The sequence below is a fragment of the Dreissena polymorpha genome, unplaced genomic scaffold, assembly GCF_020536995.1.
Source record: "Dreissena polymorpha isolate Duluth1 unplaced genomic scaffold, UMN_Dpol_1.0 chrUn128, whole genome shotgun sequence".
Taxonomy (NCBI): Eukaryota; Metazoa; Mollusca; class Bivalvia; order Myida; family Dreissenidae; genus Dreissena; species Dreissena polymorpha.
The window spans coordinates 1-56,467 of record NW_026273442.1 but is presented as its reverse complement, the minus strand read 5'-3'; the positions used below and the strand labels follow the sequence as shown (position 1 = coordinate 56,467).

At 35.4% G+C, this 56,467-nt stretch overlaps 1 protein-coding gene and 1 long non-coding RNA gene across 6 annotated transcripts; both read right to left on the bottom strand.

Annotated features, from left to right (window-relative positions):
- Positions 1-5,265: 5,265 nt before the first annotated feature.
- Positions 5,266-43,645, bottom strand: LOC127864113 (mediator of RNA polymerase II transcription subunit 15-like). The gene is made up of 7 exons (XM_052403809.1): positions 43,537-43,645; positions 24,849-24,936; positions 20,589-20,640; positions 14,079-14,261; positions 8,050-8,291; positions 6,014-6,091; positions 5,266-5,346 (listed from the first exon to the last, which is right to left on the bottom strand). The coding sequence occupies exons 1-7, from the start codon at positions 43,593-43,595 to the stop codon at positions 5,266-5,268; spliced, it is 783 nt and encodes a 260-aa protein (XP_052259769.1). The 5' UTR covers positions 43,596-43,645.
- Positions 17,668-18,750, bottom strand: LOC127864114 (uncharacterized). Of its 5 annotated transcripts, none has more exons than XR_008041478.1 (4): positions 18,583-18,750; positions 18,265-18,529; positions 18,053-18,158; positions 17,668-17,999 (listed from the first exon to the last, which is right to left on the bottom strand). It is a non-coding gene; the product is annotated as an uncharacterized LOC127864114 (long non-coding RNA). The 5 variants fall into 5 exon arrangements; XR_008041481.1 differs by having other exon boundaries at positions 18,106-18,158; XR_008041480.1 differs by having other exon boundaries at positions 18,318-18,529.
- Positions 43,646-56,467: the final 12,822 nt, after the last annotated feature.

Below are 56,467 nucleotides of genomic sequence, written 5' to 3'. Positions count from 1 at the left end.
TGATAGTTTGTGAGTGTTCCAAGTATGAAAGCAATATCTATGATACTTTAGGGGTAAAGTGACCAAAACATAAATCTTAACCAAATTTTCAATTTTCTAAGTATAAAGGGCCCATAATTCCGTCCAAATGCCAGTCAGAGTTACATAACTTTGCCTGCACCGTCCCCTTATGATAGTTCATAAATCTTGCAAGTATGAAAGCAATAGCTTTGATACTGTAGGAATAAAGTGGACCTAAACACAAAACTTAATCAAATTTTCAATTTTCTAAGTATAAAAAGGGCACATAATTCTGTCAAAATGCCAGTCAGAGTTACATTACTTTGCCTCTGCACAGTCCCCTTATGATAGTTAGTAAGTGTTGCAAGTATGAAGCAATAGCTTTGATGCTTAAGGAATACAAGAGCACCGCCTTGCGGGTGCAGGACCGCTCATCTATTTTCTTTTTAAAGGTGAAGGGACTCTCATTTCAATCACAAAGGAGGGAGGAGTGGAGTGAAGAGGGGTGTATAGTGTGGGGTTGTGGACATTTATTACAATTATCTTCCAAAAAAGCGAAAAAAAAAAAAAAAAAAAAAAAAAAAAATCGGGGGGGGGGGGTATAGTGTGAGGGTGGGTGTGGTGATAATTGTGAGATGATCTTAAAAAAAAAAAAAAAAAAAAAAAAAATCAAAAAAAAAAATTGCGGGGTGGGGTGGGGTGGGGGGGGTGGGGGTGGGGTATTTATAGTGTGAGGGTGTGGTGCGTCATTTGTGAGATGATCTTAAAAAAAAAAAAAAAAAAAAAAAAAATTAAAAAAAATTGGGGGGGGGGGGAGGGGGGGAGGGGGGGAGGGGGGGGGAGGGCACGGGGGATGGTTTGGGTGAAGTCTATAGTGGTATGTCAGGTAAGAGTAGTTTCATCAAAGTATCAATCAAATCTAATCATAAATAAAGAAGTTATGGCAATTTTAGCAAAATTTAATAATTTGACCTTGAGAGTCAAGGTCATTCAAAGGTCAAAGTAAAATTCAAGTTGCCAGGTACAGTAACCTCATGATAGCATGTAAGTATTTGAAGTTTGAAAGCAATAGCCTTGATACTTCGAGTGGATCGAAACACAAAATTTAACCATATATTAAAAGTTACTAAGTCAAAAAAGGGCCATAATTCCGTAACAATGACAACCAGAGTTATGCAACTTGTCCTTTTACTGTACCCTTATGATAGTTTGTGAGTGTTCCAAGTATGAAAGCAGTATCTATGATACTTTAGGGGTAAAGTGACCAAACATAAATCTTAACCAAATTTTCAATTTTCTAAGTATAAAGGGCCCATAATTCCGTCCAAATGCCAGTCAGAGTTACATAACTTTGCCTGCACCGTCCCCTTATGATAGTTCATAAATCTTGCAAGTATGAAAGCAATAGCTTTGATACTGTAGGAATAAAGTGGACCTAAACACAAAACTTAATCAAATTTTCAATTTTCTAAGTATAAAAAGGGCACATAATTCTGTCAAAATGCCAGTCAGAGTTACATTACTTTGCCTGCCACAGTCCCCTATGATAGTTAGTAAGTGTTGCAAGTATGAAAGCACTAGCTTTGATGCTTAAGGAATACAAGAGCACCGCCTTGCGGGTGCAGACCGCCTCATCTATTTTCTTTTTAAAGGTGAAGGGACTCTCATTTCAATCACAAAGGAGGGAGGAGTGGAGTTGAAGAGGGGTGTATAGTGTGGGGTTGTGGACATTTATTACATTATCTTCCAAAAGCGAAAAAAAAAAAAAAAAAAAAAAAAAAAAAAATCGGGGGGGGGGGGGTGTTGGTATAGTGTGAGGGTTGTGGTGATTAATTTGTGAGATGATCTTAAAAAAAAAAAAAAAAAAAAAAAAAATCAAAAAAAATTTTGCGGGGTGGGGTGGGGGGTGGGGGGTGGGGTGGGGGTATAGTGTGAGGGTGTGGTGGTCATTTGTGAGATGATCTTAAAAAAAAAAAAAAAAAAAAATTAAAAAAAATTGGGGGGGGGGGAGGGGGGGGAGGGGGGGGAGGGGGGGGAGGGCACGGGGGATGGTTTGGGTGAAGTCTATAGTGGTATGTCAGGTAAGAGTAGTTTCATCAAAGTATCAATCAAATCTAATCATAAATAAAGAAGTTATGGCAATTTTAGCAAAATTTAATAATTTGACCTTGAGAGTCAAGGTCATTCAAAGGTCAAAGTAAAATTCAAGTTGCCAGGTACAGTAACCTCATGATAGCATGTAAGTATTTGAAGTTTGAAAGCAATAGCCTTGATACTTCGAGTGGATCGAAACACAAAATTTAACCATATATTAAAAGTTACTAAGTCAAAAAAGGGCCATAATTCCGTAACAATGACAACCAGAGTTATGCAACTTGTCCTTTTACTGTACCCTTATGATAGTTTGTGAGTGTTCCAAGTATGAAAGCAGTATCTATGATACTTTAGGGGTAAAGTGACCAAAACATAAATCTTAACCAAATTTTCAATTTTCTAAGTATAAAGGGCCCATAATTCCGTCCAAATGCCAGTCAGAGTTACATAACTTTGCCTGCACCGTCCCCTTATGATAGTTCATAAATCTTGCAAGTATGAAAGCAATAGCTTTGATACTGTAGGAATAAAGTGGACCTAAACACAAAACTTAATCATATTTTCGATTTTCTAAGTATAAAAAGGGCACATAATTCTGTCAAAATGCCAGTCAGAGTTACATTACTTTGCCTGCACAGTCCCCTTATGATAGTTAGTAAGTGTTGCAAGTATGAAAGCAATAGCTTTGATGCTTAAGGAATAAAATGGACCTAAACACAAAACTTAACCAAAATTGTCAATTTTCTAAGTATAAAAAGGGCACATAATTCTGTCAAAATGCATGCCAGAGTTATCTAACTTTGCCTGCCCAGTCCCCTCATGATAGTAAGTAAGTGTACCAAGTTTGAATGCAATAGCATTGATACTTACTGAGAAAAGTGGAACTAAACGCAAAACTTAACCAAAATTTTCCATTTTTTAAGTATAAAAAGGGCACATAATTCTGTCAAAATGCACGCCAGAGTTATCTAACTTTGCCTGCCTAGTCCCCTCATGATAGTAAGTAAGTGTACCAAGTTTGAATGCAATAGCATTGATACTTTCTGAGAAAAGTGGACCTAAACGCAAAACTTAACCGGACGCCGACGCCAACGCCAACGCCGACGCCGACGCCGACGCCAAGGTGATGACAATAGCTCATAATTTTTTTTCAAAAAATAGATGAGCTAAAAATGGACCTAAACACAAAACTTAACCAAAATTGTCAATTTTCTAAGTATAAAAAGGGCACATAATTCTGTCAAAATGCATGCCAGAGTTATCTAACTTTGCCTGCCCAGTCCCCTCATGATAGTAAGTAAGTGTACCAAGTTTGAATGCAATAGCATTGATACTTACTGAGAAAAGTGGAACTAAACGCAAAACTTAACCAAAATTTTCAATTTTTTAAGTATAAAAAGGGCACATAATTCTGTCAAAATGCACGCCAGAGTTATCTAACTTTGCCTGCCTAGTCCCCTCATGATAGTAAGTAAGTGTACCAAGTTTGAATGCAATAGCATTGATACTTTCTGAGAAAAGTGGACCTAAACGCAAAACTTAACCGGACGCCGACGCCAACGCCAACGCCGACGCCGACGCCGACGCCGACGCCGACGCCAAGGTGATGACAATAGCTCATAATTTTTTTTCAAAAAATAGATGAGCTAAAAATGAAGAAAATGCTTATTTTACAAATTCAGCAGACGACATTTTAGCAGACGACAAATTTCCCAGCATGCAAAGAGTTAAAATACTATCCCTTCCAGATGAATGACTAAGCAAGCCTGTGCAGTGCAGGAAACTGTTGTATTTACTACAATGAATCGGCATAATATTTGCCCACTTGGTGCAAAAATGTACCACATGCCTTCTAATTTCAATGTCACATGGTACTTTTTTGCACCAAAGGAGCGGTATTTATCTACCAGTATTTAGTTGTACATTTGCACCTAGCTCTGTGAAAATGGTGTTTAATGCATGTGCGTAAAGTGTTGTCTCAGATCAGCTTGTGCAGTCTGCACTGGCTATTCAGGGATGACACTTTCTGCCTAAACTAGATTTTTGCTATGAAGAGAATTTCTTTAAAATAAAAATATCATAAAAACGGAAAGTGTCGTTCTTGATTAGCCTGTGCACACTGCACAGAGTAACTCGCACTCTGTTCAGGTTTGCTGCTCATTAGTATCTAAGGGTTGGAAATGAAGCCTTTAAAACTTGAATATAGTAAGAAAAGTCTTAATGAAATATTGCTTTCTAAGAGACTGCAAATGCGTCAAAATACGTATCAAAGTGGTAAAGGGTAAAATACATTTATTTAACTGCATTTGACTGGATCGGGGCTCAAATGGTAAATGGCATGTATCAAAATCAAGGAAACCAATCCATCAATATAGCTTTGTTAGACTTTGTTCTCTTTATATAATTAACTATTTTTGTTTACAGCTCCTTAAACAATCTTAAATATACAAATCAACATGAATAGAAATGTGTTCAAAGAACACAGATGCGCCTGTTCCAAGACCTTTATGTGAAGAAATGCAGGAAACTATACAAATAAACATATTGGCCATCATCATGAAGACGGTAAATGAAAGGTACATGTACATGTATGTGCCTTTCAACCTGTTCTTACAAATCATGCCAGTTACCTAATTGTGCTATTGGCCTGTAATTTGCGAAGGGCATACACAATTGAAGTCTTCCACTGTTTACACAATTTCAACTTCATACTATGACCAGATTAAAGCCTTGCAGATGAGGTTAAATACAACAGTTTCCAGAAGAGTTCCATATCATCAGGCACACAATCAATAAGCCAGGGAGTAAGAAGGAAGAGCCATTTGGCAGTGCATACTGTAAATCTGACACTCGATAAGCAATGGGTCAAGAAGGAAGTCACTGGACAGTGCATACACTCTTTCTTAATAAACTTGACCTTGCTCTGGAAAAACAGGGTTTAACACTTCTGTACAGTCTGCACAGGCTTATCCGGAACATAATTATCTGTTTTTATGGAATTTTTTATTCAAAGGTCCCTTTTAAACGAATTCCACTTGACGGGGAGAGTGTCGTCCCAGATTAGCCTGTGCGGACTGCAACGGCTAATCTGGGAAAACACTTTATGCATATGCATTAAGCGCTATTTTTCCAGCACGAGTCTCATACGGTGGGAGGGGGCAGAGCAGTTGGTCAGGGTGTTACCTGCATAGCCAGCCCCACAGGGGAGGGGTGAATAAGTCCTCCCAATGAGGAGTGTCCAATGGACATTTGCTGTAACAGGTAACAATAACAATCATTGCAGGTGCTTTGATTATCCAATGGAGTCTTTGAAAAAAATATTCAATGTTTAATTGCCAAAGAATTAAGATATTGAGTTTTTCAAATACTATTAAGGGCACTGAGAACAATATTGCATTAAAGTAGCCATTATGCGCGATTATAGAATCCTGTTAATTACTGTAAAGAATACAGTAGCCCTCAACTTATACAGGTATGAAATATCATAAATAATTTTACACAGCTCTTTCTTGATAGAAATACTGTACATTCATCCATCAAAAAACGTTTTGATCATGCTTTTGAAAAGAAACAGAAAACATTGTAAATGGCCCTCAACTTGTAAATGGCTAACCTACTGACTATGAACTAAATATTCGAGCAACACTCTGGAAAAATGGGGCTTAAAGAATGTACTTAGTCCCAGATTAGCCTAAGCAGTCTGCACAGGCTAATCAGGGACGCCACTCTCCACTCTTAAAAATATTTTCTTTTAATGAAAGTCTTTTTTTTTAATGAAAACTCTGTCTAGACAGAAAACATCTGTGATTAGCCTGTGCAGACTGCACAGGCTAATCTTGGACGCACATGCATAAAGCCTCTTCTTCCTTGATCGCGGTTCAACTAGACCCACCTTCGAGAGTGACACGGGTGTACTTACTGTGGTGGGCTGGGAATTCTGTGGCACTGTTGACTGCTGAACACTCTGTACAGTGGTGACCATGAAAGCATCCTGCCGCTGAAAATTGAGCATCCATTAATTTGGAAAAAACATGTGTTTGAAGCTAAATATTGAAAAACCTTAAAATTCAGCACCCTTTTATCACGGTCTCCTCTGCCATTTTACAAATTAGCCTATGACTATAAGTGACAATATTTGGCCAAAAGTTTTTTAGCCTATTTTTTTTGTTCTCATATTAACAACAAAATATATGTAAGAACTTCAATTTGAAATAATTCAATATAAGGACAAATTTGTTAGAGAATATGACGGACCAAAGTTAGTTCTGATTTATTTGCACGTGCCAGTACGAAATTTGAGTTGAAAAATTGAAAATGCAAAAAATAAAGGATCTTCTTCAGCACACTTACATTGTCATATGAATAATTTAAATCAGTGTATAAATATGATATATTTATATATTAATCATTTAAAAATGTTTAGCATACATTTGTTCATTTTTATGAAAGCATATTATATGCATACACAATTTCGTTCTTACGACTTTAAAAAAAATTCACAATGTATAATCTCATGTTCTAAATTGAAATTTGTGCAAGTCTTAAATTACCATATCACAGGCTATAACCCTTTACTGTAACCATTGAGAGTGTAATAGGGAAGTTTTAACAATAACAAGGACATTTTAAACTTGAAGGATTATCATCAAAACCAAATTTACAGTCACTCTAATATTTGAAAGTTGTTCCTTAAACTACACCATAACAATTCTGAAACTATGAGGTTAAAAACTTTGAACACTATTCAACTTCGCCATTACCAATCTAAAATGAGGCTAAATACTTAAAATACTATTTAACTACGCCATTAACAATATGTAACTATAACGCTTAATACTTAAAATATATTTAAAACAACACAATTACCACTCAGACCCTATGTGGCTAAAAACTTAAAATGCTATTAAAGCTTTCCCACTCAGAAGCAAGGTGAAAATGGATATGTGCAAACAGCATAAAACTAGAACAGCCTGCAAGTAACTCGCAGTCTGTTCAGGTTTTATGCTGTTTGCTGCTCTTCAGTATCTAAGGGTTGGAAATGAAGCCTTTAAAACTTGAATCTAGTAAATTTAACTTTCTAAGGAACTACAAAAGCATCAAAATACGTATCTACATTGTAAGTTGTAAAGGATTAAACTATGCCATCCGCACGCTGATTCACCCTGATAAAAACTTAAAATGGTTTTACTCGCCAATTTCACTACCAGATTTCAGTACCACTCGCACACTAAGTGGATAAAAAGACTTCCATTGTGATTGCCCCATGTTTGATAATAGAATTGTGAGCTTTTTAGTTTATTCTGTGAAATTATACAATTTAATAGTTTGCATGGTTACAGAATTTTTATAGTGAAGAAACGTTTAGAGATATCCTTTTTTTTAATCCATGACATTAATAACAATTGTGGTAATTTTGAAATGATAAACTCCATACTGCATTCTACTAAACGTCTCTTAGTTCACTACCCTTTACTTTAAAATTATGCTTGTTACACATTACTTTATAATCTGCAAAGAAATAAAAAGCAGAACATATGTACAGTGCAGTTTCACATATTTTGTTAAGATTACGGAAGGCAGAGGGAATATGTGTAAACGAGTAATTTCTAATAAGCCAGCTTTAACAAAATTTAAATCTGGTGGGAACTTAACTTCAACGAAAAAGTGAAAACAAGTATGGCTGAAAAAAATGTGTTGATACTGAACGGAAAACAAGGGGCTTCCAAACAACTTAACGTGAAACATGTGTTTGAACAAATTTAATTGAGTTTTGCTCTGGGAAAACGGGGCTTAATGAACTAGCTAATCAGGGACAACACTTTTAGCTTTTGTTGTATTTTTTGTTGAAATGAGGACAACTCTAACCCAAAGTTAAGGTGGAAATTCTTGCCCCTGTTTAGCCTGTGCAGACTGCACTTTACCAGAGGGCTGCTCAAATGTATAAACAATACTCACTGTCAAATGGGGCCTTATCTGCATACTTTGAGACTGCTGTTGCTGCAGTGATTGCTGCTGAAGCTGCTGCTGTAATGGTTGTTGTTGTTGTTGTTGCTGCTGCTGCTGCTGAGCATTCATCCTGTTCTGCTGCAGCTGCATCATAGCTTGCTGTCGCTGCTGCTGAAGCTGCATTTGTTGTTGTTGCTGCTGCTGTTGTTGCTGCTGCAGTTGTTGTGTTTGACCAGATACAACACCCATGGCTTTAAAATATATTAAATATGTAACTGAATAAACTGGTGTAGAAGTTGATTGTTGTTTCTTTGTTGTTTGTTCATGTTAGCTATGTTGGTATCTTTCATGCATATCTGAAGCTTTAGACTGTAGTTACTGAAACATACATTTTCAGCAGATAATAAAGCTTGAGTGAACACTCGATACAGCTTCAATTATCAACTTTTTCTTTAACTCTGAAAAAAACAAAACAAATCTTTAACTAATGTACCGATCGTTGCTGATTTTATTTCTCAATTCATTGAACAAGCCAAAACGTGCGTTCTCAAGACTTTATTTAGTGCTAAAACATTCCCCCAGGCTTCTGTTGTAGAGGTGTTCATATTCTCAGAGATTTTTTCACAAGTACTTTGTACGCAAATATATCAACATACATGCAAATTAACACACAGTCATCACCTACTGCCACAGATTACACCTATAAGTTAATTAAGTACAAATTAGTTAACTCCAAAAAGTTTCATGTACGAGTACCGTAGTTTGTCAGTAACTTTTCCTTAAATACTAGCACATTTTATGTGAAAGAAGAGTTTTATTTCAGTTTTAACACACTGTTGAAGTTGATTTTGTAATTTTCAACTAACACTACATGTATACTCAACTGACTACACTTTTAACACAAGTTGTAAAACTAAGGAAGCAATCAGGAAATAAATTCACTCAACAGGAAGCCGGTATAACTTCTTCACTCACACAATCATGCTTTTAAAATGAACGAAGTTGACTTAAACATCAAAGCAAAAAAAACAACTGTTTTATTAGTATTATGTAAATCCTATACCTAAATGTATAGCAAACACTTATAAAACAACATTTACAAAGCTATTATTTGTGATCTGCAAAAGCAGATTGGCAAAATGTACTTTTTCATTTGGGGCAAACAGGTTGGAATTCGCAAATGAGAAGCTTGAGTTGACCTACATACAATGTATATACCTCGTGTGTATTGAACACCTCTAAAATAGAAAGGTGCTCGTCACATTCATCAGTAATCTTTTGGTTAACCCTTTGCATGCTGGGAAATTTGTCGTCTGCTAAAATGTCGTCTGCTGAATTTCTAAAATTAGCATTTTCTTCGATTTTTTTCAAAGAATATTATCAGAATAGCAAAAAGTTTGGATCCTGATGAGACGCCACGTTCGTGGCGTCTCATCTTGATTCAACTGTTTGCAAAGGCCTTCAAAAGGCCTTCAAAATTCGGTTCCCGCACTGAGAGGGTTAATTTGACATTAGTTGAATTGGTTTACCATTTATTTTCAGAACTTCACCTAATTTGAAGTTAGTAAAAATGTGCTGTAATTGCAATTATTTTAAGACATAAGATGTGCTTATAATGTACATGTTTATATGCTTAAATTTAGTGCATGTACACCATGGTGTTTAAAGATGTATAAAAAAACAACTTCTTAAATAAAAATGAGTGTTTGTCTTTTTAATTATGAACAAGTCTGTTTTAGGATAGATCAGTGTTTTAAAGAAATTATAACTACATATACTTAACATATTGTTGATTTTTGCATGTTTTTATTTTTACAAACACTAGTGACAACAAGTTTCTGCAGAGTATTGACTGAGGGAAAAAATATTATTTGAGAGGTTTTTAAGAGTTTGAATTTGTATTTCTACAAAGATTTGGACTTTTTAAAATGTGATTTCATTGTTTGTAATGTTAATTCATTCATATACATAAATCAAATTGGGATGTCACCCAACTTTAGTCAAATTTAGAAATAGAAATTGATTATTTTATGATTTTTTGACCCCCCCCCCCCCCCAACATACTGTTAGAATGCCCATTGCCTATCCGTTCGTCTGAAATTTTTCATGAAATTTACTTTAATAATAAGGACACAGAGATCTTATGCAGAAGGCACGCGCCATTTATGCCAGCTCAAGTTCATGTATATATCTTCAATAAACCAACATACATTTTGAAATGTGAGGTAATGGGAATGTTCACTGGTAACATAAGAGTTAATGTAATAAATAATAATGGTCTATACGATCACGCAATACTTAAAGCAGTTCAAATTTACTATACTGAAAACATGTGTGTATGTGTAATATGTTACACATTAATTACACATTGTAATATAATGTTACACATTAATTATGCATTATGCATTTCCTATCTACACATGATTAATTGAAATTCAAATATCCACAGAGACAAAAAGTAGCATTGCATATGACAGACTAACATCCTAATGAACACAGAATGTTTTTTAACATCACTATATATGCCGCCAGCCATAAGTAGATATTATTAATAACAAGAGCACCGCATAACAGGTGCCAACGCTCAGTTGCTGGTGCAGTTTTGAATAAATGAAAGCTTGTCCGATTTTTTTTTTAGAGTTCACAGTGACCTTGACCTTTGACCTAGTGATCCAAAAATGGTTGTGGCGTGTAAAACTCATCAAGGTGCATGTACATATGAAGTGCCAAAGTTGTAGGTGTAAGCACTTTGATTTTAGAGCCAATGTTAAGGTTTAAGCACAGCGGAGTCGGGAGGGCAGAAAGACACGACGAGCTTGCTATGAGAACACCTCGGGTTTTCTTCGAAAACAGCCGAGCTAAAAATAAGGACAGTTTCTCTTGTTTAACCCTTTCCTTGACAGCCATTTAGCCAATATAAGCCTCTCCAGTTACCACAAGACCTAGCTGTCTGCTGACCAGTGGCTGATAGCCATCTTATCAATATCAGTACCCCATCTTTACAGGCATTATTGGAAAAACGCTGTTTTATGACACTCATTGCTTTTGAACCTGATATTCTCATAAAAATTGAAATATTATTGAAAAATACACAATATGAAAGTTTAAGCTAATAAAATTTCCTTTCCTGTGGTGTAAACTGTATGTTTCTACCTTAATTTATTGGTCAGTTATAGTCATGCAAAGTTGACCGTTGTGCGTTTTACTGCGTTTCAATGCAAATCTACCTCTTTGGAAACGCAACCGTCATTGCCTTTAAACCTGATTTTCTCATAAAAGTTGAAATATAATTGAAAAACACTCAATATGAAAGTTTTAGCTAATAAAATTTCCTTTCCTGTGGCGTAAACTTGTGTTTCTACATTATTTTATTCATCAGTTATAGTCATGTAAAGTTGACTATTGTGTGTTTTACTGGGTTTAGATGCAAATCTCTTTCCAGCTCATATAGAAACTTTGCGAAGTTGGTGTGTTGAATCAAATACAAATAATTATATTTTGGAATATTATTTTTTTTTCTTACTTTCCAAACTATAATTCTTCTTTCTTGGAGATTTTTTTATTTTATAAATTCATTCTGCAAGCCTCAAAATTCATGTAAATTCTTATAAATAACTTTAGAAAAACACAGAGTTTCTCAAACAACTTCATGCATTTTCAAAATCAATTGTATTACTTCTTATAAAATTTATACAATACTTGCTATTTCTATTACATTAATTCACCAAATGATTTATAAACATTTATAGATACCGGTAACAATTTAATTGGATGTTGCATAATGTTCCATGAATATTCATAAAATTAATTTGAATTTTGCATTTAATTACCGATCGAAATCCGGCAATGTCGGCGTCTTCAAAAAGTCTTCAGTTCGTGTATTTATTTGCAAAATTCCAATTTTAAGCGGTTACTTTATTATCAAATACTCCAGTTTCTAATCTGATCGCCGACACATAACTTTATAACCCAGAAGTCGCCGACAAACCCGTGTTTTCGTGTACCAAATTACAAAACGCCGAGGTAACATGGCACGCGCGCCAACGTCATCTGAAGACTACTGCTGCGTCCGGTAAACATGTTTATTCAAAGTGTCTAGAACCCGTGTTTCTTATCCTTAAATGTTAGATTAGCACGTGCGCTATTAATTATTATTGGTCAGTTCAAAGGCAGATTGAAGACCGCCGACTGCGTCTTTGTTTTATTGCCCAATCAAGCACCGATAATCCATTATCCTGTGTATTACGAAACACAAACTTTAGATAAGCACGTGTCGTTTGTAAAAACATTTTAGTGTACATGCCATTAAACGCATCGATGTAATTCTCGTATATAATCTCGGAAACAAACATTTACGATATAAAGGAATCAAACAACAATAAGAATGAAATCGATTTACACCCAAATGATATATTATCCCTATGGAACGTGTTTATTTTTGCGACATTTTTAACGAGTTATTAATACGTTTTCGGAAAATGTCCAAATTAAATACGGTTCGAGAATAGCAGTTATTTTAGGACATTACGAAATGCCTGAAGCGCGCACATCCCGGAACGTGATTTACGCATGTCAAATGGTAAACCCTGGTCTTGATTGGTCGCCAATTGCATCATAACTTTAAATAGCAACATTACCGGATGTTTACTCGACAGTTTAGAAAAATGATGAACGCAGGTGTATATGCATTTCTGTTACACTTAAAACGTCATTTTAAGCATTTAAATAGCAAATTAAATCGTGCCGCGTAAAAACGCGTATATATCAGGTAATAGATAGGGTAGTAGAAATGCGTAGATAACAGGGAATCGATACAGGCGTAGATACGCGTATTTGACAGGGAATCGATAGGGTCGTAGAAACGCGTACCTGTCAAGGAAAGGGTTAAATGCTAGGCTAAAACACTGATCAAATGAAGAACATCATACAAACTTTATTGTTAAACGTTTGCATCATGATCATGCTCATTGTTTCACAAGCAGCAGACCAAGTTCACTCGCCCAATTTTTCTATAAATGCTTATACACAGGGTGTTAAAGACGTTCCGAAGCATAAACCATGAGAACTGAGATACATGCGCTTTTGCTTGTAAGTAATTCTATCGAAACAAGCAAATTCGTTGAATTGATATCCCCCGCCAATATGCTTCTGGACACAAAAGTGCTATATTTGACACTCAAAAAAGCATTTTTTTCAAGATATAAAGGGCCATAACTCGTTTTTAACAGATGCTGTACAATGACATTTGGCATGCATCATCTTCTTATCCATATATATATATACTCATACCAAGTTTCAATGATATCCGCCTAAGCACTTCCAAGATATGGCTCCGGACGGGTGGAAGGACAACGCCAAAACAATATCCCTCCGTCTATGGGGAGGGGGGATAATAAGTTGAGAAAAATAAGTGTAAAGAGTAACATAACATGATAAGAATTGAAAAAAAGGTCTTAGTTCAAGCCCTTTTGGTCTTGACCTCCTATTTGTTGACCTCAACATAAACATTTTTCATCATGTCCTTCTGAATAACCAACAAACAACTTGAAAGATTGCAGGTCTTAACATTCCCAAGATATCCTACACAAAATAATTTAATGATACCAGCCCCTGTGACCTTAACACCTTTAACCTGTTGACCTCAAAGTCAAATTATTCATATATGTCCTACTTTCATCTAAAGTAACCAGCATATCAATTTTAATGATTCACTAATAACGGCACTGAAACAATTTCAAAGATACAGGCCCAACTAACCTTTCAAAACAAAACTTTGATCAATACATGTAATTATTGGAGAGGTTAGTAGAATACTAACAGGAAGCTTTTTCAATTAATTAAGTTTGCAAGTCGTGTTTTTTTTAAACCTAGAAAAAATAGTTAACATTTAATTTAATTGGATCACTTAACACCTATTTGGCTAACATGGTCAGTTGATTTAAAGTCATGTTGGTAAGAGGTCCTTAAGGGTCTGACACATTATGTCCCTGCATAGAGCCCCCTACATGCACCTGCTGAGTCAGCCCTCCCTTACTCACCCATTGGTGCCTGCTGCCCCTGCATGGTGGGTGGGTTAAAGGTCATGTTGGTGAGGGCCCCTATTGGGTCTGATACAAGCTGCCCCTGCATTGCGCCCCCTACCGGCATCTGTTGACCCAGACTTGCTCCCGACGTGCTCTGCATTGGGACACTCATGTTAGCCATCTTCTGCTTCTGGTTATCTGTAACATAATGTATAAAACTAGAAATGGCGCGGCAGAGGCCGACGCGTATTCCCACGCCGCATGTTTGACCCAGGGGCGCCCCATGGTTGGTAATGGGTCCATGCATAGTTAAGATTGACCGTATTGTCATAAGAGAAGTTCAGTATCCATAAGAGGTGAATCGGTGTAGAAATGAAGAAATTCTAGCAAAAGACAATTTTGGGTGGGTGTGGCCTATTATGGGCGGGGCGCCCCAGGGTTGGTAAAGGGGCCATACATAGTTGAGATTGACCTTATTGTCATAAGAGATGTTCAGTATCGATTTGAAGTAAATCGGTGTAGAAATGAAGAAATTATAGTAAAAGGCAATTTTGGGTGGGCGTGGCCTATGTGGGCGGGGCGCCCCAGGGTTGGTAATGGCGCCATGCATAGTTGAGATTGACTGTATTATCATACAAGAGGTTCAGTATCAATTTGAAGTAAATCGGTGTAGAAATGTAGATATTATAGTAAAAGGCAATTTTGGGTGGGCGTGGCCTATGTGGGGCGGGGCGCCCCAGGGTTGGTACTGGGGCCATGCATAGATGAGATTAACTGTATTATCATAAAAGAGGTTCAGTCTCAATTTGAAGTGAATCGGTGTAGAAATGCAGGGTCTTCCCCAGGCCATTTAAGCGCCCCTTGCCGGGGCGCTTGAATTTCGAAATCAGAGTCCCCGGGGCGCTTGAAATTTTCTGATCAGTGTATTCTTCAGTAAAAGAAAGTGGAGATTGTCCAAAAAAATCAAGGTTTCCCTATCAGTGTATCAATATTCCCTGTTTTAAAAGAGCACTCGGTATCTACTTTCACAAGTAATCGCCATAAACACCACATGGGGAAATGGATAATCCACTGATAAGAGAATAGCATGACGCGCGTATCGATTATTCTAGCCACATTACACGGTCATTTAAATGCTGACAATGATGTATCTGGTAACTTTCCAGTCGTCAAACTGTGAAGTTCATCGTCCAATCGGTTACGCGAATGCTTATGAGGGCGGGGTTAACTATCGACCATTATTTTTGATTGACGTCGGACATGAAGTAAGAGTTTATCGCAGCTTGATTAGCAAGAAGTTGTACCATTTGAGTAATATAAAACCAGTAATTAGTACAGTACAGAACATTAAAGACGGTTTCTGGCATCATCATCACACCTTTTTACTGTAAACAAGTGTTACCTATGACTCATAATTAATACGAGAAATTAATTGTAAGAGGTAAACAATTAATTATTATAGCGAGTAAGTTGTGCAAATGACTCCCGGTTACAATTATGTGATAACAATTTATTTAATTCCAGTACATGTATATTTCAACATATCCATTTATAGAACTGATTCACCTCATTTTTCTGACATTTATTCGACACGTTATGCACTTTAACAAATTTTCCTTGAATTAATTACGCACACTTGTAAATGTTTCCTCCGATAATCGATAGTTAGAAGACTGATGATGGCAACCGGCCGTGATCCTCGTGGACAACGTGAATTTCATGCATAGTTCCGTCAAAACATTTATTCGACTCCTAAAGTGTTTAAACAAATTATCGTTGAATTATAACGCAACGGTTAATATTTGTTGAAATCTCAAATGGGAATAATTAAATTTGTAATCCGAAACCCATTCTCGTAAGTCGATGTTAACGCGTTTTTAATCCGAAACACACTTCCGAATGTAAATGTTACCGCAACGTTAAATATTTTTGCTTCAAATTAGCAGTGCAAATTTATTTTGTGTCAAATCTTTTTCTCAATTAAAAAGAGCGCGAACATTATGCAGCATGTACAACGTCGCGTCTATTGCATACAAATAGCGTGTATTGAGCGTAACAAGCACACAACAGGTCAGGGGATTGATGCATATTCAGAGGCAATATTTCATCAAATCTATAAATAGTCACTTAAAAAATGGCAAGGTTTGTGTTAAAGAAATAACTGAAAGCTTTTATCGTTAATATTTACCAGAAAGAGATTGATAAAAACGGAATAAACGGGATTATCGGGTAATAAATAGAAACTTGAAAAATAGTAAGTATACAGTAATAGAGTCGGGTTGAAACGGATGTATTGGGGAATCGTTCGAGTCGGGATTTTACTATCTGTGCGGAAAAGTTTTAAAACAATGAAACAATATAAAAAATATATATATTTAAATGACTGGGGGATTTTTTTGAAGAGTCATAGCCCACCAAATGACGTCTTTTGACGCTGTTTTTCTTTGAGTTATAACGCACCACAGAACGTGAAAAAAAAATCAACGTAGGGAGGGGACACCCATCCCGAACCCACCCCCGATCGGCCCCGGGGCGCCTGAAAAAATTCCTGGGGAAGGCACTGAAATGAAGAAATTATAGTAAAAGGCAATTTTGGGTGGGCGTGGCCTATGTGGGCGGGGCGCCCCAGGGTCTGTCACCGTCACCGTCGCACATATGGTCATAGCTACCATGTACATAAGTTTCAAGGATCTAGTGCTAATAGTGTAGGAGGAGCAGGTGGCCAGGACGGACAGACGGACGGACGGACAGACGCACATCAATACAATATCCCCACTTTTTCTCCGAAAAACGTGGGGATAACTTAACTCATAACACTGCATTATGTGAATTGGGAATAAGACATCACTTTGGGAATAAATTGTGTTTTATCAAAAGTGCATAATATGCAGTTTTACATGTTGTATTTATCTAGTTTTACAAATTATAATTAAAACATATTCTTGCATTTATAATAGCATCATTTAAATTGATTTTACTTCAAAACTGGATTTTTTATTAATTAAAAAAAAAATTCCTCATGAAATGAAACTGTGTCCATGTTGCGCATGGACACGGTTTAAAAATAAACTTTAAATGATAAAAATTAAATCACTGTTAATGAAAAAGTAATGGAAAATATCTTATTAAGCTTGAATTATAGATAATATATTACAAAAATATATGTAGATCATGAAATGAATAGTTTTCTTTGAGAAAATCACCAAAATGATGTCCATTCCCAGTTTGAAGTCTTATTCCCAATTCACATAATACAGTGTTCCATCATTTTATATATACAATCATTTTCCTACTTTTCTTTTGAGAAACATGCAAAATCCCATGAAAAACAAATGTTGATGCTACATTTGACAACACTTGATAACAGTACAAAATGATGGCATACTACTCCAAGTGATTGCTGTACCTAACAGGGTGGCATACAAAATGATGGCATACTACTCCAAGTGATTGCTGTACCTAACAGGGTGGCATACAAAATGATGGCATTACACTCCAAGTGATTGCTGTACCTAACAGGGTGGCATACAAAATGATGGCATACTACTCCAAGTGATTGCTGTACCTAACAGGGTGGCATACAAAATGATGGCATTACACTCCAAGTGATTGCTGTACCTAACAGGGTGGCATACAAAATGATGGCATACTACTCCAAGTGATTGCTGTACCTAACAGGGTGGCATACAAAATGATGGCATAATACTCCAAGTGATTGCTGTACCTAACAGGGTGGCACACAAAATGATGGCATAATACTCCAAGTGATTGCTGTACCTAACAGGGTGGCATACAAAATGATGGCATACTACTCCAAGTGATTGCTGTACCTAACAGGGTGGCATACAAAATGATGGCATACTACTCCAAGTGATTGCTGTACCTAACAGGGTGGCACACAAAATGATGGCATACTACTCCAAGTGATTGCTGTACCTAACAGGGTGGCACACAAAATGATGGCATTACACTCCAAGTGATTGCTGTACCTAACAGGGTGGCACACAAAATGATGGCATACTACTCCAAGTGATTGCTGTACCTAACAGGGTGGCACACAAAATGATGGCATACTACTCCAAGTGATTGCTGTACCTAACAGGGTGGCATACAAAATGATGGCATTACACTCCAAGTGATTGCTGTACCTAACAGGGTGGCATACAAAATGATGGCATACTACTCCAAGTGATTGCTGTACCTAACAGGGTGGCACACAAAATGATGGCATACTACTCCAAGTGATTGCTGTACCTAACAGGGTGGCACACAAAATGATGGCATACTACTCCAAGTGATTGCTGTACCTAACAGGGTGGCATACAAAATGATGGCATACTACTCCAAGTGATTGCTGTACCTAACAGGGTGGCACACAAAATGATGGCATAATACTCCAAGTGATTGCTGTACCTAACAGGGTGGCACACAAAATGATGGCATACTACTCCAAGTGATTGCTGTACCTAACAGGGTGGCATACAAAATGATGGCATACTACTCCAAGTGATTGCTGTACCTAACAGGGTGGCATACAAAATGATGGCATAATACTCCAAGTGATTGCTGTACCTAACAGGGTGGCACACAAAATGATGGCATAATACTCCAAGTGATTGCTGTACCTAACAGGGTGGCACACAAAATGATGGCATACTACTCCAAGTGATTGCTGTACCTAACAGGGTGGCACACAAAATGATGGCATACTACTCCAAGTGATTGCTGTACCTAACAGGGTGGCACACAAAATGATGGCATTACACTCCAAGTGATTGCTGTACCTAACAGGGTGGACATGTAACTAAGTTGCTATGGCATAGTTGATATGGTTTCCCCCTAGCGATCTGGAGGTCATGGGTTCATTCTCCTCTGTAGGAGTGTTCTTAAGATCTCCCCCATAGACACTAAGAACTGGTTCTATCCAGGAAACCGACTCAAGAGCCTATCAATAAGCCATTGGCTTTTGAGGCAATCAAGCTAAAATAATAAAAATGTTTAAACTACTTCTGGCAATTATATTTATACAATATACTTTCATTTTCTTACTTGTCTTTAAAAAATAAAATAAAACAAATAACATGAAAAAAAGATAATGATTTTGCTTTTGATAACAACATAAAAAATGATGGCATTATTCTTCAAGTGATTGCGGTATCCAAAAGGGTGGACATAAAACTAAGTGCTAAGTAGAGAATGATATGTAAAATATGTACAGGAATGTCAGGATTTATCATATTAGTGGCTACCAACATTATTTCTAAATTTCTTCATATAAAGAGATTATCGTTTGAACTAAAGTGTAAATCCAATGGAACATAATGTACATACACACAATTGAGAACAATAGCTCCATTAAAACAAAAACTTTACAGACAATAATCAATTTTTCTCTCTTTTTATAACAGTGACTTTAACATAATCTTCCTCACATACAATTGCAAGCTTGCTTTACCCTAAGTGAGACAGATCAATGCAAACTTAAGTTATAAAATGCAAACCATATGTCTGCTATTTTAAAGTAACAATGAAAATGACCTGATGGCCAAAATAGATTTCATGCTAGTTTTTCATGTAAGCAACCATACCACACAATTTCAAAACAATACCTCCATCCACACTTAAGATATTGACTGGAAGCTTTTTTTTATTTTGGAAAATACAGCAATTGACCTTGAACCAACATGCCCCAAATACAATTCCAAGCTAGATCTACATGCAAGCTTACTGTAAACACATTTTCATCAAGTTTGATCAATGAAAACTAAAGTTCTTGAATCGACTGGCCCCAAACGCAATCCTACAATTGGTCTTCAGAATGTGTTTTGTTGTAAAAGTGATTTTGACCAAGCATGTCCCAAGTACCATCTCAAACTTGGTTTCATTCAGATTGGTTAATGAAAACTTAAGGTAGCGACCAAAAATCACCTGTTTAACTACGCCCACCCATCAGCCATGATACCTGAATCTTTCAACCAGCATTTTAAAATTGAAAAAGAGTCTCCAAACTTTACACACCATGGTCAGTGTAGCTCTGCACTGCATATTCATAAATTGTCACTGGATCCAGTAAGAATATAATTAATTTTCACAATGTTATCTCTTGGTAAGCAAAACATCAACGTGTGTCATTAAAATGTGTGGTTCTGAAACCACTTGGACAGTCTCCTCAGTTTATTTGCACCAGAAATATATATAATTTTCAATGACTTATTTAACATAGACAAATGATCCAGGCTCTCTGACAAAGGGTCTTATTGCATATTAAGTGTCATCCAAGAAACGCCTATGCAGTTTGCACAGGCTAATGAAGAGTTTCCACTTATATGGAATTTTTTAAAAGAAGGTCTCTTCAAAAGAAAATACAGTCCAGGCATAAAGTGTCATCCCTGATTAGCCATAATGCCCAGTTCACAGGCTAATGTAGGACATACTTAACACACATGCATTATGCCCTATTATTCTAAATTGAGGCTCAAATAAAAAAAGGTCTACATAGCTGGTTGAATTATAAAGTTTACTCACTATAATCTTTTACATGCAGAATCAGTCTTGCAACCAGGGCCAAATACTCATCCTGAAAATAAAAGACCCACATTATTTAAAACAAGAGGACCTGAAAGGCCCAAAGTCACTCACCTGAGATAAAAAAGGAACTAACCTGTTCTGTGCAGCCCAATATATCATAAGAACAAATGTTCTGACCAAGTTTCATGAAGAGTGAAATATAAATATGATTTTAAGAGAGTTAACAAGTTTTTACTATTGCCATATAAGGAAAAATGCCCCGCCCCCTTGGCGGCCATGTCTTTCAACCAACCTGTACCATTTTCAAACTCGTCCTAGATATTATTGAGACAAAGTTTCTGACCAAGTTACATGAAGATCAGAAAATAAATATAGACTAGAGTGTTAACAAGGTTTTACTTGACATATATGAAGAAAAATGCCCCCCCCCCCTGGCAGCCATGTTTTTCAAGCAACTGAAACAAACTCGTCCAAGATTATTTGACAATAAATGTGGCCTCTTGAGTGTTAACAACTTTTTATCAACCCTGGTGGCCATGTTTTTCAACAGACCAGAAACATTTTCAAACTCGTCACAGATATTATAAGAACAAATGTTCTGACCAAGTTTCATGAAGAATGGACCATTAAAGTGACTTTGAGAGTGTGAACAAGTTTTTACTTTAGCCATAAAAGAACAAGAGGGCCACGATAACCCTGTATCGCTCCACTGTTTTTTATTCAAAAAAAAGCATGCAATGCGCATGGGTTGAAATATACTCAAGCATGTGACTTTCTCTTTCTATCCCTCATCCCATTGGGCGCTTAAAGTTGGAAGGGTGAGCATTTTTATATATGAAAATTTATAACAAATACAATAGTAGCATCTTTTTTTGTAAATAATCATCTCAAAATATAATTAACAACCCACACATCCCTAAGACCAACAGGCCTAATAATATTATGATAATCTAAAGATTATTTCTTTATATTTATAAATGGATTTAATTAAGTCATACATATGACTTCTAAGATCAATATCATAACTTATATTAAGAAAATTATAAAATGGTCAGAAATATAATTATATAGATTGTTGAGCAATTGACAATCATATCCACAATTCATGAGTCATGATTCACAAATGGAACAACGAATCATTAGTAATTAAAAAGCAGCATATACGATAGTTAAGAACATTGCACTTCATTAATTCCAACACCTTCTCTTGGATACAAAGTTTGAGTTTACCATGCAGTATCATATATTGACTTTTCTTGAAATAATTATGTTCATGGAAGTTGTGGTTTTAAAATCAATAAGATATTATGAAACTGGTTTAAACACTACAAAAAAGACATGAAATAAACATGTCATCCAAAATATTTTTTTCCGGATATATGGTCACTTTTGACATATTTACCGTAAATAAAACCCGACTTTTTTCAGTTTATAAGAAAAACATGCATAACAAATGTTCTTACTTCAATTCCTTTGTAAGCAGTCACCATCTGATCTAAAATGGCACTAAATGACAAGGTTCTATCTCATGTTTACAAGAAAATCAGAAGAAAACAACAAAATCGACATTTTTTCCCACAGCTTCGTGACCCAATTTCCGATGGTCTGAATAAACATTGATTTCCAAAAAATAAAATAAATAGTTGTGCATCTGCTTACATGTATTGATAGATTTTTTATTGATAAACATCTCCCATGCTTCAAAAAGTAAAGATAATATCTACAAACGGACACAAAAAGACTTGCTTCCCATGCATGCATGTAGGTTTGTTGTTGTTGTTGTTGTTGTGACCTTGGAACTAATTATGTAAACAACGTCTTAGACTGGTCCGCACATATGCAGAAATGTTTTCGATCGTGCTTTTGAACTGATGGATTATCATATTAACGGCAAAAATAGCTTATAAATTTAATTTCTTTGTTGATAGGGGATGATTAAGTACCAAATGCCATTCTCGACCTTCCTATAGACCATAACTCCTTCTGAAGAGTTTGTTTTTGTTTTGAAAACAGGACTTCCGGTTTCAAAAAGGAGAAATTGCTCATGATGAGCAATTTCTCCTTTTATCACTATGATTTCTACCCCACCCAGCCAATTTATAAATAGTCCTTTACAATATTATTTCTCGTCTGCAATCTCTTTCAATTTGGGGCAGTCCAAAATGTATCGTTTGGTAAAGGGTTAACATTTATGGATAGTTAACATGTTGGTCTACCTTTTACGCTCGACATGTATGCATTTTTCTCTTATAATTAAAAAGTTATTCCAAGTGTATTTTGACAAACTTTTAGTTTGAGAAGAAAATAGTTTATTCATCCCATAATGAATAAATAGCAAAAACGCATAAACATGCAAAGTTCAACGACTTCCAGTGGCCATGTTTTTTGATGAAACAAGTTTTCTTGAACAACTTTTAATGGGAGCCTTTAAGGGATAAATCTGGCCCCAGGGGCATAAATTGAACAAACTTGGTAGAGAACTATAAGATGTCACTACATACCAAATTTGGTAGCCCTAGGCCCAATGGTTATGGACAGGAAGATTTTTAAAGTTTGCACAAAAGAGGCTTTATATAAGCATATATTCAGTTTTGTGACCCCCGGGGCAGGGTCAAATTTGAGCCCAGGGGAATAATTTAAACAAATTTGGTAGAGGACTATTAGATGTCACTACATACCAAATTTAGTAGCCCTAGGCTCTATAATTATGAACAAGAATATTTTTAAAGTTTGCACAAATAGGCCTTATTTAAGCATATGTTCATTTTTGTGACCCCCGGGGCAGGGTCAAATTTGAACCCAGGGGCATAATTTGGAAAAACTTGGTAGAGAACTTTAAGATTTAAATACATACCAAATTTGGTAGAAATAGGCCCAATGGTTATGGAGAAAAAGATTTTTAAAGTTTGCATAAAATAGGCCCAATATAAGCATATGTTCAATTTTGTGACCCCTGAGGAACGGTCAAATTTGATCCCAGGGGCTTAATTTGAACGAAATTGGTAGAGGACTATTAGATGTCACTACATACCAAATTTGGTAGCCCTATGCCATACAGTTATGGACAATAAGATTTTTAAAGTTTGCACAAAATAGGCCTTATTTAAACATATGTTCATTTTTGTGACCCCCGGGGCAGAGTCAAATTTGACCCCAGGGGCATAATTTGAACAAACTAAGTAGAGAACTATAAGATGTCACTACATACCGAATTTGGTAGCCCTAGGCCCTATGGTTATGGACAGGAAGATTTTTAAAGTTTGCACAAAATAGGCTTTATATAAGCATATGTTCATTTTTGTGACCCCAGGGGCAGGGTCAAATTTGACCCCAGGGGCATAATTTGAACAAACAAAGTAGAGAACTATTAAATGTCACTACATACCAAATGTGGTAGCACCAGGCCCAATGGTTATGGACAAAAAGATTTTTTAAAGTTTGCACAAAATAGGCTTTATATAAGCATCTGTTCAATTTATTGACCTTCCGGGCGGGGTCAAATTTGACCCCAAGGGCATAATTTGAAAAAAATTGAAAGAGGTTCACCACAGGAACATTTGTGAGAAGTTTTATCAGAATTGGACTTGTAGTTTAGGAGAAGAAGATGTTTAAAGAAATAGTAAACGCACGCACGACGGACACAGGACCATGACATAAGCCCCGCTGAGTGGAGCTAAAAAATGCCTCGCCCCCTGGTGGCCATGTTTTCCAACCAACCGGAACCATTTTTAAACTCGTCATTGGCACAAATTTTCTGACCAAATTTCATTAAGATTGGACAATAAATGTGGCCTCTAGAGTGTAAACATGGCAAATGTATATGCAGCATGCCTAACAATGCACGACAGACAAAAGGCAATTACAAAAGCTCATGATGAACACATTGAGCTCAGGTGAGCTAAAAAGGGCAGACTTTCACATACCAATATGAGTATTTTCAAATGAGGAGTATTTTTGTTTGTTATACAAATGCATATACCATACAAGAAAATTTAAGAATAGTACTGTACACAAAGATGAATTACTACATCAAATACGAAAATACATCTGTTTTTTAAGAAAAAAAATACTGAATCGTAAAAAGTGACATTTGCATGTTCTTATTGTCAAATAAGATGCATTTTGACTGATGATTTTTAATGACTACATTGAAATGATTAAAGACACAAGCTCAATGGTTTATTTTAAATTATATATGCGTGTTGCATTGCCCAAACTAAGTTCTGCAAAACAGGTAAATAGATAAATACAACTTACCCTGGATTTTGCTTTGTTAAACACATGGTTCTCCATTTCTGCACTGGTTTTACTCATGTGAGTGTTGGAATTGCGTATAGCTTCTTCACTGCAAACACACAACAAAATTAATTCAGCAGTGCTATGGAACAAGAGGGCTTGAAATGCCCAAAATTGCTCACCTGAGATACAATGGAACTGACCTGTTCTGTGAAGCCCAAGATATCATAAGAACAAATGTTCTGGCCAAGTTACATGAAGATTGAACTATCAATGTGACTTTGAGAGTGTTAAAATAGCTTTTTAATAGCCATATAAGGAAAAATGCCCACCACCTTAGTGACCATTTTTTTCAACAAACCAGAACCATTTTCAAACTCATTCATAATATCATAACAAATGTTATGACCAAGTTTAATGAACATTGGACAATAAATGTAATTTCTAGATTGTTAACAAGGTTTAACAATAACCATATAAGGAAATATCATCATCATCATCTTCTACTGTGGTCCCAACCAGCTTCTTCCAGGCGTCTCATTTGTGGGCGAGTCTCTCCAGCTGCCCCCATGTTAGGCCCATCTGCTTGGCTTATGCATCCAGGTCACAACGCCAGGTGTTTATAGGCCGCCCTCTCTTACTTTTCCCTTGAGGGTTCCATGTGAGAGATTGTCTTATTGTATTGGATGCAGGCTTGCGAAAGGTCTCAGAAGGATGTCTTCTTCAACTGGCTGATGTTTTGTTCTTCTCCATAATTCTTTGTTGGAGATCTTGTCTGGCCAGTGGATCTTGAGGATCTTCCTCCCCACCCCCTTGGGGCCATGTTTTTTAATCAACCAGAACCATTTTGGAAGATATTATTGGGAAAATGTTCTAACCAAGTTTCATGAAGATCGGACATTCATGAAGATAGGACAATAAATGTGGCCTCTAGAGTGTTGGCAAGGTTTTACTATAGCCAAATAAGGAAAAATGCACCAAACCATGGTGGCCATGCTTTTCAACCAACGAGAACTATTTTCAAACTCATCAAAGATATCATTTGGACAAATCTTCTAACCAAGTTTCATGAAGGTCGAATTATAAATGTGGCCTCTAGAGTGTAAACAAGGCAAATGTTGATTCCACATGACACACAACTCACAGCGGACAAAAGGCGATCACAAAAGCTCTACATGAGCACATTGTGCTAAGGTGACCGAAAAAGGGGACTATCCAACTTAGCCTGTGAAATCCGCACAGGCCTATCAGGGAAACACCTTCCGCTTCATGGAAATGTTTGTATAAAGGAAATCTCTTCTTAACAAAAATCCAGGATAGGTGGACTACAAAGGCTAATCTTGAACAACACTTTACACAAAAGCATTATTTGGCTTATTTAAGCCCTGTTTTCCATGATGCTCAATAAGATGAACAAGAGGGCCTGAAAGGCCCAAAGTCGCTCACCTGAGATAACAAGATATGATTGGGACAAATCTTCTGACCAAGTTTCATGAAGATCGGAAAATAAATGTGGCATCTAGAGTGTTAACAAGGTTTTACTATAGCCATATAAGGAAAAATGCCCCGCCCCCTTGCAGCCATGTTTTTCAACCAACCGGCATCATTTTTTAACTCATCCAAGATATTATCGGGATGAATCTTCTGACCAAGTTTCATGAAGATAGGACAGTAAATGTGGCCTCTAGAGCGTTAACACAATTTAACCATAGCCATATAAGGAAAAATGCCCCGCCCCTTGGAAGTCATGTTTTTCAAGCAAACATAATTATTTTCGAATTCTTCCAAGATATCATTGAGACCAATCTTCTGACCGAATTTCATGAAGATTGGACAATAAATGTGGCCTCTAGAGTGTTAACAAGGTTTTACTATAGCCATATAAGGAAAAATGCCCCGCCCCTGGTGGCCATGTTTTTAAAGCAACCAAAACCATTTTCGAACTCATCAAAGATATCATTGGGACAAATCTTCTGGCCAGGTTTCATGATGATCGGAAAATAAATGTGATCTCTAGAGTGTTAACAAGGTTTTAGTATAGCCATATAAGGAAAAATGCCCCGCCCCTGTGGTGGCCATGTTTTTCAACCAACCGTCATCATTTTTGAACTTGTCAAAGATATTATTGGGATGAATCTTCTGACCAAGTTTCATGAAGATCGGACTATAAATGTGGCCTCTAGAGTGTTAACAAGATTTTACAAAAGCCATATATAGCCATATAATGAAAAATGCCCCGCCCCTTGGCAGCCATGTTTTTCAAGCAAAGGTTACCATTTTTTAACTCATCCAAGCTTTCATTGGGACACATCTCCTGGAAAGTTTCATGAAGATCGGAAAATAAATGTGGCCTCTAGAGTGTTAACAAGGTTTTACTATAGCCGTATGAGGAAAAATGCCCCGCCCCCTGGCGGCCATGTTTTTCAACCAACCAAAATCATTTTCGAACTCGTCCAAGATTTTATTAGGATGAATCGTCTTACCAAGTTTCATGAAGATCAGACAATAAATGTGGCCTCTGGAGTGTTAACAAGATTTTACTATAGCCATATAAGGAAAAATGATCCCGCCCCTTGGCAGCCATGTTTTTCAAGCAAAGGTAACCATTTTCGAACTCATCTAAGATATCATTGAGACCAATCTTCTGACCAAATTTCATGAAGATTGGACAATAAATGTGGCTTCTAGAAAGTTAACAAGGCAAATGTTGACGCCTCACAACGCACGACGGACAAAAGGCGATCACAAAAGCTCACCATGAGCACGTTGTGCTCAGGTGAGCGAAAAATAACAACAGAGAAAAACTTTAATACACAAATTTCATCCATGTCATTTGCAATATATGATCTATTACTTTTTGGATGGTGGCCTCATAGAAATTGACGAAGAATCAAAGTTTTACAGTGGAAACATCCCCAACAACAATCATATATTTTATGATGCATTCATTTTTTTTTTATAGCTTTCAAAACTCAAATTTTGACAATAATATTAACACAAAAATACATGTATTGAGTCATAATATTGATAAAAATTGCACTTGATTGAGAGTTGACACTCAAGCAATTTAAAACCAAATTACTTTGTTATCCAGATTTGGGCTAAAAAACGAATATAGGCAGTCAATATATGTTGCCCTTGTCGGATAACAATGTTGTGTTAATGGCTATTTGCACAATCAAATACAGAACCCTTACTTTAAATTGTTGAATTGTTTTTTTACTTGCAGCAACAAATTTTCTGAGATGCATGGTAACCATTCAAGCAAACAAGAGCACTGCATAGAGGGTGCCAACACTCGGCTGCAGGTGCAGTTTTGAATCAATGAAAGCTTGGCAAACAAATATTGGAGGTCACAGTAACCTTGACCTTTGACCTAGTGCCCAAAAATTGGTGTTGCATGTAGAACTCATCAAGGTGCAGCTACATATGAAGTTTTAATGTTGTAGGTGGAAGCGCTTTGATTTTAGAGTTTTAGCACTATGGACGAGCTGGCTATGACAATACCTCGGGTTTTCTCCGAAAACAGCCGAGCTAAAAATCAAAAGAAACACAAATATTTAATTTTGTGTTTACTGCTAACCCACAGCACAGATATTTCGTCATGCTCACAATTACTATTGAATAAAATTAAATTAAATCGTCAGTAATCATGCTATTGACACAAGTAATTGAAAATACATTGGCGAACATTTATAAGAGATGTTAACAAATTCTCACTTCTAAGAAAACACTTCTCATGTATTTTGTGCAAATCATTTGTCCTGTTTAAAAGTCTTTAAGATTGCAAAAAATCATATGTCTTTACAACATCACATAATCCTCATGAAAAGCCTTGTCATAAATTGCAATAGATTAAAAAAGCTTATGGTAAGTTTTTGTTGTATCTACAGCACCACAGTTTTGAGATAGGTAAGTATTGATCTCTAAAAATAACAAAATTATTAACCCTTTACCACTTGCTTACGTATTTTGACGAGTTTAGCGTCCTTCAGAAAGTTAAATTTAATTAAAGACCTTTCTGACTAGATTCAAGATTTAAAGGCTTCATTTCCAACCCTAAGATACTGATGAGCAGCAAACAGCATAAAACCTGAACAGACTGCGCGTTACTGTTCTGGTTTTATGCTGTTTGCACATAGCCATTTTCACTTTGCTTCTGAGTGGGAAAGGTCTAAAAACACCTTGATCAGCAGTCTGGACACTGTTAATCTTTGATGTTTGCAGTATGTTTTTGCTAGTAGTAGTATTCGGTCCCATTCCCAATGGAAAAAGTACATAATTTTCCCAGATCTGACTTTAAAATCCTCAATTGAAGATTTTCAAAGAAGTGTTGTTTTTTTAGATCTCAACATTTAGTTCATTTATGTTGTTTTTGTTGTTATGTATATTTTCTAATTGCTAAGTATAACAAGAGCTTGTCACAGTAGTGCCAAATTCCCGCCGAAATGTGTTTGCTTGCCCTTTGTTTTAGAGAGTAGAATAATATTTGTACAACATGGCAGCTGTGTCATCTATTTATATTTCAAGGATCAATTGTGTCTTGTTCTGATAAAACTGGGCATAATACATGTGCGTAAAGTGTAGTCCCAGATTAGCCTGTGCAGTCCGCTAATCAGGGACGACACTTTCCGCCTAAACTTGATTTTCGGTAATGAGGGACTTCCTTGAAACTTAAAATACCATCTAAGCGGAGGTGTCGTCCCTGATTGGCCTGCATTAGTCTACATACAAGGTGCGAGCTTCCGCATATGGGTATTCGAGGTTCTATTTTTTGACCTGCGGTTTAGCGTTCACAAGGTTGAGCGCATTTAGCAATATAACTCTTTTTTTCACTATTTCTTCAATGGCAAAAACATTCTAGTGGCTTAAAACTTAACTCGCAATCTGTATTTTTCACTCGCATTTTGCGAGTGTGCGAGTGTTAATTTCCAGCCCTGATGAAGTTATTTATTTGTCACTTAGTGGTTGCATTTATTATTTTAAATCTTTTTATAGACTAAACAATAGCTAGCATGTTCTATTTCTTTTTCTCAATCTTATGTTTCAATAATTCACATCTCAGCTTTATAACTCAAAGGGTTGCTGAGAGTTGCAATGCGCTGTCTATTGTCCCATTAAGGTGCAAAATTTGATCACCTGCACTGCAAGGGCTTAAGAACACTGCAACTGCAAAAACTTATAAAGGATTACCAGCCTAAAGCAAAAACTCATGCAAATGGTACCATTAAAGCAAGAAATAATTGCTTTTTATTTACTTTGTTATTATTTCATACACTCTATCCACCATATTTGAAAACTGTTGCAATGTTGCCAACTTAAAGTATTGCTATTTGTTCGGTCGCAGTACATCAATCTTTTCCACATCATGATTTTTTATGTAGCCTTAGTCGATAACAATGTTGAACAGATGTTGATTATTGACTCTGTTCCTATTTTCAATATAAAAATGTCAACAAGAATAGTGTGATGAAACATTGTCGTGTATTTTAGAATGCATGGTATGCAAAGGATATTGTCTGTAGGCTGCCATTCAGGTCAATTAATTTAATGTCTTTTGAAGTTTATTCATGGCTTTCCTTAATTTGCAACGAAGACATATGTTTAGCGATGCCCACTGATGACTGATCAGCTGCGCAGAACTGCGGTTGTGCTTATGAAGGGTTGCCTGTAGACTCTCAGAGCCATCATAGAAAAAAATATAAGGCTCTGTGAGTCCATTTATATGGACTGTCATAATAAACTCATATGGACTTAATGATAAATCTTATGCAGAAAACCTCAAAAGTTGCTTAATATGACTTTTTATTATATACCTGTTTAATGCTTTTAACAAAATACAGGTTGTATCAATCGTTGAAATAAAAAATCCCGTATTACGCTACTCGCTGTTTCCAATTCCGTATTACCATACTAGCCGGACTACTTCGACCCATTTAATGACGTCACATTACACGCACCGAATATAGAAATATTTTATATTACGAAATATATTACGTAGTACATAGTGTGACATCATTTCTGTGACAAAACACAATAGTTTTATCTAAACTCTGTAAGGACATGTCGGACGTGGTGTTTTTTAACAATAAACTATGTGTTAAAAACGTATTTTGGAGTGTGTGTTTATCATGCATAAATGCATATTTCGATAGGAATACAATAAAATAGTGTGGTTTAAACTAAGTTTCGATAAAGACATGGAAGAAAGAAGTGGAAGTGCATATTGTTTAAACATTTTTGTTATAAACATCGGATTAAAGTTGTCAACTTAATTGTTATAAAAATTGGATTAACGATGGCATTATGGTTAGCGTGTCGGAAACCTGTGTTTTCCCGGTTCGAATGTTTACACGTTAATTTACATAAACTGTATTCATACGCGTCTTAAATAAACTATGGCGTACCGTTTTAGTCATTGTTTTGTCAGTTTTGTTAAAGTAAAAAATACATTTCTTAACTGTTTTCGTTAGTTGTTGTATATAATAAAAGGAATATTACACTAGTCAATTGTTCCAAGAGTTTATATCACTCTCGTGGCTTGTGCTATTTTGCATCACACTCGAAGCTCCGCCTCTCTTGTGATACGTCATCACACAGGCCACTCGAGTGATACAAACTCTTGGAACAATTGACTAGCGTAATATACCGTATGTATTACTCTGGTAAGAAAAAAAAAGCAAGAATGCTGTTATGATCTAACAAATTTAAAGAACAATGAATAATCGGACTGCAATACTTAAAACAAAAATCTGAACTTTAACAATAACATTTTCAATTTGTTGGAGTCTAGTTGCAATAATCCAACTCCCAGCTATTGAACTCCGGGTCGCTGGGAGTTGCAACTGCTAACCCGATTTTCCATAGATTCTGGGCAGCAGTTTAATCGGAAATATTAGCCACATAAACTATTTTCTGGCATAAATAAACACAAATAGATCGTAAATATATCCATAATGAGCAAATTAAAACAACTTACAGGATAATGTAATGCTCGCATAATATTGATATAAATCCAAAGTTTCAAGCACGTCAAAGGTTCATTTAAATGTCTATGTTATTGCAATGGACAAATCTGAGTATTCCGAGTAATTCCAAATTTGAAAATACGCTAAAGACTATCTCCGGAATCCTCGGCGAGATAGATCTCGTGTCTTATCTACCAATTGTAAAATACCGACTAGTCCATATTAACGGACTCCCAGAGCCTTTGATAATTTTTGCTATAGCGGCTCTGGCAGTCCATATGCACCCCTTCATAAACATGGGTGCAGTTCAGCGCACGGAATCCATGCACTTCACTAAACAGACGTCGTTCAAGACAAATTGAGGAAAATAATGAATAAACTTCATAAACATGTTAAATTTACCTGAATGGCAACCTACAGATGTTATCCTTTGCATGCACCCTATAAAAACACGACAATGTTTCAACACACTTTTCTCGCTGACATTTTTATGTTTAAATTTTGAAACAGTGTTTTCTGTATCGAATACCACATCCTTATCAACTTTAATAGGCTCCATCACATTACCCGACATGCAAAATATTGGTGCACTGCGACCTAACATATAAGACCCATTGCATGAGAGGGAGATTTTCACCTCTGCTCCCCCATTCTGCCATCTTGAAGATATTTATCAGCTGGCAGTTACGAAAATTTAACAAAATATTTTGCAGTTTCTGCGTTGTATTAACATCGTTTTTGTTAAAAATGGATAGTACCCAAGTGGATAGTATAAAGTTATCTTAAAGAGACACTCTGGAGCAATTAGTTAGGGCTAGATACGAAGAAAAATTGAAAATTATTGGGGGAACTGATCCGTATGAAATTTGTGTAAAGACATCATTTTCTGAGGAAAAGAAACTGCTTCCTAGAGTTTCCTATCCAACCATTGTTAATTATCTACTGTTTTTATCCAGCCCATACACCACTGATGATTTAAAGAGTTTGAAGGGTTTGGATGCCTACAACCAGTCAATGAGTGGCTGGGTTTCTGACGATCGAGCCGTTGTCATTGGGAGCAAACATGTAATCCGATCAAAGGTTAGTGTCATTTTTTTTTTCTGATAATTTATTTTGATGATTTTAGTCACCTCGAGCACTACATGATTTTTTTCTTAAAGATTGAAAAGAAAATCACCTGGAGACATAAATTCATTTTTGTTTACAGTTACCGATTGATTATTTTATTCACCATGCAGCATTAAATTCATTCAATTTAACCAGGAACAATATTTTTTATTATTTTCTATCGGTAAATAAAAATAAATCTATCGGTTAAAGGTAAATAAGATATTAAGTTTTTATCCTTATAAATAAAATTTATTAAAATGTCTATAACGGTCATCAATAATTTAATTTTTATAGTTGAACAATGATTTTTTCTTTTTCACAGGTTCTACATTCCATGAGGATAAGAGACAAGCCATTACATCCGTGGTCAATTGTGGAACCTTATGGAGTGATCCAAGCTTCTCACTGTGACTGCAAAGCGGGTTTAGGGGAAGTGTGTACCCATGTCGCAGCCATGCTGTTTACAGTGATGGAAATATTTTGAATACTCGACTCCACAACAGTCACCCAGGGTCCCACTTACTGGAAACTTCTACCATCTATGAAACGTGTAGAGTACAAGGAAGTCTGTGATATTGACTTTACCAGTGCCAAGTCGCTAAAGAAAAAACTTGATCGCAGTCTCGAAATGGACTCTGAATGTAATGAAACACCGGCAAAAAAGACTGAAAAACAGGTTCCGAAACAAACAGATGATGAAATTAAGGACTTTTTGAAAAACTTGCACGCAACTGGTGCAAAATCGGCTATTCTCTCTGTGACTGAGGAATATTCGGATGAATTTGTTCCAACTATAGAGAAACAGACATTTCCAAAAGTTCTGGGTGAACTAAGGAACCAGGATGCCACATTAATGAATTTTGGAGATCTTTTAAAGTTAACGGACAAAGTAGAAATTAGTGTATCTTTGGAGGAAGTGAAAAATGTTGAGGCAGCTACACGTGAACAGTCCGGTACCAAATTATGGCATGACTTCCGTGCAGGTCGTGTAACTGCATTAGTGTGTAAGCAAATATGTGCAACGCACCCTGGAAATCCATCACAATTACTGATAATGAACATATGTTACCCGGGGGCAAAACAGCTGGACACAGATACGACACGTTGGGGTATTACGAATGAGAAAGTAGCAAAGGAACGTTTTCTTAGAGCGATTTTAGCCGAAGGACTTCATGGAAATGTTGAATTGCGAGACTGTGGCTTGTACTTGAGCGAAGAAAAACCACACCTGGCTGCCACACCAGACGCTATCTTAAGTTGTAACTGTTGTGAAAATAGTGTTGTCGAAGTAAAGTGTCCCTACAATCAACGTGACTCAATGTTAGACGGTGAACAGAAAGACTTCTATTTGAAACCTGACGAAAATGGAAAATTATCATTGGATAAAAAGCACCCTTATTATTATCAAGTGCAGACACAACTTGGTGTGACTAAACTGAAATCAGCATATTTAATCGTCATGACTGAAGTGGACATTCATATGGAACAGATCATGTTTGATGAACAGCTGTGGCAGGAAATTTGCGTGCGCACTGAAAAGATTTTCAAAGTAGCAATCTTGCCAGAACTTGTCAACAAATTCTATTCAAGGTTACCTAGATGTGGACTTCCAAAACCAGACTCAATTCTTACAGACACACAGAAATCTTCAACTGACATGAACGGTATTTGTGGAGATGAAGTAGAAAATTAGTGCTATTTCGATCAAGTGGAATCAGGGGAAATGATCGCTTGTAACAATGAAAACTGCAAAATAGTCTGGTTTAATTTTGCATGTTTGAAAATGGATAAACCTCCAAAAAGCATAAAGTGGTACTGTCCAGACTGTAGAAAACTCACAGAGTTCAAGAGCTAGGTCCCGTGCTCGAGTTGCATAAAAGTAAACAAACATGAAAAAAGGATATTTAAACAATTAGTGATAAATGAAAGACTATTGAATCTTTACCATTTAATTTGCACTATTATTTATTCAGTTGGTCAATATACAAAACATAACACGTGGTACAACTTACATGATTTGTTTATGTACATATTACATAATCTGCTTAACAAAACATATGTAATAAAATGTGTAGATTGCAGATTTAAGGCTCTATGCCATTCAGTGTTTGACTATTAAAGTTTAATCACTACTTAGTACTACTAATTCAGTAGATTAATATGATAGAAAATGTGTTAAATTCAATTGTACATATAGACATATTTACATTGTACTAAACAATATGTATGTTTTAAAATGTGTAGATTGCATATTTCAAGCTGTATGCTGTTCTGTGTTTAACTTTTAAGTTTTCATATTTTTTCATGTTTTCAAAGGCTGCAGTACAAAAATTGAAGGTTTCTAAGTGCTTACAAAGTAATAAATTGTTAAAGTGTCATTTATAATCAAATAAGTTAATTTGTCAATATATTATTATTTCTATTTTGAATCAATGGCCAATTTTTACAGATCGATTTTAATTTATTATAATTAGGAAAGAAAAATTTACACAAGTGGTAATTTCCTTAAAGTTACATATTTTCTTTGAAAGATTTTACTTGACTATTAATCTGGATATTTTTCTATGATTGGTAAGTATTAAAATATGGCAGAATGAACATATCAGGCGCGTTCTGAGAAAACTGGGCATAATGCATGTGCGTAAAGTGTCGCCCCAGATAAGACGTGCTGATTGCACAGGCTAATCTGGGACGTCACTTTATGTACATGCATTATACCCAGTTTTCTCAGAACACGGCTCATATTGTCTGGATCCTTTTTGCATGCTTGAAAAAACAAATTAATGAATGTTAATATGTACATATTAAAGACACACACATGGTTTGTCAGTATTGTTGCCTTCTTTTTCTTTTTCACCTGTTGCTTAAACATGCATAGATTTAGTACAGATATTTCAATCGAAGCAAATAATTGAATCACACATGTTTTTGAGGGGACAACAAACTACCGCAGTTTTGTCTATAAGTGGAATGTCTCCATCACCTCTGGTGTACAGAAAATCAATTGGTAGGGTACTGCTCAAAAGTGTGTATTTTTGCCTTGTTAATCCAATAACTCGTTCAACATGAATTCTCACATTTCCAAGCTTCCGTGTCATTTCTAAATCCACAGGCGACATTTGACTTTTACCTTTAATAAAGGCAGGGACTTTTACTTGAGCACATAATGTTCCAACACTAGCAGCAATGTCAAATCCCCTATCTGCTAAAACAAGGTCTCCTGGTAAAAGGTTATTCAGAAAACCACTCTGTTCGGTTATATGTTTGTCACTTGTGCGACCACCTCATGAATTTGAAATAAATGAAATAACTCCTTGCGGTGTAATTCCTATAAAAAATTTCACTGTGTTGTGATGATTGTAAGCCGAAAATGTCTCACAGCGGGCTTTTACACTTGATGGGGTCGCGATTCTTATTTCGAAACAATCGATTATTACAGCACATTTCTTTCCAAAGTGTTTGCGGAACTGCAAGGTCATTGTTTTGCGAAGAATTTCTCTCTATGGCCAGTGCACAAATGGTTTGAGGCGAACATACATTACGTTTATATAATCATTAAAAATCCTTGAGACTGTAGATGGAGAAATATTGAACTGGTATGCGAGGAACAGGTTTGACAGGTTAACTCTGAGTTTCATCAGGGTGAGGATAAAGCACTGAAACTTTGTGTTATTTTCAATGGCAGAAAAGTCTCTAGGCTATTGAAAAGGGTAATCAACACAGCATAACTTCCAAGTCCTGTAAAATATTTCACTTTATCGTCATTTCCAATGAAAAACTCTTGGGAATAGGGAACCTGAGTATTCATGAGTAGTTTAATAGTGTCTGACTTTTTTTGGAGATGGGCAAGTTCATTAGTCACAGGCTTTTTTCGCTCCATTTTGGGAAAACGCCACACTGGAATTTTGGGAATTTCGCGTCGTGAAAACTCCCATTTTGGGAAAAAAAATAATCGCAAAATTGGCTCAATTGAGAAAAATTATCGCATGTAAATAGTGTTTCTTATATTTCAAAGAAGCCGTTAACTGGTAAATAACGACTATTTTGATAACTTATTATTAAAATTTTACAATATATTATGGACATGTGCAGGTTTTTAAAATCTGAATTAAGGGAAAAGGCCTGGCCTTTTTTTGTAGTGAAAAAAATCGCGGGAAGCGCTGGATTTTGAGGAAAATAAGGAAAGTCTTAAATAATCATTAACATATTTTTACAGTTTTTAAAACAAATTCAAGGCATTAGATAATTTAATTATGCAATACTTTCTATTTTCTACACCGGATCAGGTTAACTTATATATTTTAAAGTTAAAAAAAAAAAAAAAAATTTTTTTTTTTTTTTTTTTAAATTGGGAATTTTTTTTTTCAATTGGGAAAAAAAACAACCAGATTTGCATTGGGAATGGGGCCGAATTTCGGACCCGTGGCATAGGGCGGAAAAAGCCTGAGTCATGGCATCAAAGGCTACTCCTGTAATGTCAGTCTGTGTTTCTATCGCTGGCACAGTGTTCGGTTCAGGATAAGTCACTTCAGTGTCCATCTCGCTAAAAGCCAGTAGAGTACGGGCAGCGTCTTGTCATTCCTGGCTTTGCAGCGCTCAAACCTGGCACTGGTTACTTGGGGTGATGGGGTTGTTGGGAGAGGTGTGTGACCAATGTTAATAGATGGCACACAGTCTGGACTGTCCTTGTCATACAATGTGGCTTTCTTCTCTGAAAATCAATGAATAACTATCATTTACATATTCCAAAACGATTTACATGTAACAACAGTCTTGTAAACATAAAAAAATAAGTACATATTTAGTATTGAAATCCTAGTCACACACCACTAAGTGGTAGATCGATCTAGAACATTCTGGGTCATATTTCAACAAATATAATAATAAACAGTGTTGCAGATTTCTTTTTTTATATAAAAGTGTACATTAATTATCAATAACTTACGTGATATAAAGTGGTCGGAACAAACTCGGATGTTTTTCAAGTTTTTTCCTGTGAAATCTTTGTTCAACCTCCCTAGCCATACTCTCCGAACAGTGTTTTTTTCCACTTATACGGGAATGGGGGCAGGGCCCGTCCAAAGGGAAAAAAATGCGTCGTTTTTTAGGAAAAGGGGAAAATTACAAATTCACTCTTTTATATGTAATGATATTTATTATATGAATACACATGTTTGTATGAATATAATATTCACAGCAGAATGTCTCTGTCCTTTTTCTGAAATAAATATCAATAATTTTTTCAACATTAGTTTCAGACAGTTCAGCCTTCATGCACAGTCTCAGTTTTCTTAGCCATTTTGAGTCGAATTGAGTTTTTTAAATCTATTAAATAAGCTTATGTTATCAATAAAATGGACCAAATTGGAATGTTTTTATCAACAAATATTGACACAATATAGATACATCAGGCCTTTTCCTTGCCATTTTGGGAAAAAAATGCAATTCATGTGAAAAGTCCACTGATTTGGAAAAAACTAATCTAATTTAATATAAAACGTCACTTTATAATTATTAAAAATCAAATAAATTATAGTTATATACTTTGTTAGTTATTTATGAAATAAATTTGAGATATATTTGTCATGATTATGAAACAGTTCTTTCTAAAAAAAAAAAATAATTTTTTTTTTTTTTTTTTTACTTCTTGAGGGGATTTTTTTTACAAAATGGGGGGAAAATATATACTCTTTTTTTTAGGGGAATGGGGCCGAATATCGGCCCCAAAAATTGCCATAAAAAAACACTACGACGTTTTGTAGATTATTCAAGGGATTTTTCACCTTCACGAGTTATAAATTCTGGCAAACGATAAAACTGTTTATCTTTTTCTCTATCTGATCGGTTGAAACAACCATAAACTCTTCAATAATTCACCATTTTGTAAAATATTTTCACTGGTTTAAACTCTGCTAGCGGCGGTGCTTATCGATGTCTCGAAGATGGCGGACGGCTTATCTATTACGTAACGTGAAATGGGTCTATTGGGTCAATTTTCCAATATGGCGGATACAGCGTACGAAACAAAAACTATGTCAATAAATAGCAATTATTTCTTGCTTTAATGGTACCATTTGGATTAGTTTGTGGTTAAGACAGGTAAACTTTAATAAGTTCTTGAAGTTTCAGTGTTCCTTAACCCTTGCATTGTTGATAACATTTTGCACCAGTGGACAAGAGAGAGTGCATTGCAACTCTCAGCAACGCATTGGGTTATAGAGCTGAGAGTTGAATTATTGCAACTATATACCGACTATCTCTGGAACATCTGTAAGATAGATCGTATCTTCAATTCAAAACTTTGCCTTTTGGTTTAATAAAGGTTTTTGTATAAAGTTTTTGTTTTGAGTATTTCTCCACAAATCACTCGCAAATTGATATCGGTATTACATAACAGGTATTGTGTTTGTAACGATGTATTAGGTGTATTGAACTCGATTTTATCGACACATGTGAGATATTATTTTTTGACATGGAATTTCGAGTTACCAAGAAGAACTCTAAGCTGTACGTACATGTATGTACTCATAAATGCTCAAGAGAATTCAAGAACTAGTTGGAGTCCGACGTCAAGTTAAAATTGTACTCCTATAAATATGAGGTCGATTTACATTTATTTTACGTTATACGTTATTTTGCAATAGCATCGTTCCGACATGAATTCATGTCGGAAGCTTTAACAGCATCAAATTCATATAACAGCACAGAATAATCATGCAATAAATTATTAAACATAAAATATAAACATTATTTTACTAATTGCATTAGAAAAATGTTTATACAAACTTACAAGTAATGATAGTCCAGACCTTAAAACACTACCACTGTTCAAATTCCATATTGTTGCCATATAGCACTGTGTAAATTGAAAGTTGCATAATGTTACCTCATTGGTCGGTTATAAATACATTGTTTCTCTATATATAGTATTCGATTTAGACGAAAATAATAATTTACGTGGAATGTCATATTAGTTTTCCATTAAAACTTTGATCTTGCTGTGTGTGTTTATGGACGTTATTAATTATGTTATACTTATTTTTGTATTTCATTAAGAATTAGAACGTGTAGCCCTTTTTGTTAACTGTTTTTAGCAAACGATTCGCGGCTTAATAAGACACGGGAAATAGTTAAAGCGACACTTTCATTTAAAGGTTTAAAGGTGTTGTGTATGTTTATTTTTACACATTTAAGAGGTAATCGCTCACATTTATGTCTAATTAATGATAATTTTATGCATTAGCACAGATTTAACGAGAAAAACTGAAGTTTAAGTTGAACTCAATTTGCTATAGGAAAACGACGGTAGCCGTTTAGACGTAAGCGGGGTAGCTTACGTCTAATTATTTGGACTAGTAAAAATTGTGCTTTTAAACCACTTATGTACATTTTTAAAAATAAACATACACAACACACGAAGTGTGTTTGTCGTTTATAGAATTACATTGAATTATCTTGAACGAAATTATTTTTTGAATAGGTTACACATAACCAATTGTTGTTGTACAACAAACCACATCACTTTTTAGCTTTCTGTACTCTATAATTAAATAAAACCTATATGTGTGTGTTAAAGCTACCAGTTGTATCACGGAGTGTATATTGATAGGAGATGAATCGAGTATTTGACCCTTACTGTAGTAAATTCAATCTTATGCAAAAACTATTCATTCGATTTTATTGGTTTATACGTTATCTTGTTGCTTATTAATTCCTCTTTCAAAAAATATACGTTTTAGTATATTCCCGTTGTTATTAATGGATTTATAGCGAGATAAACACAAGAAAAACACATTTAATGTTTTACCACCGCGCGTTTTACCGTATTGTGGCTATCGATCTTGTACAATTAGCGTACAGCGAAGCGCCGAGGTTATACATTTTGATGTACCCACTCACGTCTTTTGTTGAATTATAGTTTCATTTCTCGGCCGATTTTGACAAATTATATATCATTAGAAAGCTTACGTTACGTAGTAAACAGATATTTAAATATATATTAAGTTTTTCTTCTGATTTCGACAGCCCGGCGAGTTATAACTTTAACTTTTGCAAATATCATACCGTTTTGGAGTTTTAGAATCTAGATTTACGGTTGACATGTTCGTACTTAATACCAATTTGTATTAGACAGGCAGACAGATAGTTTATTCAGACTTATACAACAGTAAATCGTCTTCAACTCAAATATATAAATTATTTTTAGACGAATTGTTAGGTGATTACACATATAGCAGTGATGATTCTGAGAATGTTGCCATGTTTCTTATCCGTGTAATCTAGAGTCCGTGGTTTGAGCATTTTTATAGCGGTGTTCAATAAAAGATATATCAATAATCTTGTTTATTGATAGATCTGTGGTTCTATTGCCCCTGTGTTCAGCACAAACCAATTATCTTGTTATGATCATTTACTGTGCCGACCAATACTAAATAACACTATGGTGTCATACGCCACAGCAGGGACCTATACTTGTGATCATGGAGTCTAAGTGCAAGACTTAAAAAAGTATGTTGTTTCGCTGGCGGTTGTTAAATCCAAAACGGGGCTTCCCAGCTGGCAAAGCTGCTGATATTCGAATCTGAATACTTAAACTTATTCAGACCTTATTCTTAACCGTTGCGCGTTTTACGATATCGGATTTAAGGCGTGAATACAACTCAGTGAAACTATTCAATTTCTTATACAACATTAAGCATATTAACAGTTATTGAAATTATCACTATCAGCGACATCTTTTTAAAGACTAAACACCTTTTCAAGTATCGAATTTAACATGTCAATAAAATATATTAATATCAACAAGAAATATCTTTAAAAAAGATATACGGCGTTGATTGTGGTCGATGTTTATGAACGATCAAAAGTTATCTCTATGAGATAAAAAGTAGCGGATGCCTTTTTTCTGCGCAGTTCTTAGCTACATCATAAGCAAATCAATTACGGGGTGTTGCGCCAGATTTCGTGGCTTATTTTGCTTTATGTGATATTATTACTCAGATATCTATATTTACAGAATAGAAAAACACAAGAAACATGAAAATAAACGAGTGCATATAGGTCAGCCGGCAATACTCGAATCTTATTTAATTGCATAATTATAGTATAGTGAATTATTGTGCTCATGCTTAATAAACTGGTCTAAATGGATAAATATTTCTAATTAATTTTATCAAAATTGGCCCTTATCATGCAAATGTTGAAACCATATTCAAAATCGATGATTGACATACCACAATAATATCGCCGAATATCTTTATTTAGTATCTTTCTGATCAAAACAGACTTCAAGTGCACAAAGTTTACGAGACGGCGTTTATATAAAGATTTCTGCAACTGACCGCAAACTGACCTTGATATCTTGCGGGTTGGAATGCAATGCATTACAGTCACTACGTTATTGTCAGTAAGACCGGTGTAACACAATGATCGCAACCCCTTCTGCGAACTCCGGTGATGAACTGTATATAAACTCTGACTTTCACAAATGGCCGCGAAATGACCCGAAACCTCGCGGGTTGAAATGCAATGCAAGTAAGTACTAAATATGACAACATAGCCTTTAGTATAAACGCTTTTGCGCTGGTAATTCTCTGAAAATAAAAGGTGAACGCACAAACTATTTATGTCGAAAATTGATTGTAAAACTGTTCTATCTATTGAGCCTTTTCATTAGAGATAAAATTGTTTCATGCAGTAAAACAGTGTTACAAAGACGCAGATATGTTTCCAATGTTCTGGTGTTCTACTCAAATCAGCCAATGGAATAAATGAAGTGTACTCATTCGTACCTAGCCGCGGGAAATTTTATTTGACTATTATTGGACACTTACAAAGGTCAAGTCAGGGTGAAAAGCTGGCTTAATACAGCTTAAGCCGAAAAAAGGTTTCATTTAATATTGTTCACATTAAACCTTTAAATGAAAGTGTCGCTCTAACTATTTTCCGTGTCTTATTAAGCCGCGAATCGTTTGCTAAAAACAGTTATCAAAAAGGGCTACACGTTCTAATTCTTAACGAAATACAAAAATAAGTAAAACATAATTAATAACGTCCATAAACACACACAGCAAGATCAAAGTTTTAATGGAAAACTAATATGACATTCCACGTAAATTATTATTTTCGTCTAAATCGAATACTATATATAGAGAAACAATGTATTTATAACCGACCAATGAGGTAACATTATGCAACTTTCAATTTACACAGTGCTATATGGCAACAATATGGAATTTGAACAGTGGTAGTGTTTTAAGGTCTGGACTATCATTACTTGTAAGTTTGTATAAACATTTTTCTAATGCAATTAGTAAAATAATGTTTATATTTTATGTTTAATAATTTATTGCATGATTATTCTGTGATGTTATATGAATTTGATGCCGTTAAAGCTTCCGACATGAATTCATGTCGGAACGATGCTATTGCAAAATAACGTTAAACGATATGAGGTCGATGTAAATCGACCTCATATTTATAGGAGTAGGTAGCTTACGTCTAATTATTTGGACTAGTTAAAATTGCTGACACTGACAGTCTTTCAATTTGGCTGATAACAACATTAAGCATTTTTAAATAAATTAAATATGCTTTGAACATGGTCTAATTACTAAGCAAAGACTCCTTACATCTGTATCACAACTTTTCTGCGAAATGCTTCGCTTCGCCAATCGCCTTGTTCAGCCATTTTAAAAGTTTTGCTGTTTAAGAGTCAACGAATAGATTTACTGCGCAATCAAGGTTACAATACACTAAATGATCGCTTCATGTAGGGCTGTACTCTCTAAAAAAATATCATAGTTGACAGGAAGGCATGTTTTACACTTTTTACCATTATTCAGGTGTTATCTTGCGGAGATAATGGTAGGGCATGAATAGGTGTTCACTACTGAATCCCTGAAATATGATACACTTGAAGACTATAGTAAACCATTGCACTAGAAAAGGTTACATTCCACTAAGAAACGGCCGAAAAAAAAAGTTGCAAAAACAGTCGATTTTGATTTGTGTCAAGTTCTTTCTTGCATTGTACATGACATATCTTTTTTATTGCATAAATCGATTCCGCTTAGAATGGCCTTTAAGAAAAGGTATGGTTATGGGGGTCTCTATGTGCAAAATGTTGCATTTATTTTCGCTCAAAGTTGTCGCTTTTACATTGAATTACATAGGGAAACTATTTGGTGTATTATGACCTAAACGCAAAACCAGGCCTAGTCACAAAGAAGCTGTATTTACAGAAAATCATCATTTTTTTAGTGAGATATGATGCGTTTTGGCAAATTTCACGGAATAAATGCGTTTGTTTCATGAATTTAAGGAGCATCGTGAGTTTTTAAGAAAAAAAGACGTTTTCAGAGGAAAATAAGAAAAAAATGTACAAAAACTCGTCTTGAGCATCTCAAATCGCAACAATTTGTGCTGAAAGAGCTCATGAACACGTTTTAATAGTTGTTTACTTCTTTTTCTACATAGCTTGTAACAATATTCCAGTATTTTGACCGATTGTAATTATTTAGGGTAATCGTTTTACGCCTGAACGCCCGTTATAAATCAAAGCTCCGAACGCGAAAGCCACATGGCTTATCAGGCGTTATAATAAAATGCATTGTCAAGCATTTCTACGTGAAAGATCGGTCTGAAAATTGGCATGCACATAGAAAATAGGTTTATAAGTATCGAGAAGTGCTTATTTTTCGCGATGTTAACAGTAAACGTTGTCTTATAGGTTACAATACACTAAATGATCGCTTCATGTAGGGCTGTACTCTCTAAAAAAATATCATAGTTGACAGGAAGGCATGTTTTACACTTTTTACCATTATTCAGGTGTTATCTTGCGGAGATAATGGTAGGGCATGAATAGGTGTTCACTACTGAATCCCTGAAATATGATACACTTGAAGACTATAGTAAACCATTGCACTAGAAAAGGTTACATTCCACTAAGAAACGGCCGAAAAAAAAAGTTGCAAAAACAGTCGATTTTGATTTGTGTCAAGTTCTTTCTTGCATTGTACATGACATATCTTTTTTATTGCATAAATCGATTCCGCTTAGAATGGCCTTTAAGAAAAGGTATGGTTATGGGGGTCTCTATGTGCAAAATGTTGCATTTATTTTCGCTCAAAGTTGTCGCTTTTACATTGAATTACATAGGGAAACTATTTGGTGTATTATGACCTAAACGCAAAACCAGGCCTAGTCACAAAGAAGCTGTATTTACAGAAAATCATCATTTTTTTAGTGAGATATGATGCGTTTTGGCAAATTTCACGGAATAAATGCGTTTGTTTCATGAATTTAAGGAGCATCGTGAGTTTTTAAGAAAAAAAGACGTTTTCAGAGGAAAATAAGAAAAAAATGTACAAAAACTCGTCTTGAGCATCTCAAATCGCAACAATTTGTGCTGAAAGAGCTCATGAACACGTTTTAATAGTTGTTTACTTCTTTTTCTACATAGCTTGTAACAATATTCCAGTATTTTGACCGATTGTAATTATTTAGGGTAATCGTTTTACGCCTGAACGCCCGTTATAAATCAAAGCTCCGAACGCGAAAGCCACATGGCTTATCAGGCGTTATAATAAAATGCATTGTCAAGCATTTCTACGTGAAAGATCGGTCTGAAAATTGGCATGCACATAGAAAATAGGTTTATAAGTATCGAGAAGTGCTTATTTTTCGCGATGTTAACAGTAAACGTTGTCTTATAGGTTACAATACACTAAATGATCGCTTCATGTAGGGCTGTACTCTCTAAAAAAAATATCATAGTTGACAGGAAGGCATGTTTTACACTTTTTACCATTATTCAGGTGTTATCTTGCGGAGATAATGGTAGGGCATGAATAGGTGTTCACTACTGAATCCCTGAAATATGATACACTTGAAGACTATAGTAAACCATTGCACTAGAAAAGGTTACATTCCACTAAGAAACGGCCGAAAAAAAAAGTTGCAAAAACAGTCGATTTTGATTTGTGTCAAGTTCTTTCTTGCATTGTACATGACATATCTTTTTTATTGCATAAATCGATTCCGCTTAGAATGGCCTTTAAGAAAAGGTATGGTTATGGGGGTCTCTATGTGCAAAATGTTGCATTTATTTTCGCTCAAAGTTGTCGCTTTTACATTGAATTACATAGGGAAACTATTTGGTGTATTATGACCTAAACGCAAAACCAGGCCTAGTCACAAAGAAGCTGTATTTACAGAAAATCATCATTTTTTTAGTGAGATATGATGCGTTTGGCAAATTTCACGGAATAAATGCGTTTTGTTTCATGAATTTAAGGAGCATCGTGAGTTTTTAAGAAAAAAAGACGTTTTCAGAGGAAAATAAGAAAAAAATGTACAAAAACTCGTCTTGAGCATCTCAAATCGCAACAATTTGTGCTGAAAGAGCTCATGAACACGTTTTAATAGTTGTTTACTTCTTTTTCTACATAGCTTGTAACAATATTCCAGTATTTTGACCGATTGTAATTATTTAGGGTAATCGTTTTACGCCTGAACGCCCGTTATAAATCAAAGCTCCGAACGCGAAAGCCACATGGCTTATCAGGCGTTATAATAAAATGCATTGTCAAGCATTTCTACGTGAAAGATCGGTCTGAAAATTGGCATGCACATAGAAAATAGGTTTATAAGTATCGAGAAGTGCTTATTTTTCGCGATGTTAACAGTAAACGTTGTCTTATAGGTTACAATACACTAAATGATCGCTTCATGTAGGGCTGTACTCTCTAAAAAAATATCATAGTTGACAGGAAGGCATGTTTTACACTTTTTACCATTATTCAGGTGTTATCTTGCGGAGATAATGGTAGGGCATGAATAGGTGTTCACTACTGAATCCCTGAAATATGATACACTTGAAGACTATAGTAAACCATTGCACTAGAAAAGGTTACATTCCACTAAGAAACGGCCGAAAAAAAAAGTTGCAAAACAGTCGATTTTGATTTGTGTCAAGTTCTTTCTTGCATTGTACATGACATATCTTTTTTATTGCATAAATCGATTCCGCTTAGAATGGCCTTTAAGAAAAGGTATGGTTATGGGGGTCTCTATGTGCAAAATGTTGCATTTATTTTCGCTCAAAGTTGTCGCTTTTACATTGAATTACATAGGGAAACTATTTGGTGTATTATGACCTAAACGCAAAACCAGGCCTAGTCACAAAGAAGCTGTATTTACAGAAAATCATCATTTTTTAGTGAGATATGATGCGTTTTGGCAAATTTCACGGAATAAATGCGTTTGTTTCATGAATTTAAGGAGCATCGTGAGTTTTTAAGAAAAAAAAGACGTTTTCAGAGGAAAATAAGAAAAAAAATGTACAAAAACTCGTCTTGAGCATCTCAAATCGCAACAATTTGTGCTGAAAGAGCTCATGAACACGTTTTAATAGTTGTTTACTTCTTTTTCTACATAGCTTGTAACAATATTCCAGTATTTTGACCGATTGTCATTATTTAGGGTAATCGTTTTACGCCTGAACGCCCGTTATAAATCAAAGCTCCGAACGCGAAAGCCACATGGCTTATCAGGCGTTATAATAAAATGCATTGTCAAGCATTTCTACGTGAAAGATCGGTCTGAAAATTGGCATGCACATAGAAAATAGGTTTATAAGTATCGAGAAGTGCTTATTTTTCGCGATGTTAACAGTAAACGTTGTCTTATAGGTTACAATACACTAAATGATCGCTTCATGTAGGGCTGTACTCTCTAAAAAAATATCATAGTTGACAGGAAGGCATGTTTTACACTTTTTACCATTATTCAGGTGTTATCTTGCGGAGATAATGGTAGGGCATGAATAGGTGTTCACTACTGAATCCCTGAAATATGATACACTTGAAGACTATAGTAAACCATTGCACTAGAAAAGGTTACATTCCACTAAGAAACGGCCGAAAAAAAAAGTTGCAAAAACAGTCGATTTTGATTTGTGTCAAGTTCTTTCTTGCATTGTACATGACATATCTTTTTTATTGCATAAATCGATTCCGCTTAGAATGGCCTTTAAGAAAAGGTATGGTTATGGGGGTCTCTATGTGCAAAATGTTGCATTTATTTTCGCTCAAAGTTGTCGCTTTTACATTGAATTACATAGGGAAACTATTTGGTGTATTATGACCTAAACGCAAAACCAGGCCTAGTCACAAAGAAGCTGTATTTACAGAAAATCATCATTTTTTTAGTGAGATATGATGCGTTTTGGCAAATTTCACGGAATAAATGCGTTTTGTTTCATGAATTTAAGGAGCATCGTGAGTTTTTAAGAAAAAAGACGTTTTCAGAGGAAAATAAGAAAAAAATGTACAAAAACTCGTCTTGAGCATCTCAAATCGCAACAATTTGTGCTGAAAGAGCTCATGAACACGTTTTAATAGTTGTTTACTTCTTTTCTACATAGCTTGTAACAATATTCCAGTATTTTGACCGATTGTAATTATTTAGGGTAATCGTTTTACGCCTGAACGCCCGTTATAAATCAAAGCTCCGAACGCGAAAGCCACATGGCTTATCAGGCGTTATAATAAAATGCATTGTCAAGCATTTCTACGTGAAAGATCGGTCTGAAAATTGGCATGCACATAGAAAATAGGTTTATAAGTATCGAGAAGTGCTTATTTTTCGCGATGTTAACAGTAAACGTTGTCTTATAGGTTACAATACACTAAATGATCGCTTCATGTAGGGCTGTACTCTCTAAAAAAATATCATAGTTGACAGGAAGGCATGTTTTACACTTTTTACCATTATTCAGGTGTTATCTTGCGGAGATAATGGTAGGGCATGAATAGGTGTTCACTACTGAATCCCTGAAATATGATACACTTGAAGACTATAGTAAACCATTGCACTAGAAAAGGTTACATTCCACTAAGAAACGGCCGAAAAAAAAAGTTGCAAAAACAGTCGATTTTGATTTGTGTCAAGTTCTTTCTTGCATTGTACATGACATATCTTTTTTATTGCATAAATCGATTCCGCTTAGAATGGCCTTTAAGAAAAGGTATGGTTATGGGGGTCTCTATGTGCAAAATGTTGCATTTATTTTCGCTCAAAGTTGTCGCTTTTACATTGAATTACATAGGGAAACTATTTGGTGTATTATGACCTAAACGCAAAACCAGGCCTAGTCACAAAGAAGCTGTATTTACAGAAAATCATCATTTTTTTAGTGAGATATGATGCGTTTTGGCAAATTTCACGGAATAAATGCGTTTGTTTCATGAATTTAAGGAGCATCGTGAGTTTTTAAGAAAAAAAGACGTTTTCAGAGGAAAATAAGAAAAAAATGTACAAAAACTCGTCTTGAGCATCTCAAATCGCAACAATTTGTGCTGAAAGAGCTCATGAACACGTTTTAATAGTTGTTTACTTCTTTTTCTACATAGCTTGTAACAATATTCCAGTATTTTGACCGATTGTCATTATTTAGGGTAATCGTTTTACGCCTGAACGCCCGTTATAAATCAAAGCTCCGAACGCGAAAGCCACATGGCTTATCAGGCGTTATAATAAAATGCATTGTCAAGCATTTCTACGTGAAAGATCGGTCTGAAAATTGGCATGCACATAGAAAATAGGTTTATAAGTATCGAGAAGTGCTTATTTTCGCGATGTTAACAGTAAACGTTGTCTTATAGGTTACAATACACTAAATGATCGCTTCATGTAGGGCTGTACTCTCTAAAAAAATATCATAGTTGACAGGAAGGCATGTTTTACACTTTTTACCATTATTCAGGTGTTATCTTGCGGAGATAATGGTAGGGCATGAATAGGTGTTCACTACTGAATCCCTGAAATATGATACACTTGAAGACTATAGTAAACCATTGCACTAGAAAAGGTTACATTCCACTAAGAAACGGCCGAAAAAAAAAAGTTGCAAAAACAGTCGATTTTGATTTGTGTCAAGTTCTTTCTTGCATTGTACATGACATATCTTTTTATTGCATAAATCGATTCCGCTTAGAATGGCCTTTAAGAAAAGGTATGGTTATGGGGGTCTCTATGTGCAAAATGTTGCATTTATTTTCGCTCAAAGTTGTCGCTTTTACATTGAATTACATAGGGAAACTATTTGGTGTATTATGACCTAAACGCAAAACCAGGCCTAGTCACAAAGAAGCTGTATTTACAGAAAATCATCATTTTTTTAGTGAGATATGATGCGTTTTGGCAAATTTCACGGAATAAATGCGTTTGTTTCATGAATTTAAGGAGCATCGTGAGTTTTAAGAAAAAAAGACGTTTTCAGAGGAAAATAAGAAAAAAATGTACAAAAACTCGTCTTGAGCATCTCAAATCGCAACAATTTGTGCTGAAAGAGCTCATGAACACGTTTTAATAGTTGTTTACTTCTTTTTCTACATAGCTTGTAACAATATTCCAGTATTTTGACCGATTGTCATTATTTAGGGTAATCGTTTTACGCCTGAACGCCGTTATAAATCAAAGCTCCGAACGCGAAAGCCACATGGCTTATCAGGCGTTATAATAAAATGCATTGTCAAGCATTTCTACGTGAAAGATCGGTCTGAAAATTGGCATGCACATAGAAAATAGGTTTATAAGTATCGAGAAGTGCTTATTTTTCGCGATGTTAACAGTAAACGTTGTCTTATAGGTTACAATACACTAAATGATCGCTTCATGTAGGGCTGTACTCTCTAAAAAAATATCATAGTTGACAGGAAGGCATGTTTTACACTTTTTACCATTATTCAGGTGTTATCTTGCGGAGATAATGGTAGGGCATGAATAGGTGTTCACTACTGAATCCCTGAAATATGATACACTTGAAGACTATAGTAAACCATTGCACTAGAAAAGGTTACATTCCACTAAGAAACGGCCGAAAAAAAAAGTTGCAAAAACAGTCGATTTTGATTTGTGTCAAGTTCTTTCTTGCATTGTACATGACATATCTTTTTTATTGCATAAATCGATTCCGCTTAGAATGGCCTTTAAGAAAAGGTATGGTTATGGGGGTCTCTATGTGCAAAATGTTGCATTTATTTTCGCTCAAAGTTGTCGCTTTTACATTGAATTACATAGGGAAACTATTTGGTGTATTATGACCTAAACGCAAAACCAGGCCTAGTCACAAAGAAGCTGTATTTACAGAAAATCATCATTTTTTAGTGAGATATGATGCGTTTTGGCAAATTTCACGGAATAAATGCGTTTGTTTTCATGAATTTAAGGAGCATCGTGAGTTTTTAAGAAAAAAAGACGTTTTCAGAGGAAAATAAGAAAAAAATGTACAAAAACTCGTCTTGAGCATCTCAAATCGCAACAATTTGTGCTGAAAGAGCTCATGAACACGTTTTAATAGTTGTTTACTTCTTTTTCTACATAGCTTGTAACAATATTCCAGTATTTTGACCGATTGTAATTATTTAGGGTAATCGTTTTACGCCTGAACGCCCGTTATAAATCAAAGCTCCGAACGCGAAAGCCACATGGCTTATCAGGCGTTATAATAAAATGCATTGTCAAGCATTTCTACGTGAAAGATCGGTCTGAAAATTGGCATGCACATAGAAAATAGGTTTATAAGTATCGAGAAGTGCTTATTTTTCGCGATGTTAACAGTAAACGTTGTCTTATAGGTTACAATACACTAAATGATCGCTTCATGTAGGGCTGTACTCTCTAAAAAAATATCATAGTTGACAGGAAGGCATGTTTTACACTTTTTACCATATTCAGGTGTTATCTTGCGGAGATAATGGTAGGGCATGAATAGGTGTTCACTACTGAATCCCTGAAATATGATACACTTGAAGACTATAGTAAACCATTGCACTAGAAAAGGTTACATTCCACTAAGAAACGGCCGAAAAAAAAAGTTGCAAAAACAGTCGATTTTGATTTGTGTCAAGTTCTTTCTTGCATTGTACATGACATATCTTTTTTATTGCATAAATCGATTCCGCTTAGAATGGCCTTTAAGAAAAGGTATGGTTATGGGGGTCTCTATGTGCAAAATGTTGCATTTATTTTCGCTCAAAGTTGTCGCTTTTACATTGAATTACATAGGGAAACTATTTGGTGTATTATGACCTAAACGCAAAACCAGGCCTAGTCACAAAGAAGCTGTATTTACAGAAAATCATCATTTTTTTAGTGAGATATGATGCGTTTTGGCAAATTTCACGGAATAAATGCGTTTGTTTCATGAATTTAAGGAGCATCGTGAGTTTTTAAGAAAAAAAGACGTTTTTCAGAGGAAAATAAGAAAAAAATGTACAAAAACTCGTCTTGAGCATCTCAAATCGCAACAATTTGTGCTGAAAGAGCTCATGAACACGTTTTAATAGTTGTTTACTTCTTTTTCTACATAGCTTGTAACAATATTCCAGTATTTTTGACCGATTGTAATTATTTAGGGTAATCGTTTTACGCCTGAACGCCCGTTATAAATCAAAGCTCCGAACGCGAAAGCCACATGGCTTATCAGGCGTTATAATAAAATGCATTGTCAAGCATTTTCTACGTGAAAGATCGGTCTGAAAATTGGCATGCACATAGAAAATAGGTTTATAAGTATCGAGAAGTGCTTATTTTTCGCGATGTTAACAGTAAACGTTGTCTTATAGGTTACAATACACTAAATGATCGCTTCATGTAGGGCTGTACTCTCTAAAAAAATATCATAGTTGACAGGAAGGCATGTTTTAACACTTTTTACCATTATTCAGGTGTTATCTTGCGGAGATAATGGTAGGGCATGAATAGGTGTTCACTACTGAATCCCTGAAATATGATACACTTGAAGACTATAGTAAACCATTGCACTAGAAAAGGTTACCATTCCACTAAGAAAACGGCCGAAAAAAAGTTGCAAAAACAGTCGATTTTGATTTGTGTCAAGTTCTTTCTTGCATTGTACATGACATATCTTTTTTATTGCATAAATCGATTCCGCTTAGAATGGCCTTTAAGAAAAGGTATGGTTATGGGGGTCTCTATGTGCAAAATGTTGCATTTATTTTCGCTCAAAGTTGTCGCTTTACATTGAATTACATAGGGAAACTATTTGGTGTATTATGACCTAAACGCAAAACCAGGCCTAGTCACAAAGAAGCTGTATTTACAGAAAATCATCATTTTTTTAGTGAGATATGATGCGTTTTGGCAAATTTCACGGAATAAATGCGTTTGTTTCATGAATTTAAGGAGCATCGTGAGTTTTTAAGAAAAAAAGACGTTTTCAGAGGAAATAAGAAAAAAATGTCCAAAAACTCGTCTTGAGCATCTCAAATCGCAACAATTTGTGCTGAAAGAGCTCATGAACACGTTTTAATAGTTGTTTACTTCTTTTTCTACATAGCTTGTAACAATATTCCAGTATTTGACCGATTGTAATTATTTAGGGTAATCGTTTTACGCTGAACGCCCGTTAATAAATCAAAGCTCCGAACGCGAAAGCCACATGGCTTATCAGGCGTTATAATAAAATGCATTGTCAAGCATTTCTACGTGAAAGATCGGTCTGAAAATTGGCATGCACATAGAAAATAGGTTTATAAGTATCGAGAAGTGCTTATTTTTCGCGATGTTAACAGTAAACGTTGTCTTATAGGTTACAATACACTAAATGATCGCTTCATGTAGGCTGTACTCTCTAAAAAAATATCATAGTTGACAGGAAGGCATGTTTTACACTTTTTACCATTATTCAGGTGTTATCTTGCGGAGATAATGGTAGGGCATGAATAGGTGTTCACTACTGAATCCCTGAAATATGATACACTTGAAGACTATAGTAAACCATTGCACTAGAAAAGGTTACATTCCACTAAGAAACGGCCGAAAAAAAAAGTTGCAAAAACAGTCGATTTTGATTTGTGTCAAGTTCTTTCTTGCATTGTACATGAACATATCTTTTTTTATTGCATAAATCGATTTCCGCTTAGAATGGCCTTTAAGAAAAGGTATGGTTATGGGGGTCTCTATGTGCAAAATGTTGCATTTATTTTCGCTCAAAGTTGTCGCTTTTACATTGAATTACATAGGGAAACTATTTGGTGTATTATGACCTAAACGCAAAACCAGGCCTAGTCACAAAGAAGCTGTATTTACAGAAAATCATCATTTTTTTAGTGAGATATGATGCGTTTTGGCAAATTTCACGGAATAAATGCGTTTGTTTCATGAATTTAAGGAGCATCGTGAGTTTTTAAGAAAAAAAGACGTTTTTCAGAGGAAAATAAGAAAAAAATGTACAAAAACTCGTCTTGAGCATCTCAAATCGCAACAATTTGTGCTGAAAGAGCTCATGAACACGTTTAATAGTTGTTTTACTTCTTTTTCTACATAGCTTGTAACAATATTCCAGTATTTTGACCGATTGTAATTATTTAGGGTAATCGTTTTTACGCCTGAACGCCCGTTATAAATCAAAGCTCCGAACGCGAAAGCCACATGGCTTATCAGGCGTTATAATAAAATGCATTGTCAAGCATTTCTACGTGAAAGATCGGTCTGAAAATTGGCATGCACATAGAAAATAGGTTTATAAGTATCGAGAAGTGCTTATTTTTCGCGATGTTAACAGTAAACGTTGTCTTATAGGTTACAATACACTAAATGATCGCTTCATGTAGGGCTGTACTCTCTAAAAAAAATATCATAGTTGACAGGAAGGCATGTTTTACACTTTTTACCATTATTCAGGTGTTATCTGCGGAGATAATGGTAGGGCATGAATAGGTGTTCACTACTGAATCCCTGAAATATGATACACTTGAAGACTATAGTAAACCATTGCACTAGAAAAGGTTACATTCCACTAAGAAACGGCCGAAAAAAAAAGTTGCAAAAACAGTCGATTTTGATTTGTGTCAAGTTCTTTCTTGCATTGTACATGACATATCTTTTTATTGCATAAATCGATTCCGCTTAGAATGGCCTTTAAGAAAAGGTATGGTTATGGGGGTCTCTATGTGCAAAATGTTGCATTTATTTTCGCTCAAAGTTGTCGCTTTTACATTGAATTACATAGGGAACTATTTGGTGTATTATGACCTAAACGCAAACCAGGCCTAGTCACACAGAAGCTGTATTACAGAAAATCATCATTTTTTTTAGTGAGATATGATGCGTTTTGGCAAATTTCACGGAATAAATGCGTTTGTTTCATGAATTTAAGGAGCATCGTGAGTTTTTAAGAAAAAAGACGTTTTCAGAGGAAAATAAGAAAAAAATGTACAAAAACTCGTCTTGAGCATCTCAAATCGCCAACAATTTGTGCTGAAAGAGCTCATGAACACGTTTTAATAGTTGTTACTCTTTTTCTACATAGCTTGTAACAATATTCCAGTATTTTGACCGATTGTAATTATTTAGGGTAATCGTTTTACGCCTGAACGCCCGTTATAAATCAAAGCTCCGAACGCGAAAGCCACATGGCTTATCAGGCGTTATAATAAAATGCATTGTCAAGCATTTCTACGTGAAAGATCGGTCTGAAAATGGCATGCACATAGAAAATAGGTTTATAAGTATCGAGAAGTGCTTATTTTTCGCGATGTTAACAGTAAACGTTGTCTTATAGGTTACAATACACTAAATGATCGCTTCATGTAGGGCTGTACTCTCTAAAAAAATATCATAGTTGACAGGAAGGCATTGTTTTACACTTTTTACCATTATTCAGGTGTTATCTTGCGGAGATAATGGTAGGGCATGAATAGGTGTTCACTACTGAATCCCTGAAATATGATACACTTGAAGACTATAGTAAACCATTGCACTAGAAAAGGTACATTCCACTAAGAAACGGCCGAAAAAAAAAGTTGCAAAACAGTCGATTTTGATTGTGTCAAGTTCTTTCTTGCATTGTACATGACATATCTTTTTATTGCATAAATCGATTCCGCTTAGAATGGCCTTTAAGAAAAGGTATGGTTATGGGGGGTCTCTATGTGCAAAATGTTGCATTATTTTCGCTCAAAGTTGTGGTCGCTTTACATTGAATTACATAGGGAAACTATTTGGTGTATTATGACCTAAACGCAAAACCAGGCCTGTCACAAAGAAGCTGTATTTACAGAAAATCATCATTTTTTTAGTGAGATATGATGCGTTTTGGCAAATTTCACGGAAATAAATGCGTTGTTTCATGAATTTAAGGAGCATCGTTTTTTTTTAAGAAAAAAAAAAGACGTTTTTCAGAGGAAAATAGAAAAAAAAGGTACAAAAACCTCGTCTTGTACCCTGAGCATCTCAATCGCAACAATTGTGCGGAAAGAGCTCATGAACACGTTTTAATAGTGTCTTACTTCTTTTTTACATAGCTTGTAACAATATTCCAGTATTTGACCGATTTGGAATTATTTAGGTAATCGGTTTTACGCCTGAACGCCCGTTATAAATCAAAGCTCCGAACGCGAAAGGCCACATGGCTTATCAGGCGTTATATAAAAGGCATTGTAAAGCAGCTTTACGTGAAAGATCGGTCTGAAAATTGGCATACAAGCACATAGAAAAAATAGGTTTATAAGTATCGAGAAAGTGCTTATT

What these genes read in the sequence shown, in the direction of transcription:
- LOC127864113 (XM_052403809.1), bottom strand. Translation starts at nt 43,595, where the DNA reads ATGGCTGAACAAGGCGATTGGCGAAGCGAAGCATTTCGCAGAAAAGTT. An exon ending in AGATAAGGCCCCATTTGACA is followed by an intron (nt 6,092 to 8,049) that starts GTGAGTATTGTT and finishes CTCAATTTTCAG; the next exon opens with CGGCAGGATGCTTTCATGGT. An exon ending in AGAATTCCCAGCCCACCACA is followed by an intron (nt 5,347 to 6,013) that starts GTAAGTACACCC and finishes TACCTGTTACAG; the next exon opens with CAAATGTCCATTGGACACTC.